Source organism: Crinia signifera, chromosome 2 (genome assembly GCF_055691185.1).
Source record: "Crinia signifera chromosome 2, ASM5569118v1, whole genome shotgun sequence".
Classification (NCBI taxonomy): Eukaryota; Metazoa; Chordata; class Amphibia; order Anura; family Myobatrachidae; genus Crinia; species Crinia signifera.
The window spans coordinates 158,470,846-158,542,934 of record NC_139218.1 but is presented as its reverse complement, the minus strand read 5'-3'; positions in this window follow the sequence as shown (position 1 = coordinate 158,542,934).

Sequence of the window (72,089 nt, the reverse complement as noted above, 5' to 3'; positions counted from 1 at the left end):
CATTTGTTCTAAATTTATAATTAATCAATGAGCTGAGGTGGAGTCTTAGCCAGTGGTACCATCAGGGGTGTGTAATGCACTTTAGGGTAGACAGCCAATCAGCTGCCAGATTCAATCTGTCAATCAAACACAGCAGCCAATCAGAGAGCTGGCCATTGATCAGCAGGCCCTTTATGACATCACAGACAGACCCACGGAACTCTCTGTGCTTGTCTGCTGGCTGGCTGTCAGTTGGGTGGGTGGGCGGCAGAGGGGGAGGATGTACGTCTCGTTTCTCCTGAAAATTGCGGTTCTTCGGCGTTTCCGGAAAAAGTCGCGGTCCGACGCGCAAAAGTGGGGTATCGTAGAAATCGCCTTTTAAAGACGCACCTTTCTGGCCCCACAAAAATGGGCATTTCAAATTAGAAACAAGTCAAATGAACAAAATAGTGTGAATAAGTAAGTATTTCAGGGGTGAGTTAGCAGGTTATTGGGGTAGTAAGTCCTGATTTTTTTGGAGGTTGCAGTGACCACTACGCCATTCAAAATAGGCAGGCTTTGGCATAAGCAGTTAGGCCCCGTAGGATGATTTTAGCTAAAATGTGCCCCAAACACTCAAACCGGCTTGTATCTTGCAATGGAAAATATGGGAAACATGACTTAGACAGCAAATGATACACTGTATGCCATGTTTCCAAATTTTTATGCACAGTGGTTACAGCATGAAGCGAATGCATGTGAATATACAAAGGTGCATTGCATTAAACAAGTCCAATGAGCGTGAAAAAAATGGCCGGCCTGCCTGCTTTCATCCATCATTTGTTCTAAATTTATAATTAATCAATGAGCTGAGGTGGAGTCTTAGCCAGTGGTACCATCAGGGGTGTGTAATGCACTTTAGGGTAGACAGCCAATCAGCTGCCAGATTCAATCTGTCAATCAAACACAGCAGCCAATCAGAGAGCTGGCCATTGATCAGCAGGCCCTTTATGACATCACAGACAGACCCACGGAACTCTCTGTGCTTGTCTGCTGGCTGGCTGTCAGTTGGGTGGGTGGGCGGCAGAGGGGGAGGATGTACGTCTCGGTTCTCCTGAAAATTGCGGTTTTTCAGCGTTTCCGGAAAAAGTCGCGGTCCGACGCGCAAAAGTGGGGTATCGTAGAAATCGTCTTTTAAAGACGCACCTTTCTGGCCCCACAAAAATGGGCATTTCAAATTAGAAACAAGTCAAATGAACAAAATAGTGTGAATAAGTAAGTATTTCAGGGGTGAGTTAGCAGGTTATTGGGGTAGTAAGTCCTGATTTTTTTGGAGGTTGCTGTGACCACTACGCCATTCAAAATAGGCAGGCTTTAGCATAAGCATTTAGGCCCCGTAGGATGATTTTAGCTAAAATGTGCCCCAAACACTCAAACCGGCTTGTATCTTGCAATGGAAAATATGGGAAACATGACTTAGACAGCAAATGATACACTGTATGCCATGTTTCCAAATTTTTATGCACAGTGGTTACAGCATGAAGTGAATGCATGTGAATATACACAGGTGCATTGCATTAAACAAGTCCAATGAGCGTGAAAAAAATGGCCGGCCTGCCTGCTTTCATCCATCATTTGTTCTAAATTTATAATTAATCAATGAGCTGAGGTGGAGTCTTAGCCAGTGGTACCATCAGGGGTGTGTAATGCACTTTAGGGTAGACAGCCAATCAGCTGCCAGATTCAATCTGTCAATCAAACACAGCAGCCAATCAGAGAGCTGGCCATTGATCAGCAGGCCCTTTATGACATCACAGACAGACCCACGGAACTCTCTGTGCTTGTCTGCTGGCTGGCTGTCAGTTGGGTGGGTGGGCGGCAGAGGGGGAGGATGTACGTCTCGTTTCTCCTGAAAATTGCGGTTTTTCGGCGTTTCCGGAAAAAGTCGCGGTCCGACGCGCAAAAGTGGGGTATCGTAGAAATCGCCTTTTAAAGACGCACCTTTCTGGCCCCACAAAAATGGGCATTTCAAATTAGAAACAAGTCAAATGAACAAAATAGTGTGAATAAGTAAGTATTTCAGGGGTGAGTTAGCAGGTTATTGGGGTAGTAAGTCCTGATTTTTTTGGAGGTTGCAGTGACCACTACGCCATTCAAAATAGGCAGGCTTTAGCATAAGCAGTTAGGCCCCGTAGGATGATTTTAGCTAAAATGTGCCCCAAACACTCAAACCGGCTTGTATCTTGCAATGGAAAATATGGGAAACATGACTTAGACAGCAAATGATACACTGTATGCCATGTTTCCAAATTTTTATGCACAGTGGTTACAGCATGAAGTGAATGCATGTGAATATACACAGGTGCATTGCATTAAACAAGTCCAATGAGCGTGAAAAAAATGGCCGGCCTGCCTGCTTTCATCCATCATTTGTTCTAAATTTATAATTAATCAATGAGCTGAGGTGGAGTCTTAGCCAGTGGTACCATCAGGGGTGTGTAATGCACTTTAGGGTAGACAGCCAATCAGCTGCCAGATTCAATCTGTCAATCAAACACAGCAGCCAATCAGAGAGCTGGCCATTGATCAGCAGGCCCTTTATGACATCACAGACAGACCCACGGAACTCTCTGTGCTTGTCTGCTGGCTGGCTGTCAGTTGGGTGGGTGGGCGGCAGAGGGGGAGGATGTACGTCTCGTTTCTCCTGAAAATTGCGGTTTTTCGGCGTTTCCGGAAAAAGTCGCGGTCCGACGCGCAAAAGTGGGGTATCGTAGAAATCGCCTTTTAAAGACGCACCTTTCTGGCCCCACAAAAATGGGCATTTCAAATTAGAAACAAGTCAAATGAACAAAATAGTGTAAATAAGTAAGTATTTCAGGGGTGAGTTAGCAGGTTATTGGGGTAGTAAGTCCTGATTTTTTTGGAGGTTGCAGTGACCACTACGCCATTCAAAATAGGCAGGCTTTGGCATAAGCAGTTAGGCCCCGTAGGATGATTTTAGCTAAAATGTGCCCCAAACACTCAAACCGGCTTGTATCTTGCAATGGAAAATATGGGAAACATGACTTAGACAGCAAATGATACACTGTATGCCATGTTTCCAAATTTTTATGCACAGTGGTTACAGCATGAAGCGAATGCATGTGAATATACAAAGGTGCATTGCATTAAACAAGTCCAATGAGCGTGAAAAAAATGGCCGGCCTGCCTGCTTTCATCCATCATTTGTTCTAAATTTATAATTAATCAATGAGCTGAGGTGGAGTCTTAGCCAGTGGTACCATCAGGGGTGTGTAATGCACTTTAGGGTAGACAGCCAATCAGCTGCCAGATTCAATCTGTCAATCAAACACAGCAGCCAATCAGAGAGCTGGCCATTGATCAGCAGGCCCTTTATGACATCACAGACAGACCCACGGAACTCTCTGTGCTTGTCTGCTGGCTGGCTGTCAGTTGGGTGGGTGGGCGGCAGAGGGGGAGGATGTACGTCTCGTTTCTCCTGAAAATTGCGGTTTTTCAGCGTTTCCGGAAAAAGTCGCGGTCCGACGCGCAAAAGTGGGGTATCGTAGAAATCGCCTTTTAAAGACGCACCTTTCTGGCCCCACAAAAATGGGCATTTCAAATTAGAAACAAGTCAAATGAACAAAATAGTGTGAATAAGTAAGTATTTCAGGGGTGAGTTAGCAGGTTATTGGGGTAGTAAGTCCTGATTTTTTTGGAGGTTGCAGTGACCACTACGCCATTCAAAATAGGCAGGCTTTAGCATAAGCATTTAGGCCCCGTAGGATGATTTTAGCTAAAATGTGCCCCAAACACTCAAAACGGCTTGTATCTTGCAATGGAAAATATGGGAAACATGACTTAGACAGCAAATGATACACTGTATGCCATGTTTCCAAATTTTTATGCACAGTGGTTACAGCATGAAGTGAATGCATGTGAATATACACAGGTGCATTGCATTAAACAAGTCCAATGAGCGTGAAAAAAATGGCCGGCTTGCCTGCTTTCATCCATCATTTGTTCTAAATTTATAATTAATCAATGAGCTGAGGTGGAGTCTTAGCCAGTGGTACCATCAGGGGTGTGTAATGCACTTTAGGGTAGACAGCCAATCAGCTGCCAGATTCAATCTGTCAATCAAACACAGCAGCCAATCAGAGAGCTGGCCATTGATCAGCAGGCCCTTTATGACATCACAGACAGACCCACGGAACTCTCTGTGCTTGTCTGCTGGCTGGCTGTCAGTTGGGTGGGTGGGCGGCAGAGGGGGAGGATGTACGTCTTGTTTCTCCTGAAAATTGCGGTTTTTCGGCGTTTCCGGAAAAAGTCGCGGTCCGACGCGCAAAAGTGGGGTATCGTAGAAATCGCCTTTTAAAGACGCACCTTTCTGGCCCCACAAAAATGGGCATTTCAAATTAGAAACAAGTCAAATGAACAAAATAGTGTGAATAAGTAAGTATTTCAGGGGTGATTTCGCAGGTTATTGGTGTAAGTAAGTCCTGATTTTTTTGGAGGTTGCATTGACCACTACGCCATTCAAAATAGGCAGGCTTTGGCATAAGCAGTTAGGCCCCGTAGGATGATTTTAGCTAAAATGTGCCCCAAACACTCAAACCGGCTTGTATCTTGCAATGGAAAATATGGGAAACATGACTTAGACAGCAAATGATACACTGTATGCCATGTTTCCAAATTTTTATGCACAGTGGTTACAGCATGAAGTGAATGCATGTGAATATACACAGGTGCATTGCATTAAACAAGTCCAATGAGCGTGAAAAAAATGGCCGGCCTGCCTGCTTTCATCCATCATTTGTTCTAAATTTATAATTAATCAATGAGCTGAGGTGGAGTCTTAGCCAGTGGTACCATCAGGGGTGTGTAATGCACTTTAGGGTAGACAGCCAATCAGCTGCCAGATTCAATCTGTCAATCAAACACAGCAGCCAATCAGAGAGCTGGCCATTGATCAGCAGGCCCTTTATGACATCACAGACAGACCCACGGAACTCTCTGTGCTTGTCTGCTGGCTGGCTGTCAGTTGGGTGGGTGGGCGGCAGAGGGGGTGGATGTACGTCTCGTTTCTCCTGAAAATTGCGGTTTTTCGGCGTTTCCGGAAAAAGTCGCGGTCCGACGCGCAAAAGTGGGGTATCGTAGAAATCGCCTTTTAAAGACGCACCTTTCTGGCCCCACAAAAATGGGCATTTCAAATTAGAAACAAGTCAAATGAACAAAATAGTGTGAATAAGTAAGTATTTCAGGGGTGAGTTAGCAGGTTATTGGGGTAGTAAGTCCTGATTTTTTTGGAGGTTGCAGTGACCACTACGCCATTCAAAATAGGCAGGCTTTAGCATAAGCAGTTAGGCCCCGTAGGATGATTTTAGCTAAAATGTGCCCCAAACACTCAAACCGGCTTGTATCTTGCAATGGAAAATATGGGAAACATGACTTAGACAGCAAATGATACACTGTATGCCATGTTTCCAAATTTTTATGCACAGTGGTTACAGCATGAAGTGAATGCATTTGAATATACACAGGTGCATTGCATTAAACAAGTCCAATGAGCGTGAAAAAAATGGCCGGCCTGCCTGCTTTCATCCATCATTTGTTCTAAATTTATAATTAATCAATGAGCTGAGGTGGAGTCTTAGCCAGTGGTACCATCAGGGGTGTGTAATGCACTTTAGGGTAGACAGCCAATCAGCTGCCAGATTCAATCTGTCAATCAAACACAGCAGCCAATCAGAGAGCTGGCCATTGATCAGCAGGCCCTTTATGACATCACAGACAGACCCACGGAACTCTCTGTGCTTGTCTGCTGGCTGGCTGTCAGTTGGGTGGGTGGGCGGCAGAGGGGGAGGATGTACGTCTCGTTTCTCCTGAAAATTGCGGTTTTTCGGCGTTTCCGGAAAAAGTCGCGGTCCGACGCGCAAAAGTGGGGTATCGTAGAAATCGCCTTTTAAAGACGCACCTTTCTGGCCCCACAAAAATGGGCATTTCAAATTAGAAACAAGTCAAATGAACAAAATAGTGTGAATATGTAAGTATTTCAGGGGTGAGTTAGCAGGTTATTGGGGTAGTAAGTCCTGATTTTTTTGGAGGTTGCAGTGACCACTACGCCATTCAAAATAGGCAGGCTTTAGCATAAGCAGTTAGGCCCCGTAGGATGATTTTAGCTAAAATGTGCCCCAAACACTCAAACCGGCTTGTATCTTGCAATGGAAAATATGGGAAACATGACTTAGACAGCAAATGATACACTGTATGCCATGTTTCCAAATTTTTATGCACAGTGGTTACAGCATGAAGCGAATGCATGTGAATATACAAAGGTGCATTGCATTAAACAAGTCCAATGAGCGTGAAAAAAATGGCCGGCCTGCCTGCTTTCATCCATCATTTGTTCTAAATTTATAATTAATCAATGAGCTGAGGTGGAGTCTTAGCCAGTGGTACCATCAGGGGTGTGTAATGCACTTTAGGGTAGACAGCCAATCAGCTGCCAGATTCAATCTGTCAATCAAACACAGCAGCCAATCAGAGAGCTGGCCATTGATCAGCAGGCCCTTTATGACATCACAGACAGACCCACGGAACTCTCTGTGCTTGTCTGCTGGCTGGCTGTCAGTTGGGTGGGTGGGCGGCAGAGGGGGAGGATGTACGTCTCGTTTCTCCTGAAAATTGCGGTTTTTCGGCGTTTCCGGAAAAAGTCGCGGTCCGACGCGCAAAAGTGGGGTATCGTAGAAATCGCCTTTTAAAGACGCACCTTTCTGGCCCCACAAAAATGGGCATTTCAAATTAGAAACAAGTCAAATGAACAAAATAGTGTGAATAAGTAAGTATTTCAGGGGTGAGTTAGCAGGTTATTGGGGTAGTAAGTCCTGATTTTTTTGGAGGTTGCATTGACCACTACGCCATTCAAAATAGGCAGGCTTTGGCATAAGCAGTTAGGCCCCGTAGGATGATTTTAGCTAAAATGTGCCCCAAACACTCAAACCGGCTTGTATCTTGCAATGGAAAATATGGGAAACATGACTTAGACAGCAAATGATACACTGTATGCCATGTTTCCAAATTTTTATGCACAGTGGTTACAGCATGAAGCGAATGCATGTGAATATACAAAGGTGCATTGCATTAAACAAGTCCAATGAGCGTGAAAAAAATGGCCGGCCTGCCTGCTTTCATCCATCATTTGTTCTAAATTTATAATTTATCAATGAGCTGAGGTGGAGTCTTAGCCAGTGGTACCATCAGGGGTGTGTAATGCACTTTAGGGTAGACAGCCAATCAGCTGCCAGATTCAATCTGTCAATCAAACACAGCAGCCAATCAGAGAGCTGGCCATTGATCAGCAGGCCCTTTATGACATCACAGACAGACCCACGGAACTCTCTGTGCTTGTCTGCTGGCTGGCTGTCAGTTGGGTGGGTGGGCGGCAGAGGGGGAGGATGTACGTCTCGTTTCTCCTGAAAATTGCGGTTTTTCAGCGTTTCCGGAAAAAGTCGCGGTCCGACGCGCAAAAGTGGGGTATCGTAGAAATCGCCTTTTAAAGACGCACCTTTCTGGCCCCACAAAAATGGGCATTTCAAATTAGAAACAAGTCAAATGAACAAAATAGTGTGAATAAGTAAGTATTTCAGGGGTGAGTTAGCAGGTTATTGGGGTAGTAAGTCCTGATTTTTTTGGAGGTTGCAGTGACCACTACGCCATTCAAAATAGGCAGGCTTTAGCATAAGCAGTTAGGCCCCGTAGGATGATTTTAGCTAAAATGTGCCCCAAACACTCAAACCGGCTTGTATCTTGCAATGGAAAATATGGGAAACATGACTTAGACAGCAAATGATACACTGTATGCCATGTTTCCAAATTTTTATGCACAGTGGTTACAGCATGAAGTGAATGCATTTGAATATACACAGGTGCATTGCATTAAACAAGTCCAATGAGCGTGAAAAAAATGGCCGGCCTGCCTGCTTTCATCCATCATTTGTTCTAAATTTATAATTAATCAATGAGCTGAGGTGGAGTCTTAGCCAGTGGTACCATCAGGGGTGTGTAATGCACTTTAGGGTAGACAGCCAATCAGCTGCCAGATTCAATCTGTCAATCAAACACAGCAGCCAATCAGAGAGCTGGCCATTGATCAGCAGGCCCTTTATGACATCACAGACAGACCCACGGAACTCTCTGTGCTTGTCTGCTGGCTGGCTGTCAGTTGGGTGGGTGGGCGGCAGAGGGGGAGGATGTACGTCTCGTTTCTCCTGAAAATTGCGGTTTTTCAGCGTTTCCGGAAAAAGTCGCGGTCCGACGCGCAAAAGTGGGGTATCGTAGAAATCGCCTTTTAAAGACGCACCTTTCTGGCCCCACAAAAATGGGCATTTCAAATTAGAAACAAGTCAAATGAACAAAATAGTGTGAATAAGTAAGTATTTCAGGGGTGAGTTAGCAGGTTATTGGGGTAGTAAGTCCTGATTTTTTTGGAGGTTGCAGTGACCACTACGCCATTCAAAATAGGCAGGCTTTAGCATAAGCAGTTAGGCCCCGTAGGATGATTTTAGCTAAAATGTGCCCCAAACACTCAAACCGGCTTGTATCTTGCAATGGAAAATATGGGAAACATGACTTAGACAGCAAATGATACACTGTATGCCATGTTTCCAAATTTTTATGCACAGTGGTTACAGCATGAAGTGAATGCATGTGAATATACACAGGTGCATTGCATTAAACAAGTCCAATGAGCGTGAAAAAAATGGCCGGCCTGCCTGCTTTCATCCACCATTTGTTCTAAATTTATAATTAATCAATGAGCTGAGGTGGAGTCTTAGCCAGTGGTACCATCAGGGGTGTGTAATGCACTTTAGGGTAGACAGCCAATCAGCTGCCAGATTCAATCTGTCAATCAAACACAGCAGCCAATCAGAGAGCTGGCCATTGATCAGCAGGCCCTTTATGACATCACAGACAGACCCACGGAACTCTCTGTGCCTGTCTGCTGGCTGGCTGTCAGTTGGGTGGGTGGACGGCAGAGGGGGTGGATGTACGTCTCGTTTCTCCTGAAAATTGCGGTTTTTCGGCGTTTCCGGAAAAAGTCGCGGTCCGACGCGCAAAAGTGGGGTATCGTAGAAATCGCCTTTTAAAGACGCACCTTTCTGGCCCCACAAAAATGGGCATTTCAAATTAGAAACAAGTCAAATGAACAAAATAGTGTGAATAAGTAAGTATTTCAGGGGTGAGTTAGCAGGTTATTGGGGTAGTAAGTCCTGATTTTTTTGGAGGTTGCAGTGACCACTACGCCATTCAAAATAGGCAGGCTTTAGCATAAGCAGTTAGGCCCCGTAGGATGATTTTAGCTAAAATGTGCCCCAAACACTCAAACCGGCTTGTATCTTGCAATGGAAAATATGGGAAACATGACTTAGACAGCAAATGATACACTGTATGCCATGTTTCCAAATTTGTATGCACAGTGGTTACAGCATGAAGCGAATGCATGTGAATATACAAAGGTGCATTGCATTAAACAAGTCCAATGAGCGTGAAAAAAATGGCCGGCCTGCCTGCTTTCATCCATCATTTGTTCTAAATTTATAATTAATCAATGAGCTGAGGTGGAGTCTTAGCCAGTGGTACCATCAAGGGTGTGTAATGCACTTTAGGGTAGACAGCCAATCAGCTGCCAGATTCAATCTGTCAATCAAACACAGCAGCCAATCAGAGAGCTGGCCATTGATCAGCAGGCCCTTTATGACATCACAGACAGACCCACGGAACTCTCTGTGCTTGTCTGCTGGCTGGCTGTCAGTTGGGTGGGTGGGCGGCAGAGGGGGAGGATGTACGTCTCGTTTCTCCTGAAAATTGCGGTTTTTCAGCGTTTCCGGAAAAAGTCGCGGTCCGACGAGCAAAAGTGGGGTATCGTAGAAATCGCCTTTTAAAGACGCACCTTTCTGGCCACACAAAAATGGGCATTTCAAATTAGAAACAAGTCAAATGAACAAAATAGTGTGAATAAGTAAGTATTTCAGGGGTGAGTTAGCAGGTTATTGGGGTAGTAAGTCCTGATTTTTTTGGAGGTTGCAGTGACCACTACGCCATTCAAAATAGGCAGGCTTTAGCATAAGCAGTTAGGCCCCGTAGGATGATTTTAGCTAAAATGTGCCCCAAACACTCAAACCGGCTTGTATCTTGCAATGGAAAATATGGGAAACATGACTTAGACAGCAAATGATACACTGTATGCCATGTTTCCAAATTTTTATGCACAGTGGTTACAGCATGAAGTGAATGCATTTGAATATACACAGGTGCATTGCATTAAACAAGTCCAATGAGCGTGAAAAAAATGGCCGGCCTGCCTGCTTTCATCCATCATTTGTTCTAAATTTATAATTAATCAATGAGCTGAGGTGGAGTCTTAGCCAGTGGTACCATCAGGGGTGTGTAATGCACTTTAGGGTAGACAGCCAATCAGCTGCCAGATTCAATCTGTCAATCAAACACAGCAGCCAATCAGAGAGCTGGCCATTGATCAGCAGGCCCTTTATGACATCACAGACAGACCCACGGAACTCTCTGTGCTTGTCTGCTGGCTGGCTGTCAGTTGGGTGGGTGGGCGGCAGAGGGGGAGGATGTACGTCTCGTTTCTCCTGAAAATTGCGGTTTTTCAGCGTTTCCGGAAAAAGTCGCGGTCCGACGCGCAAAAGTGGGGTATCGTAGAAATCGCCTTTTAAAGACGCACCTTTCTGGCCCCACAAAAATGGGCATTTCAAATTAGAAACAAGTCAAATGAACAAAATAGTGTGAATAAGTAAGTATTTCAGGGGTGAGTTAGCAGGTTATTGGGGTAGTAAGTCCTGATTTTTTTGGAGGTTGCAGTGACCACTACGCCATTCAAAATAGGCAGGCTTTAGCATAAGCAGTTAGGCCCCGTAGGATGATTTTAGCTAAAATGTGCCCCAAACACTCAAACCGGCTTGTATCTTGCAATGGAAAATATGGGAAACATGACTTAGACAGCAAATGATACACTGTATGCCATGTTTCCAAATGTTTATGCACAGTGGTTACAGCATGAAGCGAATGCATGTGAATATACAAAGGTGCATTGCATTAAACAAGTCCAATGAGCGTGAAAAAAATGGCCGGCCTGCCTGCTTTCATCCATCATTTGTTCTAAATTTATAATTAATCAATGAGCTGAGGTGGAGTCTTAGCCAGTGGTACCATCAGGGGTGTGTAATGCACTTTAGGGTAGACAGCCAATCAGCTGCCAGATTCAATCTGTCAATCAAACACAGCAGCCAATCAGAGAGCTGGCCATTGATCAGCAGGCCCTTTATGACATCACAGACAGACCCACGGAACTCTCTGTGCTTGTCTGCTGGCTGGCTGTCAGTTGGGTGGGTGGGCGGCAGAGGGGGAGGATGTACGTCTCGTTTCTCCTGAAAATTGCGGTTTTTCGGCGTTTCCGGAAAAAGTCGCGGTCCGACGCGCAAAAGTGGGGTATCGTAGAAATCGCCTTTTAAAGACGCACCTTTCTGGCCCCACAAAAATGGGCATTTCAAATTAGAAACAAGTCAAATGAACAAAATAGTGTGAATAAGTAAGTATTTCAGGGGTGAGTTAGCAGGTTATTGGGGTAGTAAGTCCTGATTTTTTTGGAGGTTGCATTGACCACTACGCCATTCAAAATAGGCAGGCTTTGGCATAAGCAGTTAGGCCCCGTAGGATGATTTTAGCTAAAATGTGCCCCAAACACTCAAACCGGCTTGTATCTTGCAATGGAAAATATGGGAAACATGACTTAGACAGCAAATGATACACTGTATGCCATGTTTCCAAATTTTTATGCACAGTGGTTACAGCATGAAGCGAATGCATGTGAATATACAAAGGTGCATTGCATTAAACAAGTCCAATGAGCGTGAAAAAAATGGCCGGCCTGCCTGCTTTCATCCATCATTTGTTCTAAATTTATAATTAATCAATGAGCTGAGGTGGAGTCTTAGCCAGTGGTACCATCAGGGGTGTGTAATGCACTTTAGGGTAGACAGCCAATCAGCTGCCAGATTCAATCTGTCAATCAAACACAGCAGCCAATCAGAGAGCTGGCCATTGATCAGCAGGCCCTTTATGACATCACAGACAGACCCACGGAACTCTCTGTGCTTGTCTGCTGGCTGGCTGTCAGTTGGGTGGGTGGGCGGCAGAGGGGGAGGATGTACGTCTCGTTTCTCCTGAAAATTGCGGTTTTTCAGCGTTTCCGGAAAAAGTCGCGGTCCGACGCGCAAAAGTGGGGTATCGTAGAAATCGCCTTTTAAAGACGCACCTTTCTGGCCCCACAAAAATGGGCATTTCAAATTAGAAACAAGTCAAATGAACAAAATAGTGTGAATAAGTAAGTATTTCAGGGGTGAGTTAGCAGGTTATTGGGGTAGTAAGTCCTGATTTTTTTGGAGGTTGCAGTGACCACTACGCCATTCAAAATAGGCAGGCTTTAGCATAAGCAGTTAGGCCCCGTAGGATGATTTTAGCTAAAATGTGCCCCAAACACTCAAACCGGCTTGTATCTTGCAATGGAAAATATGGGAAACATGACTTAGACAGCAAATGATACACTGTATGCCATGTTTCCAAATTTTTATGCACAGTGGTTACAGCATGAAGTGAATGCATTTGAATATACACAGGTGCATTGCATTAAACAAGTCCAATGAGCGTGAAAAAAATGGCCGGCCTGCCTGCTTTCATCCATCATTTGTTCTAAATTTATAATTAATCAATGAGCTGAGGTGGAGTCTTAGCCAGTGGTACCATCAGGGGTGTGTAATGCACTTTAGGGTAGACAGCCAATCAGCTGCCAGATTCAATCTGTCAATCAAACACAGCAGCCAATCAGAGAGCTGGCCATTGATCAGCAGGCCCTTTATGACATCACAGACAGACCCACGGAACTCTCTGTGCTTGTCTGCTGGCTGGCTGTCAGTTGGGTGGGTGGGCGGCAGAGGGGGAGGATGTACGTCTCGTTTCTCCTGAAAATTGCGGTTTTTCGGCGTTTCCGGAAAAAGTCGCGGTCCGACGCGCAAAAGTGGGGTATCGTAGAAATCGCCTTTTAAAGACGCACCTTTCTGGCCCCACAAAAATGGGCATTTCAAATTAGAAACAAGTCAAATGAACAAAATAGTGTGAATAAGTAAGTATTTCAGGGGTGAGTTAGCAGGTTATTGGGGTAGTAAGTCCTGATTTTTTTGGAGGTTGCAGTGACCACTACGCCATTCAAAATAGGCAGGCTTTAGCATAAGCAGTTAGGCCCCGTAGGATGATTTTAGCTAAAATGTGCCCCAAACACTCAAACCGGCTTGTATCTTGCAATGGAAAATATGGGAAACATGACTTAGACAGCAAATGATACACTGTATGCCATGTTTCCAAATTTTTATGCACAGTGGTTACAGCATGAAGTGAATGCATGTGAATATACACAGGTGCATTGCATTAAACAAGTCCAATGAGCGTGAAAAAAATGGCCGGCCTGCCTGCTTTCATCCATCATTTGTTCTAAATTTATAATTAATCAATGAGCTGAGGTGGAGTCTTAGCCAGTGGTACCATCAGGGGTGTGTAATGCACTTTAGGGTAGACAGCCAATCAGCTGCCAGATTCAATCTGTCAATCAAACACAGCAGCCAATCAGAGAGCTGGCCATTGATCAGCAGGCCCTTTATGACATCACAGACAGACCCACGGAACTCTCTGTGCTTGTCTGCTGGCTGGCTGTCAGTTGGGTGGGTGGACGGCAGAGGGGGTGGATGTACGTCTCGTTTCTCCTGAAAATTGCGGTTTTTCGGCGTTTCCGGAAAAAGTCGCGGTCCGACGCGCAAAAGTGGGGTATCGTAGAAATCGCCTTTTAAAGACGCACCTTTCTGGCCCCACAAAAATGGGCATTTCAAATTAGAAACAAGTCAAATGAACAAAATAGTGTGAATAAGTAAGTATTTCAGGGGTGAGTTAGCAGGTTATTGGGGTAGTAAGTCCTGATTTTTTTGGAGGTTGCAGTGACCACTACGCCATTCAAAATAGGCAGGCTTTAGCATAAGCAGTTAGGCCCCGTAGGATGATTTTAGCTAAAATGTGCCCCAAACACTCAAACCGGCTTGTATCTTGCAATGGAAAATATGGGAAACATGACTTAGACAGCAAATGATACACTGTATGCCATGTTTCCAAATTTTTATGCACAGTGGTTACAGCATGAAGCGAATGCATGTGAATATACAAAGGTGCATTGCATTAAAAAAGTCCAATGAGCGTGAAAAAAATGGCCGGCCTGCCTGCTTTCATCCATCATTTGTTCTAAATTTATAATTAATCAATGAGCTGAGGTGGAGTCTTAGCCAGTGGTACCATCAGGGGTGTGTAATGCACTTTAGGGTAGACAGCCAATCAGCTGCCAGATTCAATCTGTCAATCAAACACAGCAGCCAATCAGAGAGCTGGCCATTGATCAGCAGGCCCTTTATGACATCACAGACAGACCCACGGAACTCTCTGTGCTTGTCTGCTGGCTGGCTGTCAGTTGGGTGGGTGGGCGGCAGAGGGGGAGGATGTACGTCTCGTTTCTCCTGAAAATTGCGGTTTTTCAGCGTTTCCGGAAAAAGTCGCGGTCCGACGCGCAAAAGTGGGGTATCGTAGAAATCGCCTTTTAAAGACGCACCTTTCTGGCCCCACAAAAATGGGCATTTCAAATTAGAAACAAGTCAAATGAACAAAATAGTGTGAATAAGTAAGTATTTCAGGGGTGAGTTAGCAGGTTATTGGGGTAGTAAGTCCTGATTTTTTTGGAGGTTGCAGTGACCACTACGCCATTCAAAATAGGCAGGCTTTAGCATAAGCATTTAGGCCCCGTAGGATGATTTTAGCTAAAATGTGCCCCAAACACTCAAACCGGCTTGTATCTTGCAATGGAAAATATGGGAAACATGACTTAGACAGCAAATGATACACTGTATGCCATGTTTCCAAATTTTTATGCACAGTGGTTACAGCATGAAGTGAATGCATGTGAATATACACAGGTGCATTGCATTAAACAAGTCCAATGAGCGTGAAAAAAATGGCCGGCCTGCCTGCTTTCATCCATCATTTGTTCTAAATTTATAATTAATCAATGAGCTGAGGTGGAGTCTTAGCCAGTGGTACCATCAGGGGTGTGTAATGCACTTTAGGGTAGACAGCCAATCAGCTGCCAGATTCAATCTGTCAATCAAACACAGCAGCCAATCAGAGAGCTGGCCATTGATCAGCAGGCCCTTTATGACATCACAGACAGACCCACGGAACTCTCTGTGCTTGTCTGCTGGCTGGCTGTCTGTTGGGTGGGTGGGCGGCAGAGGGGGAGGATGTACATCTCGTTTCTCCTGAAAATTGCGGTTTTTCGGCGTTTCCGGAAAAAGTCGCGGTCCGACGCGCAAAAGTGGGGTATCGTAGAAATCGCCTTTTAAAGACGCACCTTTCTGGCCCCACAAAAATGGACATTTCAAATTAGAAACAAGTCAAATGAACAAAATAGTGTGAATAAGTAAGTATTTCAGGGGTGAGTTAGCAGGTTATTGGGGTAGTAAGTCCTGATTTTTTTGGAGGTTGCAGTGACCACTACGCCATTCAAAATAGGCAGGCTTTAGCATAAGCAGTTAGGCCCCGTAGGATGATTTTAGCTAAAATGTGCCCCAAACACTCAAACCGGCTTGTATCTTGCAATGGAAAATATGGGAAACATGACTTAGACAGCAAATGATACACTGTATGCCATGTTTCCAAATTTTTATGCACAGTGGTTACAGCATGAAGTGAATGCATGTGAATATACACAGGTGCATTGCATTAAACAAGTCCAATGAGCGTGAAAAAAATGGCCGGCCTGCCTGCTTTCATCCATCATTTGTTCTAAATTTATAATTAATCAATGAGCTGAGGTGGAGTCTTAGCCAGTGGTACCATCAGGGGTGTGTAATGCACTTTAGGGTAGACAGCCAATCAGCTGCCAGATTCAATCTGTCAATCAAACACAGCAGCCAATCAGAGAGCTGGCCATTGATCAGCAGGCCCTTTATGACATCACAGACAGACCCACGGAACTCTCTGTGCTTGTCTGCTGGCTGGCTGTCAGTTGGGTGGGTGGGCGGCAGAGGGGGAGGATGTACGTCTCGTTTCTCCTGAAAATTGCGTTTTTTCGGCGTTTCCGGAAAAAGTCACGGTCCGACGCGCAAAAGTGGGGTATCGTAGAAATCGCCTTTTATAGACGCACCTTTCTGGCCCCACAAAAATGGGCATTTCAAATTAGAAACAAGTCAAATGAACAAAATAGTGTGAATAAGTAAGTATTTCAGGGGTGAGTTAGCAGGTTATTGGGGTAGTAAGTCCTGATTTTTTTGGAGGTTGCAGTGACCACTACGCCATTCAAAATAGGCAGGCTTTAGCATAAGCAGTTAGGGCCCGTAGGATGATTTTAGCTAAAATGTGCCCCAAACACTCAAACCGGCTTGTATCTTGCAATGGAAAATATGGGAAACATGACTTAGACAGCAAATGATACACTGTATGCCATGTTTCCAAATTTTTATGCACAGTGGTTACAGCATGAAGCGAATGCATGTGAATATACAAAGGTGCATTGCATTAAACAAGTCCAATGAGCGTGAAAAAAATGTCCGGCCTGCCTGCATTCATCCATCATTTGTTCTAAATTTATAATTAATCAATGAGCTGAGGTGGAGTCTTAGCCAGTGGTACCATCAGGGGTGTGTAATGCACTTTAGGGTAGACAGCCAATCAGCTGCCAGATTCAATCTGTCAATCAAACACAGCAGCCAATCAGAGAGCTGGCCATTGATCAGCAGGCCCTTTATGACATCACAGACAGACCCACGGAACTCTCTGTGCTTGTCTGCTGGCTGGCTGTCAGTTGGGTGGGTGGGCGGCAGAGGGGGAGGATGTACGTCTCGTTTCTCCTGAAAATTGCGGTTTTTCAGCGTTTCCGGAAAAAGTCGCGGTCCGACGCGCAAAAGTGGGGTATCGTAGAAATCGCTTTTTAAAGACGCACCTTTCTGGCCCCACAAAAATGGGCATTTCAAATTAGAAACAAGTCAAATGAACAAAATAGTGTGAATAAGTAAGTATTTCAGGGGTGAGTTAGCAGGTTATTGGGGTAGTAAGTCCTGATTTTTTTGGAGGTTGCAGTGACCACTACGCCATTCAAAATAGGCAGGCTTTGGCATAAGCAGTTAGGCCCCGTAGGATGATTTTAGCTAAAATGTGCCCCAAACACTCAAACCGGCTTGTATCTTGCAATGGAAAATATGGGAAACATGACTTAGACAGCAAATGATACACTGTATGCCATGTTTCCAAATTTTTATGCACAGTGGTTACAGCATGAAGCGAATGCATGTGAATATACAAAGGTGCATTGCATTAAACAAGTCCAATGAGCGTGAAAAAAATGGCCGGCCTGCCTGCTTTCATCCATCATTTGTTCTAAATTTATAATTAATCAATGAGCTGAGGTGGAGTCTTAGCCAGTGGTACCATCATGGGTGTGTAATGCACTTTAGGGTAGACAGCCAATCAGCTGCCAGATTCAATCTGTCAATCAAACACAGCAGCCAATCAGAGAGCTGGCCATTGATCAGCAGGCCCTTTATGACATCACAGACAGACCCACGGAACTCTCTGTGCTTGTCTGCTGGCTGGCTGTCAGTTGGGTGGGTGGGTGGGCGGCAGAGGGGGAGGATGTACGTCTCGTTTCTCCTGAAAATTGCGGTTTTTCGGCGTTTCCGGAATAAGTCGCGGTCCGACGCGCAAAAGTGGGGTATCGTAGAAATCGCCTTTTAAAGACGCACCTTTCTGGCCCCACAAAAATGGGCATTTCAAATTAGAAACAAGTCAAATGAACAAAATAGTGTGAATAAGTAAGTATTTCAGGGGTGAGTTAGCAGGTTATTGGGGTAGTAAGTCCTGATTTTTTTGGAGGTTGCAGTGACCACTACGCCATTCAAAATAGGCAGGCTTTGGCATAAGCAGTTAGGCCCCGTAGGATGATTTTAGCTAAAATGTGCCCCAAACACTCAAACCGGCTTGTATCTTGCAATGGAAAATATGGGAAACATGACTTAGACAGCAAATGATACACTGTATGCCATGTTTCCAAATTTTTATGCACAGTGGTTACAGCATGAAGCGAATGCATGTGAATATACAAAGGTGCATTGCATTAAACAAGTCCAATGAGCGTGAAAAAAATGGCCGGCCTGCCTGCTTTCATCCATCATTTGTTCTAAATTTATAATTAATCAATGAGCTGAGGTGGAGTCTTAGCCAGTGGTACCATCAGGGGTGTGTAATGCACTTTAGGGTAGACAGCCAATCAGCTGCCAGATTCAATCTGTCAATCAAACACAGCAGCCAATCAGAGAGCTGGCCATTGATCAGCAGGCCCTTTATGACATCACAGACAGACCCACGGAACTCTCTGTGCTTGTCTGCTGGCTGGCTGTCAGTTGGGTGGGTGGGCGGCAGAGGGGGAGGATGTACGTCTCGTTTCTCCTGAAAATTGCGGTTTTTCTGCGTTTCCGGAAAAAGTCACGGTCCGACGCGCAAAAGTGGGGTATCGTAGAAATCGCCTTTTAAAGACGCACCTTTCTGGCCCCACAAAAATGGGCATTTCAAATTAGAAACAAGTCAAATGAACAAAATAGTGTGAATAAGTAAGTATTTCAGGGGTGAGTTAGCAGGTTATTGGGGTAGTAAGTCCTGATTTTTTTGGAGGTTGCAGTGACCACTACGCCATTCAAAATAGGCAGGCTTTGGCATAAGCAGTTAGGCCCCGTAGGATGATTTTAGCTAAAATGTGCCCCAAACACTCAAACCGGCTTGTATCTTGCAATGGAAAATATGGGAAACATGACTTAGACAGCAAATGATACACTGTATGCCATGTTTCCAAATTTTTATGCACAGTGGTTACAGCATGAAGCGAATGCATGTGAATATACAAAGGTGCATTGCATTAAACAAGTCCAATGAGCGTGAAAAAAATGGCCGGCCTGCCTGCTTTCATCCATCATTTGTTCTAAATTTATAATTAATCAATGAGCTGAGGTGGAGTCTTAGCCAGTGGTACCATCAGGGGTGTGTAATGCACTTTAGGGTAGACAGCCAATCAGCTGCCAGATTCAATCTGTCAATCAAACACAGCAGCCAATCAGAGAGCTGGCCATTGATCAGCAGGCCCTTTATGACATCACAGACAGACCCACGGAACTCTCTGTGCTTGTCTGCTGGCTGGCTGTCAGTTGGGTGGGTGGGCGGCAGAGGGGGAGGATGTACGTCTCGTTTCTCCTGAAAATTGCGGTTTTTCGGCGTTTCCGGAAAAAGTCGCGGTCCGACGCGCAAAAGTGGGGTATCGTAGAAATCGCCTTTTAAAGACGCACCTTTCTGGCCCCACAAAAATGGGCATTTCAAATTAGAAACAAGTCAAATGAACAAAATAGTGTGAATAAGTAAGTATTTCAGGGGTGAGTTAGCAGGTTATTGGGGTAGTAAGTCCTGATTTTTTTGGAGGTTGCATTATCCACTACGCCATTCAAAATAGGCAGGCTTTGGCATAAGCAGTTAGGCCCCGTAGGATGATTTTAGCTAAAATGTGCCCCAAACACTCAAACCGGCTTGTATCTTGCAATGGAAAATATGGGAAACATGACTTAGACAGCAAATGATACACTGTATGCCATGTTTCCAAATTTTTATGCACAGTGGTTACAGCATGAAGCGAATGCATGTGAATATACAAAGGTGCATTGCATTAAACAAGTCCAATGAGCGTGAAAAAAATGGCCGGCCTGCCTGCATTCATCCATCATTTGTTCTAAATTTATAATTAATCAATGAGCTGAGGTGGAGTCTTAGCCAGTGGTACCATCAGGGGTGTGTAATGCACTTTAGGGTAGACAGCCAATCAGCTGCCAGATTCAATCTGTCAATCAAACACAGCAGCCAATCAGAGAGCTGGCCATTGATCAGCAGGCCCTTTATGACATCACAGACAGACCCACGGAACTCTCTGTGCTTGTCTGCTGGCTGGCTGTCAGTTGGGTGGGTGGGCGGCAGAGGGGGAGGATGTACGTCTCGTTTCTCCTGAAAATTGCGGTTTTTCAGCGTTTCCGGAAAAAGTCGCGGTCCGACGCGCAAAAGTGGGGTATCGTAGAAATCGCTTTTTAAAGACGCACCTTTCTGGCCCCACAAAAATGGGCATTTCAAATTAGAAACAAGTCAAATGAACAAAATAGTGTGAATAAGTAAGTATTTCAGGGGTGAGTTAGCAGGTTATTGGGGTAGTAAGTCCTGATTTTTTTGGAGGTTGCAGTGACCACTACGCCATTCAAAATAGGCAGGCTTTGGCATAAGCAGTTAGGCCCCGTAGGATGATTTTAGCTAAAATGTGCCCCAAACACTCAAACCGGCTTGTATCTTGCAATGGAAAATATGGGAAACATGACTTAGACAGCAAATGATACACTGTATGCCATGTTTCCAAATTTTTATGCACAGTGGTTACAGCATGAAGCGAATGCATGTGAATATACAAAGGTGCATTGCATTAAACAAGTCCAATGAGCGTGAAAAAAATGGCCGGCCTGCCTGCTTTCATCCATCATTTGTTCTAAATTTATAATTAATCAATGAGCTGAGGTGGAGTCTTAGCCAGTGGTACCATCATGGGTGTGTAATGCACTTTAGGGTAGACAGCCAATCAGCTGCCAGATTCAATCTGTCAATCAAACACAGCAGCCAATCAGAGAGCTGGCCATTGATCAGCAGGCCCTTTATGACATCACAGACAGACCCACGGAACTCTCTGTGCTTGTCTGCTGGCTGGCTGTCAGTTGGGTGGGTGGGTGGGCGGCAGAGGGGGAGGATGTACGTCTCGTTTCTCCTGAAAATTGCGGTTTTTCGGCGTTTCCGGAATAAGTCGCGGTCCGACGCGCAAAAGTGGGGTATCGTAGAAATCGCCTTTTAAAGACGCACCTTTCTGGCCCCACAAAAATGGGCATTTCAAATTAGAAACAAGTCAAATGAACAAAATAGTGTGAATAAGTAAGTATTTCAGGGGTGAGTTAGCAGGTTATTGGGGTAGTAAGTCCTGATTTTTTTGGAGGTTGCAGTGACCACTACGCCATTCAAAATAGGCAGGCTTTGGCATAAGCAGTTAGGCCCCGTAGGATGATTTTAGCTAAAATGTGCCCCAAACACTCAAACCGGCTTGTATCTTGCAATGGAAAATATGGGAAACATGACTTAGACAGCAAATGATACACTGTATGCCATGTTTCCAAATTTTTATGCACAGTGGTTACAGCATGAAGCGAATGCATGTGAATATACAAAGGTGCATTGCATTAAACAAGTCCAATGAGCGTGAAAAAAATGGCCGGCCTGCCTGCTTTCATCCATCATTTGTTCTAAATTTATAATTAATCAATGAGCTGAGGTGGAGTCTTAGCCAGTGGTACCATCAGGGGTGTGTAATGCACTTTAGGGTAGACAGCCAATCAGCTGCCAGATTCAATCTGTCAATCAAACACAGCAGCCAATCAGAGAGCTGGCCATTGATCAGCAGGCCCTTTATGACATCACAGACAGACCCACGGAACTCTCTGTGCTTGTCTGCTGGCTGGCTGTCAGTTGGGTGGGTGGGCGGCAGAGGGGGAGGATGTACGTCTCGTTTCTCCTGAAAATTGCGGTTTTTCTGCGTTTCCGGAAAAAGTCACGGTCCGACGCGCAAAAGTGGGGTATCGTAGAAATCGCCTTTTAAAGACGCACCTTTCTGGCCCCACAAAAATGGGCATTTCAAATTAGAAACAAGTCAAATGAACAAAATAGTGTGAATAAGTAAGTATTTCAGGGGTGAGTTAGCAGGTTATTGGGGTAGTAAGTCCTGATTTTTTTGGAGGTTGCAGTGACCACTACGCCATTCAAAATAGGCAGGCTTTGGCATAAGCAGTTAGGCCCCGTAGGATGATTTTAGCTAAAATGTGCCCCAAACACTCAAACCGGCTTGTATCTTGCAATGGAAAATATGGGAAACATGACTTAGACAGCAAATGATACACTGTATGCCATGTTTCCAAATTTTTATGCACAGTGGTTACAGCATGAAGCGAATGCATGTGAATATACAAAGGTGCATTGCATTAAACAAGTCCAATGAGCGTGAAAAAAATGGCCGGCCTGCCTGCTTTCATCCATCATTTGTTCTAAATTTATAATTAATCAATGAGCTGAGGTGGAGTCTTAGCCAGTGGTACCATCAGGGGTGTGTAATGCACTTTAGGGTAGACAGCCAATCAGCTGCCAGATTCAATCTGTCAATCAAACACAGCAGCCAATCAGAGAGCTGGCCATTGATCAGCAGGCCCTTTATGACATCACAGACAGACCCACGGAACTCTCTGTGCTTGTCTGCTGGCTGGCTGTCAGTTGGGTGGGTGGGCGGCAGAGGGGGAGGATGTACGTCTCGTTTCTCCTGAAAATTGCGGTTTTTCGGCGTTTCCGGAAAAAGTCGCGGTCCGACGCGCAAAAGTGGGGTATCGTAGAAATCGCCTTTTAAAGACGCACCTTTCTGGCCCCACAAAAATGGGCATTTCAAATTAGAAACAAGTCAAATGAACAAAATAGTGTGAATAAGTAAGTATTTCAGGGGTGAGTTAGCAGGTTATTGGGGTAGTAAGTCCTGATTTTTTTGGAGGTTGCATTATCCACTACGCCATTCAAAATAGGCAGGCTTTGGCATAAGCAGTTAGGCCCCGTAGGATGATTTTAGCTAAAATGTGCCCCAAACACTCAAACCGGCTTGTATCTTGCAATGGAAAATATGGGAAACATGACTTAGACAGCAAATGATACACTGTATGCCATGTTTCCAAATTTTTATGCACAGTGGTTACAGCATGAAGCGAATGCATGTGAATATACAAAGGTGCATTGCATTAAACAAGTCCAATGAGCGTGAAAAAAATGGCCGGCCTGCCTGCTTTCATCCATCATTTGTTCTAAATTTATAATTAATCAATGAGCTGAGGTGGAGTCTTAGCCAGTGGTACCATCAGGGGTGTGTAATGCACTTTAGGGTAGACAGCCAATCAGCTGCCAGATTCAATCTGTCAATCAAACACAGCAGCCAATCAGAGAGCTGGCCATTGATCAGCAGGCCCTTTATGACATCACAGACAGACCCACGGAACTCTCTGTGCTTGTCTGCTGGCTGGCTGTCAGTTGGGTGGGTGGGCGGCAGAGGGGGAGGATGTACGTCTCGTTTCTCCTGAAAATTGCGGTTTTTCAGCGTTTCCGGAAAAAGTCGCGGTCCGACGCGCAAAAGTGGGGTATCGTAGAAATCGCCTTTTAAAGACGCACCTTTCTGGCCCCACAAAAATGGGCATTTCAAATTAGAAACAAGTCAAATGAACAAAATAGTGTGAATAAGTAAGTATTTCAGGGGTGAGTTAGCAGGTTATTGGGGTAGTAAGTCCTGATTTTTTGGGAGGTTGCAGTGACCACTACGCCATTCAAAATAGGCAGGCTTTAGCATAAGCATTTAGGCCCCGTAGGATGATTTTAGCTAAAATGTGCCCCAAACACTCAAACCGGCTTGTATCTTGCAATGGAAAATATGGGAAACATGACTTAGACAGCAAATGATACACTGTATGCCATGTTTCCAAATTTTTATGCACAGTGGTTACAGCATGAAGTGAATGCATGTGAATATACACAGGTGCATTGCATTAAACAAGTCCAATGAGCGTGAAAAAAATGGCCGGCCTGCCTGCTTTCATCCATCATTTGTTCTAAATTTATAATTAATCAATGAGCTGAGGTGGAGTCTTAGCCAGTGGTACCATCAGGGGTGTGTAATGCACTTTAGGGTAGACAGCCAATCAGCTGCCAGATTCAATCTGTCAATCAAACACAGCAGCCAATCAAAGAGCTGGCCATTGATCAGCAGGCCCTTTATGACATCACAGACAGACCCACGGAACTCTCTGTGCTTGTCTGCTGGCTGGCTGTCTGTTGGGTGGGTGGGCGGCAGAGGGGGAGGATGTACGTCTCGTTTCTCCTGAAAATTGCGGTTTTTCTGCGTTTCCGGAAAAAGTCGCGGTCCGACGCGCAAAAGTGGGGTATCGTAGAAATCGCCTTTTAAAGACGCACCTTTCTGGCCCCACAAAAATGGACATTTCAAATTAGAAACAAGTCAAATGAACAAAATAGTGTGAATAAGTAAGTATTTCAGGGGTGAGTTAGCAGGTTATTGGGGTAGTAAGTCCTGATTTTTTTGGAGGTTGCAGTGACCACTACGCCATTCAAAATAGGCAGGCTTTAGCATAAGCAGTTAGGCCCCGTAGGATGATTTTAGCTAAAATGTGCCCCAAACACTCAAACCGGCTTGTATCTTGCAATGGAAAATATGGGAAACATGACTTAGACAGCAAATGATACACTGTATGCCATGTTTCCAAATTTTTATGCACAGTGGTTACAGCATGAAGTGAATGCATGTGAATATACACAGGTGCATTGCATTAAACAAGTCCAATGAGCGTGAAAAAAATGTCCGGCCTGCCTGCTTTCATCCATCATTTGTTCTAAATTTATAATTAATCAATGAGCTGAGGTGGAGTCTTAGCCAGTGGTACCATCATGGGTGTGTAATGCACTTTAGGGTAGACAGCCAATCAGCTGCCAGATTCAATCTGTCAATCAAACACAGCAGCCAATCAGAGAGCTGGCCATTGATCAGCAGGCCCTTTATGACATCACAGACAGACCCACGGAACTCTCTGTGCTTGTCTGCTGGCTGGCTGTCAGTTGGGTGGGTGGGTGGGCGGCAGAGGGGGAGGATGTACGTCTCGTTTCTCCTGAAAATTGCGGTTTTTCGGTGTTTCAGGAAAAAGTCGCGGTCCGACGCGCAAAAGTGGGGTATCGTAGAAATCGCCTTTTAAAGACGCACCTTTCTGGCCCCACAAAAATGGGCATTTCAAATTAGAAACAAGTCAAATGAACAAAATAGTGTGAATAAGTAAGTATTTCAGGGGTGAGTTAGCAGGTTATTGGGGTAGTAAGTCCTGATTTTTTTGGAGGTTGCAGTGACCACTACGCCATTCAAAATAGGCAGGCTTTGGCATAAGCAGTTAGGCCCCGTAGGATGATTTTAGCTAAAATGTGCCCCAAACACTCAAACCGGCTTGTATCTTGCAATGGAAAATATGGGAAACATGACTTAGACAGCAAATGATACACTGTATGCCATGTTTCCAAATGTTTATGCACAGTGGTTACAGCATGAAGCGAATGCATGTGAATATACAAAGGTGCATTGCATTAAACAAGTCCAATGAGCGTGAAAAAAATGGCCGGCCTGCCTGCTTTCATCCATCATTTGTTCTAAATTTATGATTAATCAATGAGCTGAGGTGGAGTCTTAGCCAGTGGTACCATCAGGGGTGTGTAATGCACTTTAGGGTAGACAGCCAATCAGCTGCCAGATTCAATCTGTCAATCAAACACAGCAGCCAATCAGAGAGCTGGCCATTGATCAGCAGGCCCTTTATGACATCACAGACAGACCCACGGAACTCTCTGTGCTTGTCTGCTGGCTGGCTGTCAGTTGGGTGGGTGGGCGGCAGAGGGGGAGGATGTACGTCTCGTTTCTCCTGAAAATTGCGGTTTTTCTGCGTTTCCGGAAAAAGTCACGGTCCGACGCGCAAAAGTGGGGTATCGTAGAAATCGCCTTTTATAGACGCACCTTTCTGGCCCCACAAAAATGGGCATTTCAAATTAGAAACAAGTCAAATGAACAAAATAGTGTGAATAAGTAAGTATTTCAGGGGTGAGTTAGCAGGTTATTGGGGTAGTAAGTCCTGATTTTTTTGGAGGTTGCAGTGACCACTACGCCATTCAAAATAGGCAGGCTTTAGCATAAGCAGTTAGGGCCCGTAGGATGATTTTAGCTAAAATGTGCCCCAAACACTCAAACCGGCTTGTATCTTGCAATGGAAAATATGGGAAACATGACTTAGACAGCAAATGATACACTGTATGCCATGTTTCCAAATTTTTATGCACAGTGGTTACAGCATGAAGCGAATGCATGTGAATATACAAAGGTGCATTGCATTAAACAAGTCCAATGAGCGTGAAAAAAATGTCCGGCCTGCCTGCTTTCATCCATCATTTGTTCTAAATTTATAATTAATCAATGAGCTGAGGTGGAGTCTTAGCCAGTGGTACCATCAGGGGTGTGTAATGCACTTTAGGGTAGACAGCCAATCAGCTGCCAGATTCAATCTTTCAATCAAACACAGCAGCCAATCAGAGAGCTGGCCATTGATCAGCAGGCCCTTTATGACATCACAGACAGACCCACGGAACTCTCTGTGCTTGTCTGCTGGCTGGCTGTCAGTTGGGTGGGTGGGCGGCAGAGGGGGAGGATGTACGTCTCGTTTCTCCTAAAAATTGCGGTTTTTCGGCGTTTCCGGAAAAAGTCGCGGTCCGACGCGCAAAAGTGGGGTATCGTAGAAATCGCCTTTTAAAGACGCACCTTTCTGGCCCCACAAAAATGGGCATTTCAAATTAGAAACAAGTCAAATGAACAAAATAGTGTGAATAAGTAAGTATTTCAGGGGTGAGTTAGCAGGTTATTGGGGTAGTAAGTCCTGATTTTTTTTGGAGGTTGCAGTGACCACTACGCCATTCAAAATAGGCAGGCTTTGGCATAAGCAGTTAGGCCCCGTAGGATGATTTTAGCTAAAATGTGCCCCAAACACTCAAACCGGCTTGTATCTTGCAATGGAAAATATGGGAAACATGACTTAGACAGCAAATGATACACTGTATGCCATGTTTCCAAATTTTTATGCACAGTGGTTACAGCATGAAGCGAATGCATGTGAATATACAAAGGTGCATTGCATTAAACAGGTCCAATGAGCGTGAAAAAAATGGCCGGCCTGCCTGCTTTCATCCATCATTTGTTCTAAATTTATAATTAATCAATGAGCTGAGGTGGAGTCTTAGCCAGTGGTACCATCAGGGGTGTGTAATGCACTTTAGGGTAGACAGCCAATCAGCTGCCAGATTCAATCTGTCAATCAAACACAGCAGCCAATCAGAGAGCTGGCCATTGATCAGCAGGCCCTTTATGACATCACAGACAGACCCACGGAACTCTCTGTGCTTGTCTGCTGGCTGGCTGTCAGTTGGGTGGGTGGGCGGCAGAGGGGGAGGATGTACGTCTCGTTTCTCCTGAAAATTGCGGTTTTTCAGCGTTTCCGGAAAAAGTCGCGGTCCGACGCGCAAAAGTGGGGTATCGTAGAAATCGCCTTTTAAAGACGCACCTTTCTGGCCCCACAAAAATGGGCATTTCAAATTAGAAACAAGTCAAATGAACAAAATAGTGTGAATAAGTAAGTATTTCAGGGGTGAGTTAGCAGGTTATTGGGGTAGTAAGTCCTGATTTTTTTGGAGGTTGCAGTGACCACTACGCCATTCAAAATAGGCAGGCTTTAGCATAAGCAGTTAGGCCCCGTAGGATGATTTTAGCTAAAATGTGCCCCAAACACTCAAACCGGCTTGTATCTTGCAATGGAAAATATGGGAAACATGACTTAGACAGCAAATGATACACTGTATGCCATGTTTCCAAATTTTTATGCACAGTGGTTACAGCATGAAGTGAATGCATGTGAATATACACAGGTGCATTGCATTAAACAAGTCCAATGAGCGTGAAAAAAATGGCCGGCCTGCCTGCTTTCATCCATCATTTGTTCTAAATTTATAATTAATCAATGAGCTGAGGTGGAGTCTTAGCCAGTGGTACCATCAGGGGTGTGTAATGCACTTTAGGGTAGACAGCCAATCAGCTGCCAGATTCAATCTGTCAATCAAACACAGCAGCCAATCAGAGAGCTGGCCATTGATCAGCAGGCCCTTTATGACATCACAGACAGACCCACGGAACTCTCTGTGCTTGTCTGCTGGCTGGCTGTCAGTTGGGTGGGTGGGCGGCAGAGGGGGAGGATGTACGTCTCGTTTCTCCTGAAAATTGCGTTTTTTCTGCGTTTCCGGAAAAAGTCGCGGTCCGACGCGCAAAAGTGGGGTATCGTAGAAATCGCCTTTTAAAGACGCACCTTTCTGGCCCCACAAAAATGGGCATTTCAAATTAGAAACAAGTCAAATGAACAAAATAGTGTGAATAAGTAAGTATTTCAGGGGTGAGTTAGCAGGTTATTGGGGTAGTAAGTCCTGATTTTTTTGGAGGTTGCAGTGACCACTACGCCATTCAAAATAGGCAGGCTTTAGCATAAGCAGTTAGGCCCCGTAGGATGATTTTAGCTAAAATGTGCCCCAAACACTCAAACCGGCTTGTATCTTGCAATGGAAAATATGGGAAACATGACTTAGACAGCAAATGATACACTGTATGCCATGTTTCCAAATTTTTATGCACAGTGGTTACAGCATGAAGTGAATGCATGTGAATATACACAGGTGCATTGCATTAAACAAGTCCAATGAGCGTGAAAAAAATGGCCGGCCTGCCTGCTTTCATCCATCATTTGTTCTAAATTTATAATTAATCAATGAGCTGAGGTGGAGTCTTAGCCAGTGGTACCATCAGGGGTGTGTAATGCACTTTAGGGTAGACAGCCAATCAGCTGCCAGATTCAATCTGTCAATCAAACACAGCAGCCAATCAGAGAGCTGGCCATTGATCAGCAGGCCCTTTATGACATCACAGACAGACCCACGGAACTCTCTGTGCTTGTCTGCTGGCTGGCTGTCAGTTGGGTGGGTGGGCGGCAGAGGGGGAGGATGTACGTCTCGTTTCTCCTGAAAATTGCGGTTTTTCGGCGTTTCCGGAAAAAGTCGCGGTCCGACGCGCAAAAGTGGGGTATCGTAGAAATCGCCTTTTAAAGACGCACCTTTCTGGCCCCACAAAAATGGGCATTTCAAATTAGAAACAAGTCAAATGAACAAAATAGTGTGAATAAGTAAATATTTCAGGGGTGAGTTAGCAGGTTATTGGGGTAGTAAGTCCTGATTTTTTTGGAGGTTGCAGTGACCACTACGCCATTCAAAATAGGCAGGCTTTAGCATAAGCAGTTAGGCCCCGTAGGATGATTTTAGCTAAAATGTTCCCCAAACACTCAAACCGGCTTGTATCTTGCAATGGAAAATATGGGAAACATGACTTAGACAGCAAATGATACACTGTATGCCATGTTTCCAAATTTTTATGCACAGTGGTTACAGCATGAAGCGAATGCATGTGAATATACAAAGGTGCATTGCATTAAACAAGTCCAATGAGCGTGAAAAAAATGGCCGGCCTGCCTGCTTTCATCCATCATTTGTTCTAAATTTATAATTAATCAATGAGCTGAGGTGGAGTCTTAGCCAGTGGTACCATCAGGGGTGTGTAATGCACTTTAGGGTAGACAGCCAATCAGCTGCCAGATTCAATCTGTCAATCAAACACAGCAGCCAATCAGAGAGCTGGCCATTGATCAGCAGGCCCTTTATGACATCACAGACAGACCCACGGAACTCTCTGTGCTTGTCTGCTGGCTGGCTGTCAGTTGGGTGGGTGGGCGGCAGAGGGGGAGGATGTACGTCTCGTTTCTCCTGAAAATTGCAGTTTTTCGGCGTTTCCGGAAAAAGTCGCGGTCCGACGCGCAAAAGTGGGGTATCGTAGAAATCGCCTTTTAAAGACGCACCTTTCTGGCCCCACAAAAATGGGCATTTCAAATTAGAAACAAGTCAAATGAACAAAATAGTGTGAATAAGTAAATATTTCAGGGGTGAGTTAGCAGGTTATTGGGGTAGTAAGTCCTGATTTTTTTGGAGGTTGCAGTGACCACTACGCCATTCAAAATAGGCAGGCTTTAGCATAAGCAGTTAGGCCCCGTAGGATGATTTTAGCTAAAATGTTCCCCAAACACTCAAACCGGCTTGTATCTTGCAATGGAAAATATGGGAAACATGACTTAGACAGCAAATGATACACTGTATGCCATGTTTCCAAATTTTTATGCACAGTGGTTACAGCATGAAGCGAATGCATGTGAATATACAAAGGTGCATTGCATTAAACAAGTCCAATGAGCGTGAAAAAAATAGCCGGCCTGCCTGCTTTCATCCATCATTTGTTCTAAATTTATAATTAATCAATGAGCTGAGGTGGAGTCTTAGCCAGTGGTACCATCAGGGGTGTGTAATGCACTTTAGGGTAGACAGCCAATCAGCTGCCAGATTCAATCTGTCAATCAAACACAGCAGCCAATCAGAGAGCTGGCCATTGATCAGCAGGCCCTTTATGACATCACAGACAGACCCACGGAACTCTCTGTGCTTGTCTGCTGGCTGGCTGTCAGTTGGGTGGGTGGGCGGCAGAGGGGGAGGATGTACGTCTCGTTTCTCCTGAAAATTGCAGTTTTTCGGCGTTTCCGGAAAAAGTCGCGGTCCGACGCGCAAAAGTGGGGTATCGTAGAAATCGCCTTTTAAAGACGCACCTTTCTGGCCCCACAAAAATGGGCATTTCAAATTAGAAACAAGTCAAATGAACAAAATAGTGTGAATAAGTAAGTATTTCAGGGGTGAGTTAGCAGGTTATTGGGGTAGTAAGTCCTGATTTTTTTGGAGGTTGCATTGACCACTACGCCATTCAAAATAGGCAGGCTTTGGCATAAGCAGTTAGGCCCCGTAGGATGATTTTAGCTAAAATGTGCCCCAAACACTCAAACCGGCTTGTATCTTGCAATGGAAAATATGGGAAACATGACTTAGACAGCAAATGATACTCTGTATGCCATGTTTCCAAATTTTTATGCACAGTGGTTACAGCATGAAGCGAATGCATGTGAATATACAAAGGTGCATTGCATTAAACAAGTCCAATGAGCGTGAAAAAAATGGCCGGCCTGCCTGCTTTCATCCATCATTTGTTCTAAATTTATAATTAATCAATGAGCTGAGGTGGAGTCTTAGCCAGTGGTACCATCAGGGGTGTGTAATGCACTTTAGGGTAGACAGCCAATCAGCTGCCAGATTCAATCTGTCAATCAAACACAGCAGCCAATCAGAGAGCTGGCCATTGATCAGCAGGCCCTTTATGACATCACAGACAGACCCACGGAACTCTCTGTGCTTGTCTGCTGGCTGGCTGTCAGTTGGGTGGGTGGGCGGCAGAGGGGGAGGATGTACGTCTCGTTTCTCCTGAAAATTGCGTGTTTTCTGCGTTTCCGGAAAAAGTCGCGGTCCGACGCGCAAAAGTGGGGTATCGTAGAAATCGCCTTTTAAAGACGCACCTTTCTGGCCCCACAAAAATGGGCATTTCAAATTAGAAACAAGTCAAATGAACAAAATAGTGTGAATAAGTAAGTATTTCAGGGGTGAGTTAGCAGGTTATTGGGGTAGTAAGTCCTGATTTTTTTGGAGGTTGCAGTGACCACTACGCCATTCAAAATAGGCAGGCTTTAGCATAAGCAGTTAGGCCCCGTAGGATGATTTTAGCTAAAATGTGCCCCAAACACTCAAACCGGCTTGTATCTTGCAATGGAAAATATGGGAAACATGACTTAGACAGCAAATGATACACTGTATGCCATGTTTCCAAATTTTTATGCACAGTGGTTACAGCATGAAGTGAATGCATGTGAATATACACAGGTGCATTGCATTAAACAAGTCCAATGAGCGTGAAAAAAATGGCCGGCCTGCCTGCTTTCATCCATCATTTGTTCTAAATTTATAATTAATCAATGAGCTGAGGTGGAGTCTTAGCCAGTGGTACCATCAGGGGTGTGTAATGCACTTTAGGGTAGACAGCCAATCAGCTGCCAGATTCAATCTGTCAATCAAACACAGCAGCCAATCAGAGAGCTGGCCATTGATCAGCAGGCCCTTTATGACATCACAGACAGACCCACGGAACTCTCTGTGCTTGTCTGCTGGCTGGCTGTCAGTTGGGTGGGTGGGCGGCAGAGGGGGAGGATGTACGTCTCGTTTCTCCTGAAAATTGCGGTTTTTTGGCGTTTCCGGAAAAAGTCGCGGTCCGACGCGCAAAAGTGGGGTATCGTAGAAATCGCCTTTTAAAGACGCACCTTTCTGGCCCCACAAAAATGGGCATTTCAAATTAGAAACAAGTCAAATGAACAAAATAGTGTGAATAAGTAAATATTTCAGGGGTGAGTTAGCAGGTTATTGGGGTAGTAAGTCCTGATTTTTTTGGAGGTTGCAGTGACCACTACGCCATTCAAAATAGGCAGGCTTTAGCATAAGCAGTTAGGCCCCGTAGGATGATTTTAGCTAAAATGTTCCCCAAACACTCAAACCGGCTTGTATCTTGCAATGGAAAATATGGGAAACATGACTTAGACAGCAAATGATACACTGTATGCCATGTTTCCAAATTTTTATGCACAGTGGTTACAGCATGAAGCGAATGCATGTGAATATACAAAGGTGCATTGCATTAAACAAGTCCAATGAGCGTGAAAAAAATGGCCGGCCTGCCTGCTTTCATCCATCATTTGTTCTAAATTTATAATTAATCAATGAGCTGAGGTGGAGTCTTAGCCAGTGGTACCATCAGGGGTGTGTAATGCACTTTAGGGTAGACAGCCAATCAGCTGCCAGATTCAATCTGTCAATCAAACACAGCAGCCAATCAGAGAGCTGGCCATTGATCAGCAGGCCCTTTATGACATCACAGACAGACCCACGGAACTCTCTGTGCTTGTCTGCTGGCTGGCTGTCAGTTGGGTGGGTGGGCGGCAGAGGGGGAGGATGTACGTCTCGTTTCTCCTGAAAATTGCGGTTTTTCTGCGTTTCCGGAAAAAGTCGCGGTCCGACGCGCAAAAGTGGGGTATCGTAGAAATCGCCTTTTAAAGACGCACCTTTCTGGCCCCACAAAAATGGGCATTTCAAATTAGAAACAAGTCAAATGAACAAAATAGTGTGAATAAGTAAGTATTTCAGGGGTGAGTTAGCAGGTTATTGGGGTAGTAAGTCCTGATTTTTTTGGAGGTTGCATTGACCACTACGCCATTCAAAATAGGCAGGCTTTGGCATAAGCAGTTAGGCCCCGTAGGATGATTTTAGCTAAAATGTGCCCCAAACACTCAAACCGGCTTGTATCTTGCAATGGAAAATATGGGAAACATGACTTAGACAGCAAATGATACACTGTATGCCATGTTTCCAAATTTTTATGCACAGTGGTTACAGCATGAAGCGAATGCATGTGAATATACAAAGGTGCATTGCATTAAACAAGTCCAATGAGCGTGAAAAAAATGGCCGGCCTGCCTGCTTTCATCCATCATTTGTTCTAAATTTATAATTAATCAATGAGCTGAGGTGGAGTCTTAGCCAGTGGTACCATCAGGGGTGTGTAATGCACTTTAGGGTAGACAGCCAATCAGCTGCCAGAATCAATCTGTCAATCAAACACAGCAGCCAATCAGAGAGCTGGCCATTGATCAGCAGGCCCTTTATGACATCACAGACAGACCCACGGAACTCTCTGTGCTTGTCTGCTGGCTGGCTGTCAGTTGGGTGGGTGGGCGGCAGAGGGGGAGGATGTACGTCTCGTTTCTCCTGAAAATTGCGGTTTTTCAGCGTTTCCGGAAAAAGTCGCGGTCCGACGCGCAAAAGTGGGGTATCGTAGAAATCGCCTTTTAAAGACGCACCTTTCTGGCCCCACAAAAATGGGCATTTCAAATTAGAAACAAGTCAAATGAACAAAATAGTGTGAATAAGTAAGTATTTCAGGGGTGAGTTAGCAGGTTATTGGGGTAGTAAGTCCTGATTTTTTTGGAGGTTGCAGTGACCACTACGCCATTCAAAATAGGCAGGCTTTAGCATAAGCATTTAGGCCCCGTAGGATGATTTTAGCTAAAATGTGCCCCAAACACTCAAACCGGCTTGTATCTTGCAATGGAAAATATGGGAAACATGACTTAGACAGCAAATGATACACTGTATGCCATGTTTCCAAATTTTTATGCACAGTGGTTACAGCATGAAGCGAATGCATGTGAATATACAAAGGTGCATTGCATTAAACAAGTCCAATGAGCGTGAAAAAAATGGCCGGCCTGCCTGCTTTCATCCATCATTTGTTCTAAATTTATAATTAATCAATGAGCTGAGGTGGAGTCTTAGCCAGTGGTACCATCAGGGGTGTGTAATGCACTTTAGGGTAGACAGCCAATCAGCTGCCAGATTCAATCTGTCAATCAAACACAGCAGCCAATCAGGTTTAGCACTAATAAAAAGTTACATAGAGATGTGAAAAGATCTTATTTCATTCCTTTATGGGGGAATCCGTCCTTTGAACCATCTGTAGGCAACCCGTGGTTTAACATTTGGAGGCGAAAGGGCTTAGACATGTCATACAAAGTCTTTGATCCGGGTGGATCTGTCATTTCGTTTCAAACATTGATGGAAAAATATGCAATCCCCAATAATAACAGATTTATGTATTTTCAAGTTCGTCATTTTGTGCAAAACCATGGGATGCTAGGTCCCTTACCTGTGACAACTCCAATTCTTTCACAAATTAACACGATAGACGCTCTGTTAATTTATCTGATTTCACACTCATATAAATTAAAATATTTATATAGACTTTTGATCATACACAACTACTCGAAAAACCCTCAATGGGAGACGTTGCTTGATAAATGGAAAGATGATATTCCTTCATAAAAAAATCTAGGGGATATTACGCAGTTGTGTAATATAACTAAGAAAGCTCTAACTTCAATGTATTATCAAGAAGTGTATTTTAGAACTGTTCACAGAGCCTATATCACCTCACATCGGAGAAAGTATATGGTTCCGGAAGAACTAGGACACTGTATGAAATGTGGAGTTGCTAAGGGGGACTATGCACATTCTATGTGGGATTGCTACAAGCTTAAAAGGTTTTGGTGTAAGGTGTTGCAGTATATTTCGATTATGTTTAAAATTACGTTTGTACATGATCCGGCGGCGCTTATGGGTTTAAATTTTAATTCCTGGCCTATGGATAAGGTCAAGAAAAGTTCTATTCCGCTCCTCATAACTATACTTACCGTGGCAAGAAAATGTATACTTTTGCATTGGACAAAGAAGTCAGCTCCACAGTTACTGAGTTTGAAACAAAAATTGCTACGAATGGTATATTATGAATGGAAGTATGCCAGGCTAGATCCCCGAAATGGTATTAGAACGTTTTATACTAAATGGCAGTTACTTATCGATACATTAGATGAAGACACTAAACAACACTTTAAAGATATGCCAGTATCATCTAACGAATACATATCCTAAGAAGTGTCGCCTAACTGAAATATTGAAATATATTACAATTTAACTTAGTTTCCTCTAACTCTCTTTCCCTTTTCTTTCTGGTTTAAAAATGTCCTAAATATGATAGATGCCCCTGGATACTGATATAATCAGGTGAAATACTAAAAACAATATAAACCTCGGTCATCCCCTCCCCCCCCCCCCCCCCCCTCCTTTTCTTTCTATCCCTTGTTACCCAGTGCGTCTATGTCATTGTTACTGTCGGGTTTATATTTTGTTGACCTATAGCATGCATATCAGCACTAGTAGTCTTTGTTTAAAGGAGTAGCATATTGACCTATAAACATTTAAATTACAGGACATATAATCTGCTTTGAACTAGATATCTTTATTATTAAGGTTAAAAAATGTTTTAACAGTCTTAGCATTGTTAATGTTACTACAGACAAGTGACAGGAAACACATCATTTTTGCAGTTCTTTTATTGACATGATTAAAATGTCCTCTTCTTTATTACATATTTCACTTTAGATCTACATTGTTTAGACATCTTTATTAAAATGACCAGAAGCATGATGAATATGTTACTCCTTCTATAACTGTAAAATTGTACACTATGGCTGATAAATATTGTGTACAGCCATGTCCTTTTTTTATGTGACTGTATGTTTCTTTTGAAAAAATTTAATAAAAAGCATTTAAAAAAAAAACAAAAAACACAGCAGCCAATCAGAGAGCTGGCCATTGATCAGCAGGCCCTTTATGACATCACAGACAGACCCACGGAACTCTCTGTGCTTGTCTGCTGGCTGGCTGTCAGTTGGGTGGGTGGGCGGCAGAGGGGGAGGATGTACGTCTCGTTTCTCCTGAAAATTGCGGTTTTTCAGCGTTTCCGGAAAAAGTCGCGGTCCGACGCGCAAAAGTGGGGTATCGTAGAAATCGCCTTTTAAAGACGCACCTTTCTGGCCCCACAAAAATGGGCATTTCAAATTAGAAACAAGTCAAATGAACAAAATAGTGTGAATAAGTAAGTATTTCAGGGGTGAGTTAGCAGGTTATTGGGGTAGTAAGTCCTGATTTTTTTGGAGGTTGCAGTGACCACTACGCCATTCAAAATAGGCAGGCTTTAGCATAAGCATTTAGGCCCCGTAGGATGATTTTAGCTAAAATGTGCCCCAAACACTCAAACCGGCTTGTATCTTGCAATGGAAAATATGGGAAACATGACTTAGACAGCAAATGATACACTGTATGCCATGTTTCCAAATTTTTATGCACAGTGGTTACAGCATGAAGTGAATGCATGTGAATATACACAGGTGCATTGCATTAAACAAGTCCAATGAGCGTGAAAAAAATGGCCGGCCTGCCTGCTTTCATCCATCATTTGTTCTAAATTTATAATTAATCAATGAGCTGAGGCGGAGTCTTAGCCAGTGGTACCATCAGGGGTGTGTAATGCACTTTAGGGTAGACAGCCAATCAGCTGCCAGATTCAATCTGTCAATCAAACACAGCAGCCAATCAGAGAGCTGGCCATTGATCAGCAGGCCCTTTATGACATCACAGACAGACCCACGGAACTCTCTGTGCTTGTCTGCTGGCTGGCTGTCAGTTGGGTGGGTGGACGGCAGAGGGGGTGGATGTACGTCTCGTTTCTCCTGAAAATTGCGGTTTTTCGGCGTTTCCGGAAAAAGTCGCGGTCCGACGCGCAAAAGTGGGGTATCGTAGAAATCGCCTTTTAAAGACGCACCTTTCTGGCCCCACAAAAATGGGCATTTCAAATTAGAAACAAGTCAAATGAACAAAATAGTGTGAATAAGTAAGTATTTCAGGGGTGAGTTAGCAGGTTATTGGGGTAGTAAGTCCTGATTTTTTTGGAGGTTGCAGTGACCACTACGCCATTCAAAATAGGCAGGCTTTAGCATAAGCAGTTAGGCCCCGTAGGATGATTTTAGCTAAAATGTGCCCCAAACACTCAAACCGGCTTGTATCTTGCAATGGAAAATATGGGAAACATGACTTAGACAGCAAATGATACACTGTATGCCATGTTTCCAAATTTTTATGCACAGTGGTTACAGCATGAAGCGAATGCATGTGAATATACAAAGGTGCATTGCATTAAACAAGTCCAATGAGCGTGAAAAAAATGGCCGGCCTGCCTGCTTTCATCCATCATTTGTTCTAAATTTATAATTAATCAATGAGCTGAGGTGGAGTCTTAGCCAGTGGTACCATCAAGGGTGTGTAATGCACTTTAGGGTAGACAGCCAATCAGCTGCCAGATTCAATCTGTCAATCAAACACAGCAGCCAATCAGAGAGCTGGCCATTGATCAGCAGGCCCTTTATGACATCACAGACAGACCCACGGAACTCTCTGTGCTTGTCTGCTGGCTGGCTGTCAGTTGGGTGGGTGGGCGGCAGAGGGGGAGGATGTACGTCTCGTTTCTCCTGAAAATTGCGGTTTTTCGGCGTTTCCGGAAAAAGTCGCGGTCCGACGAGCAAAAGTGGGGTATCGTAGAAATCGCCTTTTAAAGACGCACCTTTCTGGCCCCACAAAAATGGGCATTTCAAATTAGAAACAAGTCAAATGAACAAAATAGTGTGAATAAGTAAGTATTTCAGGGGTGAGTTAGCAGGTTATTGGGGTAGTAAGTCCTGATTTTTTTGGAGGTTGCAGTGACCACTACGCCATTCAAAATAGGCAGGCTTTAGCATAAGCAGTTATGCCCCGTAGGATGATTTTAGCTAAAATGTGCCCCAAACACTCAAACCGGCTTGTATCTTGCAATGGAAAATATGGGAAACATGACTTAGACAGCAAATGATACACTGTATGCCATGTTTCCAAATTTTTATGCACAGTGGTTACAGCATGAAGTGAATGCATGTGAATATACACAGGTGCATTGCATTAAACAAGTCCAATGAGCGTGAAAAAAATGGCCGGCCTGCCTGCTTTCATCCATCATTTGTTCTAAATTTATAATTAATCAATGAGCTGAGGTGGAGTCTTAGCCAGTGGTACCATCAGGGGTGTGTAATGCACTTTAGGGTAGACAGCCAATCAGCTGCCAGATTCAATCTGTCAATCAAACACAGCAGCCAATCAGAGAGCTGGCCATTGATCAGCAGGCCCTTTATGACATCACAGACAGACCCACGGAACTCTCTGTGCTTGTCTGCTGGCTGGCTGTCAGTTGGGTGGGTGGGCGGCAGAGGGGGTGGATGTACGTCTCGTTTCTCCTGAAAATTGCGGTTTTTCGGCGTTTCCGGAAAAAGTCGCGGTCCGACGCGCAAAAGTGGGGTATCGTAGAAATCGCCTTTTAAAGACGCACCTTTCTGGCCCCACAAAAATGGGCATTTCAAATTAGAAACAAGTCAAATGAACAAAATAGTGTGAATAAGTAAGTATTTCAGGGGTGAGTTAGCAGGTTATTGGGGTAGTAAGTCCTGATTTTTTTGGAGGTTGCAGTGACCACTACGCCATTCAAAATAGGCAGGCTTTAGCATAAGCAGTTAGGCCCCGTAGGATGATTTTAGCTAAAATGTGCCCCAAACACTCAAACCGGCTTGTATCTTGCAATGGAAAATATGGGAAACATGACTTAGACAGCAAATGATACACTGTATGCCATGTTTCCAAATTTTTATGCACAGTGGTTACAGCATGAAGTGAATGCATTTGAATATACACAGGTGCATTGCATTAAACAAGTCCAATGAGCGTGAAAAAAATGGCCGGCCTGCCTGCTTTCATCCATCATTTGTTCTAAATTTATAATTAATCAATGAGCTGAGGTGGAGTCTTAGCCAGTGGTACCATCAGGGGTGTGTAATGCACTTTAGGGTAGACAGCCAATCAGCTGCCAGATTCAATCTGTCAATCAAACACAGCAGCCAATCAGAGAGCTGGCCATTGATCAGCAGGCCCTTTATGACATCACAGACAGACCCACGGAACTCTCTGTGCTTGTCTGCTGGCTGGCTGTCAGTTGGGTGGGTGGGCGGCAGAGGGGGAGGATGTACGTCTCGTTTCTCCTGAAAATTGCGGTTTTTCGGCGTTTCCGGAAAAAGTCGCGGTCCGACGCGCAAAAGTGGGGTATCGTAGAAATCGCCTTTTAAAGACGCACCTTTCTGGCCCCACAAAAATGGGCATTTCAAATTAGAAACAAGTCAAATGAACAAAATAGTGTGAATAAGTAAGTATTTCAGGGGTGAGTTAGCAGGTTATTGGGGTAGTAAGTCCTGATTTTTTTGGAGGTTGCAGTGACCACTACGCCATTCAAAATAGGCAGGCTTTAGCATAAGCAGTTAGGCCCCGTAGGATGATTTTAGCTAAAATGTGCCCCAAACACTCAAACCGGCTTGTATCTTGCAATGGAAAATATGGGAAACATGACTTAGACAGCAAATGATACACTGTATGCCATGTTTCCAAATGTTTATGCACAGTGGTTACAGCATGAAGCGAATGCATGTGAATATACAAAGGTGCATTGCATTAAACAAGTCCAATGAGCGTGAAAAAAATGGCCGGCCTGCCTGCTTTCATCCATCATTTGTTCTAAATTTATAATTAATCAATGAGCTGAGGTGGAGTCTTAGCCAGTGGTACCATCAGGGGTGTGTAATGCACTTTAGGGTAGACAGCCAATCAGCTGCCAGATTCAATCTGTCAATCAAACACAGCAGCCAATCAGAGAGCTGGCCATTGATCAGCAGGCCCTTTATGACATCACAGACAGACCCACGGAACTCTCTGTGCTTGTCTGCTGGCTGGCTGTCAGTTGGGTGGGTGGGCGGCAGAGGGGGAGGATGTACGTCTCGTTTCTCCTGAAAATTGCGGTTTTTCAGCGTTTCCAGAAAAAGTCGCGGTCCGACGCGCAAAAGTGGGGTATCGTAGAAATCGCCTTTTAAAGACGCACCTTTCTGGCCCCACAAAAATGGGCATTTCAAATTAGAAACAAGTCAAATGAACAAAATAGTGTGAATAAGTAAGTATTTCAGGGGTGAGTTAGCAGGTTATTGGGGTAGTAAGTCCTGATTTTTTTGGAGGTTGCATTGACCACTACGCCATTCAAAATAGGCAGGCTTTGGCATAAGCAGTTAGGCCCCGTAGGATGATTTTAGCTAAAATGTGCCCCAAACACTCAAACCGGCTTGTATCTTGCAATGGAAAATATGGGAAACATGACTTAGACAGCAAATGATACACTGTATGCCATGTTTCCAAATTTTTATGCACAGTGGTTACAGCATGAAGCGAATGCATGTGAATATACAAAGGTGCATTGCATTAAACAAGTCCAATGAGCGTGAAAAAAATGGCCGGCCTGCCTGCTTTCATCCATCATTTGTTCTAAATTTATAATTAATCAATGAGCTGAGGTGGAGTCTTAGCCAGTGGTACCATCAGGGGTGTGTAATGCACTTTAGGGTAGACAGCCAATCAGCTGCCAGATTCAATCTGTCAATCAAACACAGCAGCCAATCAGAGAGCTGGCTATTGATCAGCAGGCCCTTTATGACATCACAGACAGACCCACGGAACTCTCTGTGCTTGTCTGCTGGCTGGCTGTCAGTTGGGTGGGTGGGCGGCAGAGGGGGAGGATGTACGTCTCGTTTCTCCTGAAAATTGCGGTTTTTCAGCGTTTCCGGAAAAAGTCGCGGTCCGACGCGCAAAAGTGGGGTATCGTAGAAATCGCCTTTTAAAGACGCACCTTTCTGGCCCCACAAAAATGGGCATTTCAAATTAGAAACAAGTCAAATGAACAAAATAGTGTGAATAAGTAAGTATTTCAGGGGTGAGTTAGCAGGTTATTGGGGTAGTAAGTCCTGATTTTTTTGGAGGTTGCAGTGACCACTACGCCATTCAAAATAGGCAGGCTTTAGCATAAGCAGTTAGGCCCCGTAGGATGATTTTAGCTAAAATGTGCCCCAAACACTCAAACCGGCTTGTATCTTGCAATGGAAAATATGGGAAACATGACTTAGACAGCAAATGATACACTGTATGCCATGTTTCCAAATTTTTATGCACAGTGGTTACAGCATGAAGTGAATGCATTTGAATATACACAGGTGCATTGCATTAAACAAGTCCAATGAGCGTGAAAAAAATGGCCGGCCTGCCTGCTTTCATCCATCATTTGTTCTAAATTTATAATTAATCAATGAGCTGAGGTGGAGTCTTAGCCAGTGGTACCATCAGGGGTGTGTAATGCACTTTAGGGTAGACAGCCAATCAGCTGCCAGATTCAATCTGTCAATCAAACACAGCAGCCAATCAGAGAGCTGGCCATTGATCAGCAGGCCCTTTATGACATCACAGACAGACCCACGGAACTCTCTGTGCTTGTCTGCTGGCTGGCTGTCAGTTGGGTGGGTGGGCGGCAGAGGGGGAGGATGTACGTCTCGTTTCTCCTGAAAATTGCGGTTTTTTCGGCGTTTCCGGAAAAAGTCGCGGTCCGACGCGCAAAAGTGGGGTATCGTAGAAATCGCCTTTTAAAGACGCACCTTTCTGGCCCCACAAAAATGGGCATTTCAAATTAGAAACAAGTCAAATGAACAAAATAGTGTGAATAAGTAAGTATTTCAGGGGTGAGTTAGCAGGTTATTGGGGTAGTAAGTCCTGATTTTTTTGGAGGTTGCAGTGACCACTACGCCATTCAAAATAGGCAGGCTTTAGCATAAGCAGTTAGGCCCCGTAGGATGATTTTAGCTAAAATGTGCCCCAAACACTCAAACCGGCTTGTATCTTGCAATGGAAAATATGGGAAACATGACTTAGACAGCAAATGATACACTGTATGCCATGTTTCCAAATTTTTATGCACAGTGGTTACAGCATGAAGTGAATGCATGTGAATATACACAGGTGCATTGCATTAAACAAGTCCAATGAGCGTGAAAAAAATGGCCGGCCTGCCTGCTTTCATCCATCATTTGTTCTAAATTTATAATTAATCAATGAGCTGAGGTGGAGTCTTAGCCAGTGGTACCATCAGGGGTGTGTAATGCACTTTAGGGTAGACAGCCAATCAGCTGCCAGATTCAATCTGTCAATCAAACACAGCAGCCAATCAGAGAGCTGGCCATTGATCAGCAGGCCCTTTATGACATCACAGACAGACCCACGGAACTCTCTGTGCTTGTCTGCTGGCTGGCTGTCAGTTGGGTGGGTGGACGGCAGAGGGGGTGGATGTACGTCTCGTTTCTCCTGAAAATTGCGGTTTTTCGGCGTTTCCGGAAAAAGTCGCGGTCCGACGCGCAAAAGTGGGGTATCGTAGAAATCGCCTTTTAAAGACGCACCTTTCTGGCCCCACAAAAATGGGCATTTCAAATTAGAAACAAGTCAAATGAACAAAATAGTGTGAATAAGTAAGTATTTCAGGGGTGAGTTAGCAGGTTATTGGGGTAGTAAGTCCTGATTTTTTTGGAGGTTGCAGTGACCACTACGCCATTCAAAATAGGCAGGCTTTAGCATAAGCAGTTAGGCCCCGTAGGATGATTTTAGCTAAAATGTGCCCCAAACACTCAAACCGGCTTGTATCTTGCAATGGAAAATATGGGAAACATGACTTAGACAGCAAATGATACACTGTATGCCATGTTTCCAAATTTTTATGCACAGTGGTTACAGCATGAAGCGAATGCATGTGAATATACAAAGGTGCATTGCATTAAACAAGTCCAATGAGCGTGAAAAAAATGGCCGGCCTGCCTGCTTTCATCCATCATTTGTTCTAAATTTATAATTAATCAATGAGCTGAGGTGGAGTCTTAGCCAGTGGTACCATCAGGGGTGTGTAATGCACTTTAGGGTAGACAGCCAATCAGCTGCCAGATTCAATCTGTCAATCAAACACAGCAGCCAATCAGAGAGCTGGCCATTGATCAGCAGGCCCTTTATGACATCACAGACAGACCCACGGAACTCTCTGTGCTTGTCTGCTGGCTGGCTGTCAGTTGGGTGGGTGGGCGGCAGAGGGGGAGGATGTACGTCTCGTTCCTCCTGAAAATTGCGGTTTTTCAGCGTTTCCGGAAAAAGTCGCGGTCCGACGCGCAAAAGTGGGGTATCGTAGAAATCGCCTTTTAAAGACGCACCTTTCTGGCCCCACAAAAATGGGCATTTCAAATTAGAAACAAGTCAAATGAACAAAATAGTGTGAATAAGTAAGTATTTCAGGGGTGAGTTAGCAGGTTATTGGGGTAGTAAGTCCTGATTTTTTTGGAGGTTGCAGTGACCACTACGCCATTCAAAATAGGCAGGCTTTAGCATAAGCATTTAGGCCCCGTAGGATGATTTTAGCTAAAATGTGCCCCAAACACTCAAACCGGCTTGTATCTTGCAATGGAAAATATGGGAAACATGACTTAGACAGCAAATGATACACTGTATGCCATGTTTCCAAATTTTTATGCACAGTGGTTACAGCATGAAGTGAATGCATGTGAATATACACAGGTGCATTGCATTAAACAAGTCCAATGAGCGTGAAAAAAATGGCCGGCCTGCCTGCTTTCATCCATCATTTGTTCTAAATTTATAATTAATCAATGAGCTGAGGTGGAGTCTTAGCCAGTGGTACCATCAGGGGTGTGTAATGCACTTTAGGGTAGACAGCCAATCAGCTGCCAGATTCAATCTGTCAATCAAACACAGCAGCCAATCAGAGAGCTGGCCATTGATCAGCAGGCCCTTTATGACATCACAGACAGACCCACGGAACTCTCTGTGCTTGTCTGCTGGCTGGCTGTCTGTTGGGTGGGTGGGCGGCAGAGGGGGAGGATGTACATCTCGTTTCTCCTGAAAATTGCGGTTTTTCGGCGTTTCCGGAAAAAGTCGCGGTCCGACGCGCAAAAGTGGGGTATCGTAGAAATCGCCTTTTAAAGACGCACCTTTCTGGCCCCACAAAAATGGACATTTCAAATTAGAAACAAGTCAAATGAACAAAATAGTGTGAATAAGTAAGTATTTCAGGGGTGAGTTAGCAGGTTATTGGGGTAGTAAGTACTGATTTTTTTGGAGGTTGCAGTGACCACTACGCCATTCAAAATAGGCAGGCTTTAGCATAAGCAGTTAGGCCCCGTTGGATGATTTTAGCTAAAATGTGCCCCAAACACTCAAACCGGCATGTATCTTGCAATGGAAAATATGGGAAACATGACTTAGACAGCAAATGATACACTGTATGCCATGTTTCCAAATTTTTATGCACAGTGGTTACAGCATGAAGCGAATGCATGTGAATATACAAAGGTGCATTCCATTAAACAAGTCCAATGAGCGTGAAAAAAATGGCCGGCCTGCCTGCTTTCATCCATCATTTGTTCTAAATTTATAATTAATCAATGAGCTGAGGTGGAGTCTTAGCCAGTGGTACCATCAGGGGTGTGTAATGCACTTTAGGGTAGACAGCCAATCAGGTGCCAGATTCAATCTGTCAATCAAACACAGCAGCCAATCAGAGAGCTGGCCATTGATCAGCAGGCCCTTTATGACATCACAGACAGACCCACGGAACTCTCTGTGCTTGTCTGCTGGCTGGCTGTCAGTTGGGTGGGTGGGCGGCAGAGGGGGAGGATGTACGTCTCGTTTCTCCTGAAAATTGCGGTTTTTCGGCGTTTCCGGAAAAAGTCGCGGTCCGACGCGCAAAAGTGGGGTATCGTAGAAATCGCCTTTTAAAGACGCACCTTTCTGGCCCCACAAAAATGATAATTTCAAATTAGAAACAAGTCAAATGAACAGAATAGTGTGAATAAGTAAGTATTTCAGGGGTGAGTTAGCAGGTTATTGGGGTAGTAAGTCCTGATTTTTTTGGAGGTTGCAGTGACCACTACGCCATTCAAAATAGGCAGGCTTTAGCATAAGCAGTTAGGCCCCGTAGGATGATTTTAGCTAAAATGTGCCCCAAACACTCAAACCGGCTTGTATCTTGCAATGGAAAATATGGGAAACATGACTTAGACAGCAAATTATACACTGTATGCCATGTTTCCAAATTTTTATGCACAGTGGTTACAGCATGAAGCGAATGCATGTGAATATACAAAGGTGCATTGCATTAAACAAGTCCAATGAGCGTGAAAAAAATGGACGGCCTGCCTGCTTTCATCCATCATTTGTTCTAAATTTATAATTAATCAATGAGCTGAGGTGGAGTCTTAGCCAGTGGTACCATCAGGGGTGTGTAATGCACTTTAGGGTAGACAGCCAATCAGCTGCCAGATTCAATCTGTCAATCAAACACAGCAGCCAATCAGAGAGCTGGCCATTGATCAGCAGGCCCTTTATGACATCACAGACAGACCCACGGAACTCTCTGTGATTGTCTGCTGGCTGGCTGTCAGTTGGGTGGGTGGGCGGCAGAGGGGGAGGATGTACGTCTCGTTTCTCCTGAAAATTGCGTTTTTTTGGCGTTTCCGGAAAAAGACGCGGTCCGACGCGCAAAAGTGGGGTATCGTAGAAATCGCCTTTTAAAGACGCACCTTTCTGGCTCCACAAAAATGGGCATTTCAAATTAGAAACAAGTCAAATGAACAAAATAGTGTGAATAAGTAAGTATTTCAGGGGTGAGTTAGCAGGTTATTGGGGTAGTAAGTCCTGATTTTTTTGGAGGTTGCAGTGACCACTACGCCATTCAAAATAGGCAGGCTTTAGCATAAGCAGTTATGCCCCGTAGGATGATTTTAGCTATAATGTGCCCCAAACACTCAAACCGGCTTGTATCTTGCAATGGAAAATATGGGAAACATGACTTAGACAGCAAATGATACACTGTATGCCATGTTTCCAAATTTTTATGCACAGTGGTTACAGCATGAAGCGAATGCATGTGAATATACAAAGGTGCATTGCATTAAACAAGTCCAATGAGCGTGAAAAAATGGCCGGCCTGCCTGCTTTCATCCATCATTTGTTCTAAATTTATAATAAATCAATGAGCTGAGGTGGAGTCTTAGCCAGTGGTACCATCAGGGGTGTGTAATGCACTTTAGGGTAGACAGCCAATCAGCTGCCAGATTCAATCTGTCAATCAAACACAGCAGCCAATCAGAGAGCTGGCCATTGATCAGCAGGCCCTTTATGACATCACAGACAGACCCACGGAACTCTCTGTGCTTGTCTGCTGGCTGGCTGTCAGTTGGGTGGGTGGGCGGCAGAGGGGGAGGATGTACGTCTCGTTTCTTCTGAAAATTGCGGTTTTTCAGCGTTTCCGGAAAAAGTCGCGGTCCGACGCGCAAAAGTGGGGTATCGTAGAAATCGCCTTTTAAAGACGCACCTTTCTGGCCCCACAAAAATGGGCATTTCAAATTAGAAACAAGTCAAATGAACAAAATAGTGTGAATAAGTAAGTATTTCAGGGGTGAGTTAGCAGGTTATTGGGGTAGTAAGTCCTGATTTTTTTGGAGGTTGCAGTGACCACTACGCCATTCAAAATAGGCAGGCTTTAGCATAAGCAGTTAGGCCCCGTAGGATGATTTTAGCTAAAATGTGCCCCAAACACTCAAACCGGCTTGTATCTTGCAATGGAAAATATGGGAAACATGACTTAGACAGCAAATGATACACTGTATGCCATGTTTCCAAATTTGTATGCACAGTGGTTACAGCATGAAGCGAATGCATGTGAATATACAAAGGTGCATTGCATTAAACAAGTCCAATGAGCGTGAAAAAAATGGCCGGCCTGCCTGTTTTCATCCATCATTTGTTCTAAATTTATAATTAATCAATGAGCTGAGGTGGAGTCTTAGCCAGTGGTACCATCAGGGGTGTGTAATGCACTTTAATGTAGACAGTCAATCAGCTGCCAGATTCAATCTGTCAATCAAACACAGCAGCCAATCAGAGAGCTGGCCATTGATCAGCAGGCCCTTTATGACATCACAGACAGACCCACGGAACTCTCTGTGCTTGTCTGCTGGCTGGCTGTCAGTTGGGTGGGTGGGCGGCAGAGGGGGAGGATGTACGTCTCGTTTCTCCTGAAAATTGCGTTTTTTCGGCGTTTCCGGAAAAAGTCGCGGTCCGACGCGCAAAAGTGGGGTATCGTAGAAATCGCCTTTTAAAGACGCACCTTTCTGGCCCCACAAAAATGGGCATTTCAAATTAGAAACAAGTCAAATGAACAAAATAGTGTGAATAAGTAAGTATTTCAGGGGTGAGTTAGCAGGTTATTGGGGTAGTAAGTCCTGATTTTTTTGGAGGTTGCAGTGACCACTACGCCATTCAAAATAGGCAGGCTTTAGCATAAGCAGTTAGGCCCCGTAGGATGATTTTAGCTAAAATGTTCCCCAAACACTCAAACCGGCTTGTATCTTGCAATGGAAAATATGGGAAACATGACTTAGACAGCAAATGATACACTGTATGCCATGTTTCCAAATTTTTATGCACAGTGGTTACAGCATGAAGCGAATGCATGTGAATATACAAAGGTGCATTGCATTAAACAAGTCCAATGAACGTGAAAAAAATGGCCGGCCTGCCTGCTTTCATCCATCATTTGTTCTAAATTTATAATTAATCAATGAGCTGAGGTGGAGTCTTAGCCAGTGGTACCATCAGGGGTGTGTAATGCACTTTAGGGTAGACAGCCAATCAGCTGCCAGATTCAATCTGTCAATCAAACACAGCAGCCAATCAGAGAGCTGGCCATTGATCAGCAGGCCCTTTATGACATCACAGACAGACCCACGGAACTCTCTGTGCTTGTCTGCTGGCTGGCTGTCAGTTGGGTGGGTGGGCGGCAGAGGGGGAGGATGTACGTCTCGTTTCTCCTGAAAATTGCGGTTTTTCGGCGTTTCCGGAAAAAGTCGCGGTCCGACGCGCAAAAGTGGGGTATCGTAGAAATCGCCTTTTAAAGACGCACCTTTCTGGCCCCACAAAAATGATAATTTCAAATTAGAAACAAGTCAAATGAACAAAATAGTGTGAATAAGTAAGTATTTCAGGGGTGAGTTAGCAGGTTATTGGGGTAGTAAGTCCTGATTTTTTTAGAGGTTGCAGTGACCACTACGCCATTCAAAATAGGCAGGCTTTAGCATAAGCAGTTAGGCCCCGTAGGATGATTTTAGCTAAAATGTGCCCCAAACACTCAAACCGGCTTGTATCTTGCAATGGAAAATATGGGAAACATGACTTAGACAGCAAATGATACACTGTATGCCATGTTTCCAAATTTTTATGCACAGTGGTTACAGCATGAAGCGAATGCATGTGAATATACAAAGGTGCATTGCATTAAACAAGTCCAATGAGCGTGAAAAAAATGGACGGCCTGCCTGCTTTCATCCATCATTTGTTCTAAATTTATAATTAATCAATGAGCTGAGGTGGAGTCTTAGCCAGTGGTACCATCAGGGGTGTGTAATGCACTTTAGGGTAGACAGCCAATCAGCTGCCAGATTCAATCTGTCAATCAAACACAGCAGCCAATCAGAGAGCTGGCCATTGATCAGCAGGCCCTTTATGACATCACAGACAGACCCACGGAACTCTCTGTGCTTGTCTGCTGGCTGGCTGTCAGTTGGGTGGGTGGGCGGCAGAAGGGGAGGATGTACGTCTCGTTTCTCCTGAAAATTGCGGTTTTTTGGCGTTTCCAGAAAAAGTCGCGGTCCGACGCGCAAAAGTGGGGTATCGTAGAAATCGCCTTTTAAAGACGCACCTTTCTGGCCCCACAAAAATGGGCATTTCTAATTAGAAACAAGTCAAATGAACAAAATAGTGTGAATAAGTAAGTATTTCAGGGGTGAGTTAGCAGGTTATTGGGGTAGTAAGTCCTGATTTTTTTGGAGGTTGCAGTGACCACTACGCCATTCAAAATAGGCAGGCTTTAGCATAAGCAGTTATGCCCCGTAGGATGATTTTAGCTATAATGTGCCCCAAACACTCAAACCGGCTTGTATCTTGCAATGGAAAATATGGGAAACATGACTTAGACAGCAAATGATACACTGTATGCCATGTTTCCAAATTTGTATGCACAGTGGTTACAGCATGAAGCGAATGCATGTGAATATACAAAGGTGCATTGCATTAAACAAGTCCAATGAGCGTGAAAAAATGGCCGGCCTGCCTGCTTTCATCCATCATTTGTTCTAAATTTATAATTAATCAATGAGCTGAGGTGGAGTCTTAGCCAGTGGTACCATCAGGGGTGTGTAATGCACTTTAGGGTAGACAGCCAATCAGCTGCCAGATTCAATCTGTCAATCAAACACAGCAGCCAATCAGAGAGCTGGCCATTGATCAGCAGGCCCTTTATGACATCACAGACAGACCCACGGAACTCTCTGTGCTTGTCTGCTGGCTGGCTGTCAGTTGGGTGGGTGGGCGGCAGAGGGGGAGGATGTACGTCTCGTTTCTTCTGAAAATTGCGGTTTTTCGGCGTTTCCGGAAAAAGTCGCGGTCCGACGCGCAAAAGTGGGGTATCGTAGAAATCGCCTTTTAAAGACGCACCTTTCTGGCCCCACAAAAATGGGCATTTCAAATTAGAAACAAGTCAAATGAACAAAATAGTGTGAATAAGTAAGTATTTCAGGGGTGAGTTAGCAGGTTATTGGGGTAGTAAGTCCTGATTTTTTTGGAGGTTGCAGTGACCACTACGCCATTCAAAATAGGCAGGCTTTAGCATAAGCAGTTAGGCCCCGTAGGATGATTTTAGCTAAAATGTGCCCCAAACACTCAAACCGGCTTGTATCTTGCAATGGAAAATATGGGAAACATGACTTAGACAGCAAATGATACACTGTATGCCATGTTTCCAAATTTTTATGCACAGTGGTTACAGCATGAAGCGAATGCATGTGAATATACAAAGGTGCATTGCATTAAACAAGTCTAATGAGCGTGAAAAAAATGGCCGGCCTGCCTGCTTTCATCCATCATTTGTTCTAAATTTATAATTAATCAATGAGCTGAGGTGGAGTCTTAGCCAGTGGTACCATCAGGGGTGTGTAATGCACTTTAGGGTAGACAGCCAATCAGCTGCCAGATTCAATCTGTCAATCAAACACAGCAGCCAATCAGAGAGCTGGCCATTGATCAGCAGGCCCTTTATGACATCACAGACAGACCCACGGAACTCTCTGTGCTTGTCTGCTGGCTGGCTGTCAGTTGGGTGGGTGGGCGGCAGAGGGGGAGGATGTACGTCTCGTTTCTCCTGAAAATTGCGTTTTTTCTGCGTTTCCGGAAAAAGTCGCGGTCCGACGCGCAAAAGTGGGGTATCGTAGAAATCGCCTTTTAAAGACGCACCTTTCTGGCCCCACAAAAATGGGCATTTCAAATTAGAAACAAGTCAAATGAACAAAATAGTGTGAATAAGTAAGTATTTCAGGGGTGAGTTAGCAGGTTATTGGGGTAGTAAGTCCTGATTTTTTTGGAGGTTGCAGTGACCACTACGCCATTCAAAATAGGCAGGCTTTAGCATAAGCAGTTAGGCCCCGTAGGATGATTTTAGCTAAAATGTGCCCCAAACACTCAAACCGGCTTGTATCTTGCAATGGAAAATATGGGAAACATGACTTAGACAGCAAATGATACACTGTATGCCATGTTTCCAAATTTTTATGCACAGTGGTTACAGCATGAAGCGAATGCATGTGAATATACAAAGGTGCATTGCATTAAACAAGTCCAATGAGCGTGAAAAAAATGGCCGGCCTGCCTGTTTTCATCCATCATTTGTTCTAAATTTATAATTAATCAATGAGCTGAGGTGGAGTCTTAGCCAGTGGTACCATCAGGGGTGTGTAATGCACTTTAGGGTAGACAGCCAATCAGCTGCCAGATTCAATCTGTCAATCAAACACAGCAGCCAATCAGAGAGCTGGCCATTGATCAGCAGGCCCTTTATGACATCACAGACAGACCCACGGAACTCTCTGTGCTTGTCTGCTGGCTGGCTGTCAGTTGGGTGGGTGGGCGGCAGAGGGGGAGGATGTACGTCTCGTTTCTCCTGAAAATTGCGGTTTTTCGGCGTTTCCGGAAAAAGTCGCGGTCCGACGCGCAAAAGTGGGGTATCGTAGAAATCGCCTTTTAAAGACGCACCTTTCTGGCCCCACAAAAATGGGCATTTCAAATTAGAAACAAGTCAAATGAACAAAATAGTGTGAATAAGTAAGTATTTCAGGGGTGAGTTAGCAGGTTATTGGGGTAGTAAGTCCTGATTTTTTTGGAGGTTGCAGTGACCACTACGCCATTCAAAATAGGCAGGCTTTAGCATAAGCAGTTAGGCCCCGTAGGATAATTTTAGCTAAAATGTTCCCCAAACACTCAAACCGGCTTGTATCTTGCAATGGAAAATATGGGAAACATGACTTAGACAGCAAATGATACACTGTATGCCATGTTTCCAAATTTTTATGCACAGTGGTTACAGCATGAAGCGAATGCATGTGAATATACAAAGGTGCATTGCATTAAACAAGTCCAATGAGCGTGAAAAAAATGGCCGGCCTGCCTGCTTTCATCCATCATTTGTTCTAAATTTATAATTAATCAATGAGCTGAGGTGGAGTCTTAGCCAGTGGTACCATCAGGGGTGTGTAATGCACTTTAGGGTAGACAGCCAATCAGCTGCCAGATTCAATCTGTCAATCAAACACAGCAGCCAATCAGAGAGCTGGCCATTGATCAGCAGGCCCTTTATGACATCACAGACAGACCCACGGAACTCTCTGTGCTTGTCTGCTGGCTGGCTGTCAGTTGGGTGGGTGGGCGGCAGAGGGGGAGGATGTACGTCTCGTTTCTCCTGAAAATTGCGGTTTTTCGGCGTTTCCGGAAAAAGTCACGGTCCGACGCGCAAAAGTGGGGTATCGTAGAAATCGCCTTTTATAGACGCACCTTTCTGGCCCCACAAAAATGGGCATTTCAAATTAGAAACAAGTCAAATGAACAAAATAGTGTGAATAAGTAAGTATTTCAGGGGTGAGTTAGCAGGTTATTGGGGTAGTAAGTCCTGATTTTTTTGGAGGTTGCATTGACCACTACGCCATTCAAAATAGGCAGGCTTTGGCATAAGCAGTTAGGCCCCGTAGGATGATTTTAGCTAAAATGTGCCCCAAACACTCAAACCGGCTTGTATCTTGCAATGGAAAATATGGGAAACATGACTTAGACAGCAAATGATACACTGTATGCCATGTTTCCAAATTTTTATGCACAGTGGTTACAGCATGAAGCGAATGCATGTGAATATACAAAGGTGCATTGCATTAAACAAGTCCAATGAGCGTGAAAAAAATGGCCGGCCTGCCTGCTTTCATCCATCATTTGTTCTAAATTTATAATTAATCAATGAGCTGAGGTGGAGTCTTAGCCAGTGGTACCATCAGGGGTGTGTAATGCACTTTAGGGTAGACAGCCAATCAGCTGCCAGATTCAATCTGTCAATCAAACACAGCAGCCAATCAGAGAGCTGGCCATTGATCAGCAGGCCCTTTATGACATCACAGACAGACCCACGGAACTCTCTGTGCTTGTCTGCTGGCTGGCTGTCAGTTGGGTGGGTGGGCGGCAGAGGGGGAGGATGTACGTCTCGTTTCTCCTGAAAATTGCGGTTTTTCAGCGTTTCCGGAAAAAGTCGCGGTCCGACGCGCAAAAGTGGGGTATCGTAGAAATCGCCTTTTAAAGACGCACCTTTCTGGCCCCACAAAAATGGGCATTTCAAATTAGAAACAAGTCAAATGAACAAAATAGTGTGAATAAGTAAGTATTTCAGGGGTGAGTTAGCAGGTTATTGGGGTAGTAAGTCCTGATTTTTTTGGAGGTTGCAGTGACCACTACGCCATTCAAAATAGGCAGGCTTTAGCATAAGCAGTTAGGCCCCGTAGGATGATTTTAGCTAAAATGTGCCCCAAACACTCAAACCGGCTTGTATCTTGCAATGGAAAATATGGGAAACATGACTTAGACAGCAAATGATACACTGTATGCCATGTTTCCAAATTTTTATGCACAGTGGTTACAGCATGAAGTGAATGCATGTGAATATACACAGGTGCATTGCATTAAACAAGTCCAATGAGCGTGAAAAAAATGGCCGGCCTGCCTGCTTTCATCCATCATTTGTTCTAAATTTATAATTAATCAATGAGCTGAGGTGGAGTCTTAGCCAGTGGTACCATCAGGGGTGTGTAATGCACTTTAGGGTAGACAGCCAATCAGCTGCCAGATTCAATCTGTCAATCAAACACAGCAGCCAATCAGAGAGCTGGCCATTGATCAGCAGGCCCTTTATGACATCACAGACAGACCCACGGAACTCTCTGTGCTTGTCTGCTGGCTGGCTGTCAGTTGGGTGGGTGGGCGGCAGAGGGGGTGGATGTACGTCTCGTTTCTCCTGAAAATTGCGGTTTTTCGGCGTTTCCGGAAAAAGTCGCGGTCCGACGCGCAAAAGTGGGGTATCGTAGAAATCGCCTTTTAAAGACGCACCTTTCTGGCCCCACAAAAATGGGCATTTCAAATTAGAAACAAGTCAAATGAACAAAATAGTGTGAATAAGTAAGTATTTCAGGGGTGAGTTAGCAGGTTATTGGGGTAGTAAGTCCTGATTTTTTTGGAGGTTGCAGTGACCACTACGCCATTCAAAATAGGTAGGCTTTAGCATAAGCAGTTAGGCCCCGTAGGATGATTTTAGCTAAAATGTGCCCCAAACACTCAAACCGGCTTGTATCTTGCAATGGAAAATATGGGAAACATGACTTAGACAGCAAATGATACACTGTATGCCATGTTTCCAAATTTTTATGCACAGTGGTTACAGCATGAAGCGAATGCATGTGAATATACAAAGGTGCATTGCATTAAACAAGTCCAATGAGCGTGAAAAAAATGGCCGGCCTGCCTGCTTTCATCCATCATTTGTTCTAAATTTATAATTAATCAATGAGCTGAGGTGGAGTCTTAGCCAGTGGTACCATCAGGGGTGTGTAATGCACTTTAGGGTAGACAGCCAATCAGCTGCCAGATTCAATCTGTCAATCAAACACAGCAGCCAATCAGAGAGCTGGCCATTGATCAGCAGGCCCTTTATGACATCACAGACAGACCCACGGAACTCTCTGTGCTTGTCTGCTGGCTGGCTGTCAGTTGGGTGGGTGGGCGGCAGAGGGGGAGGATGTACGTCTCGTTTCTCCTGAAAATTGCGTTTTTTCGGCGTTTCCGGAAAAAGTCGCGGTCCGACGCGCAAAAGTGGGGTATCGTAGAAATCGTCTTTTAAAGACGCACCTTTCTGGCCCCACAAAAATGGGCATTTCAAATTAGAAACAAGTCAAATGAACAAAATAGTGTGAATAAGTAAGTATTTCAGGGGTGAGTTAGCAGGTTATTGGGGTAGTAAGTCCTGATTTTTTTGGAGGTTGCATTGACCACTACGCCATTCAAAATAGGCAGGCTTTGGCATAAGCAGTTAGGCCCCGTAGGATGATTTTAGCTAAAATGTGCCCCAAACACTCAAACCGGCTTGTATCTTGCAATGGAAAATATGGGAAACATGACTTAGACAGCAAATGATACACTGTATGCCATGTTTCCAAATTTTTATGCACAGTGGTTACAGCATGAAGCGAATGCATGTGAATATACAAAGGTGCATTGCATTAAACAAGTCCAATGAGCGTGAAAAAAAATGGCCGGCCTGCCTGCTTTCATCCATCATTTGTTCTAAATTTATAATTAATCAATGAGCTGAGGTGGAGTCTTAGCCAGTGGTACCATCAGGGGTGTGTAATGCACTTTAGGGTAGACAGCCAATCAGCTGCCAGATTCAATCTGTCAATCAAACACAGCAGCCAATCAGAGAGCTGGCCATTGATCAGCAGGCCCTTTATGACATCACAGACAGACCCACGGAACTCTCTGTGCTTGTCTGCTGGCTGGCTGTCAGTTGGGTGGGTGGGCGGCAGAGGGGGAGGATGTACGTCTCGTTTCTCCTGAAAATTGTGGTTTTTCAGCGTTTCCGGAAAAAGTCGCGGTCCGACGCGCAAAAGTGGGGTATCGTAGAAATCGCCTTTTAAAGACGCACCTTTCTGGCCCCACAAAAATGGGCATTTCAAATTAGAAACAAGTCAAATGAACAAAATAGTGTGAATAAGTAAGTATTTCAGGGGTGAGTTAGCAGGTTATTGGGGTAGTAAGTCCTGATTTTTTTGGAGGTTGCAGTGACCACTACGCCATTCAAAATAGGCAGGCTTTAGCATAAGCATTTAGGCCCCGTAGGATGATTTTAGCTAAAATGTGCCCCAAACACTCAAACCGGCTTGTATCTTGCAATGGAAAATATGGGAAACATGACTTAGACAGCAAATGATACACTGTATGCCATGTTTCCAAATTTTTATGCACAGTGGTTACAGCATGAAGTGAATGCATGTGAATATACACAGGTGCATTGCATTAAACAAGTCCAATGAGCGTGAAAAAAATGGCCGGCCTGCCTGCTTTCATCCATCATTTGTTCTAAATTTATAATTAATCAATGAGCTGAGGTGGAGTCTTAGCCAGTGGTACCATCAGGGGTGTGTAATGCACTTTAGGGTAGACAGCCAATCAGCTGCCAGATTCAATCTGTCAATCAAACACAGCAGCCAATCAGAGAGCTGGCCATTGATCAGCAGGCCCTTTATGACATCACAGACAGACCCACGGAACTCTCTGTGCTTGTCTGCTGGCTGGCTGTCAGTTGGGTGGGTGGGCGGCAGAGGGGGAGGATGTACGTCTCGTTTCTCCTGAAAATTGCGGTTTTTCGGCGTTTCCGGAAAAAGTCGCGGTCCGACGCGCAAAAGTGGGGTATCGTAGAAATCGCCTTTTAAAGACGCACCTTTCTGGCCCCACAAAAATGGGCATTTCAAATTAGAAACAAGTCAAATGAACAAAATAGTGTGAATAAGTAAGTATTTCAGGGGTGAGTTAGCAGGTTATTGGGGTAGTAAGTCCTGATTTTTTTGGAGGTTGCATTGACCACTACGCCATTCAAAATATGCAGGCTTTGGCATAAGCAGTTAGGCCCCGTAGGATGATTTTAGCTAAAATGTGCCCCAAACACTCAAACCGGCTTGTATCTTGCAATGGAAACTATGGGAAACATAACTTAGACAGCAAATGATACACTGTATGCCATGTTTCCAAATTTTTATGCACAGTGGTTACAGCATGAAGCGAATGCATGTGAATATACAAAGGTGCATTGCATTAAACAAGTCCAATGAGCGTGAAAAAAATGGCCGGCCTGCCTGCTTTCATCCATCATTTGTTCTAAATTTATAATTAATCAATGAGCTGAGGTGGAGTCTTAGCCAGTGGTACCATCAGGGGTGTGTAATGCACTTTAGGGTAGACAGCCAATCAGCTGCCAGATTCAATCTGTCAATCAAACACAGCAGCCAATCAGAGAGCTGGCCATTGATCAGCAGGCCCTTTATGACATCACAGACAGACCCACGGAACTCTCTGTGCTTGTCTGCTGGCTGGCTGTCAGTTGGGTGGGTGGGCGGCAGAGGGGGAGGATGTACGTCTCGTTTCTCCTGAAAATTGCGGTTTTTCAGCGTTTCCGGAAAAAGTCGCGGTCCGACGCGCAAAAGTGGGGTATCGTAGAAATCGCCTTTTAAAGACGCACCTTTCTGGCCCCACAAAAATGGGCATTTCAAATTAGAAACAAGTCAAATGAACAAAATAGTGTGAATAAGTAAGTATTTCAGGGGTGAGTTAGCAGGTTATTGGGGTAGTAAGTCCTGATTTTTTTGGAGGTTGCAGTGACCACTACGCCATTCAAAATAGGCAGGCTTTAGCATAAGCATTTAGGCCCCGTAGGATGATTTTAGCTAAAATGTGCCCCAAACACTCAAACCGGCTTGTATCTTGCAATGGAAAATATGGGAAACATGACTTAGACAGCAAATGATACACTGTATGCCATGTTTCCAAATTTTTATGCACAGTGGTTACAGCATGAAGTGAATGCATGTGAATATACACAGGTGCATTGCATTAAACAAGTCCAATGAGCGTGAAAAAAATGGCCGGCCTGCCTGCTTTCATCCATCATTTGTTCTAAATTTATAATTAATCAATGAGCTGAGGTGGAGTCTTAGCCAGTGGTACCATCAGGGGTGTGTAATGCACTTTAGGGTAGACAGCCAATCAGCTGCCAGATTCAATCTGTCAATCAAACACAGCAGCCAATCAGAGAGCTGGCCATTGATCAGCAGGCCCTTTATGACATCACAGACAGACCCACGGAACTCTCTGTGCTTGTCTGCTGGCTGGCTGTCAGTTGGGTGGGTGGGCGGCAGAGGGGGAGGATGTACGTCTCGTTTCTCCTGAAAATTGCGGTTTTTCGGCGTTTCCGGAAAAAGTCGCGGTCCGACGCGCAAAAGTGGGGTATCGTAGAAATCGCCTTTTAAAGACGCACCTTTCTGGCCCCACAAAAATGGGCATTTCAAATTAGAAACAAGTCAAATGAACAAAATAGTGTGAATAAGTAAGTATTTCAGGGGTGAGTTAGCAGGTTATTGGGGTAGTAAGTCCTGATTTTTTTGGAGGTTGCATTGACCACTACGCCATTCAAAATAGGCAGGCTTTGGCATAAGCAGTTAGGCCCCGTAGGATGATTTTAGCTAAAATGTGCCCCAAACACTCAAACCGGCTTGTATCTTGCAATGGAAACTATGGGAAACATAACTTAGACAGCAAATGATACACTGTATGCCATGTTTCCAAATTTTTATGCACAGTGGTTACAGCATGAAGCGAATGCATGTGAATATACAAAGGTGCATTGCATTAAACAAGTCCAATGAGCGTGAAAAAAATGGCCGGCCTGCCTGCTTTCATCCATCATTTGTTCTAAATTTATAATTAATCAATGAGCTGAGGTGGAGTCTTAGCCAGTGGTACCATCAGGGGTGTGTAATGCACTTTAGGGTAGACAGCCAATCAGCTGCCAGATTCAATCTGTCAATCAAACACAGCAGCCAATCAGAGAGCTGGCCATTGATCAGCAGGCCCTTTATGACATCACAGACAGACCCACGGAACTCTCTGTGCTTGTCTGCTGGCTGGCTGTCAGTTGGGTGGGTGGGCGGCAGAGGGGGAGGATGTACGTCTCGTTTCTCCTGAAAATTGCGGTTTTTCAGCGTTTCCGGAAAAAGTCGCGGTCCGACGCGCAAAAGTGGGGTATCGTAGAAATCGCCTTTTAAAGACGCACCTTTCTGGCCCCACAAAAATGGGCATTTCAAATTAGAAACAAGTCAAATGAACAAAATAGTGTGAATAAGTAAGTATTTCAGGGGTGAGTTAGCAGGTTATTGGGGTAGTAAGTCCTGATTTTTTTGGAGGTTGCAGTGACCACTACGCCATTCAAAATAGGCAGGCTTTAGCATAAGCATTTAGGCCCCGTAGGATGATTTTAGCTAAAATGTGCCCCAAACACTCAAACCGGCTTGTATCTTGCAATGGAAAATATGGGAAACATGACTTAGACAGCAAATGATACACTGTATGCCATGTTTCCAAATTTTTATGCACAGTGGTTACAGCATGAAGTGAATGCATGTGAATATACACAGGTGCATTGCATTAAACAAGTCCAATGAGCGTGAAAAAAATGGCCGGCCTGCCTGCTTTCATCCATCATTTGTTCTAAATTTATAATTAATCAATGAGCTGAGGTGGAGTCTTAGCCAGTGGTACCATCAGGGGTGTGTAATGCACTTTAGGGTAGACAGCCAATCAGCTGCCAGATTCAATCTGTCAATCAAACACAGCAGCCAATCAGAGAGCTGGCCATTGATCAGCAGGCCCTTTATGACATCACAGACAGACCCACGGAACTCTCTGTGCTTGTCTGCTGGCTGGCTGTCAGTTGGGTGGGTGGGCGGCAGAGGGGGAGGATGTACGTCTCGTTTCTCCTGAAAATTGCGGTTTTTCGGCGTTTCCGGAAAAAGTCGCGGTCCGACGCGCAAAAGTGGGGTATCGTAGAAATCGCCTTTTAAAGACGCACCTTTCTGGCCCCACAAAAATGGGCATTTCAAATTAGAAACAAGTCAAATGAACAAAATAGTGTGAATAAGTAAGTATTTCAGGGGTGAGTTAGCAGGTTATTGGGGTAGTAAGTCCTGATTTTTTTGGAGGTTGCAGTGACCACTACACCATTCAAAATAGGACGGCTTTAGCATAAGCAGTTAGGCCCCGTAGGATGATTTTAGCTAAAATGTGCCCCAAACACTCAAACCGGCTTGTATCTTGCAATGGAAAATATGGGAAACATGACTTAGACAGCAAATGATACACTGTATGCCATGTTTCCAAATTTTTATGCACAGTGGTTACAGCATGAAGCGAATGCATGTGAATATACAAAGGTGCATTGCATTAAACAAGTCCAATGAGCGTGAAAAAAATGGCCGGCCTGCCTGCTTTCATCCATCATTTGTTCTAAATTTATAATTAATCAATGAGCTGAGGTGGAGTCTTAGCCAGTGGTACCATCAGGGGTGTGTAATGCACTTTAGGGTAGACAGCCAATCAGCTGCCAGATTCAATTTGTCAATCAAACACAGCAGCCAATCAGAGAGCTGGCCATTGATCAGCAGGCCCTTTATGACATCACAGACAGACCCACGGAACTCTCTGTGCTTGTCTGCTGGCTGGCTGTCAGTTGGGTGGGTGGGCGGCAGAGGGGTAGGATGTACGTCTCGTTTCTCCTGAAAATTGCGGTTTTTCGGCGTTTCCGGAAAAAGTCGCGGTCCGACGCGCAAAAGTGGGGTATCGTAGAAATCGCCTTTTAAAGACGCACCTTTCTGGCCCCACAAAAATGGGCATTTCAAATTAGAAACAAGTCAAATGAACAAAATAGTGTGAATAAGTAAGTATTTCAGGGGTGAGTTAGCAGGTTATTGGGGTAGTAAGTCCTGATTTTTTTGGTGGTTGCATTGACCACTACGCCATTCAAAATAGGCAGGCTTTGGCATAAGCAGTTAGGCCCCGTAGGATGATTTTAGCTAAAATGTGCCCCAAACACTCAAACCGGCTTGTATCTTGCAATGGAAAATATGGGAAACATGACTTAGACAGCAAATGATACACTGTATGCCATGTTTCCAAATTTTTATGCACAGTGGTTACAGCATGAAGCGAATGCATGTGAATATACAAAGGTGCATTGCATTAAACAAGTCCAATGAGCGTGAAAAAAATGGCCGGCCTGCCTGCTTTCATCCATCATTTGTTCTAAATTTATAATTAATCAATGAGCTGAGGTGGAGTCTTAGCCAGTGGTACCATCAGGGGTGTGTAATGCACTTTAGGGTAGACAGCCAATCAGCTGCCAGATTCAATCTGTCAATCAAACACAGCAGCCAATCAGAGAGCTGGCCATTGATCAGCAGGCCCTTTATGACATCACAGACAGACCCACGGAACTCTCTGTGCTTGTCTGCTGGCTGGCTGTCAGTTGGGTGGGTGGGCGGCAGAGGGGGAGGATGTACGTCTCGTTTCTCCTGAAAATTGCGGTTTTTCAGCGTTTCCGGAAAAAGTCGCGGTCCGACGCGCAAAAGTGGGGTATCGTAGAAATCGCCTTTTAAAGACGCACCTTTCTGGCCCCACAAAAATGGGCATTTCAAATTAGAAACAAGTCAAATGAACAAAATAGTGTGAATAAGTAAGTATTTCAGGGGTGAGTTAGCAGGTTATTGGGGTAGTAAGTCCTGATTTTTTTGGAGGTTGCAGTGACCACTACGCCATTCAAAATAGGCAGGCTTTAGCATAAGCAGTTAGGCCCCGTAGGATGATTTTAGCTAAAATGTGCCCCAAACACTCAAACCGGCTTGTATCTTGCAATGGAAAATATGGGAAACATGACTTAGACAGCAAATGATACACTGTATGCCATGTTTCCAAATTTTTATGCACAGTGGTTACAGCATGAAGTGAATGCATGTGAATATACACAGGTGCATTGCATTAAACAAGTCCAATGAGCGTGAAAAAAATGGCCGGCCTGCCTGCTTTCATCCATCATTTGTTCTAAATTTATAATTAATCAATGAGCTGAGGTGGAGTCTTAGCCAGTGGTACCATCAGGGGTGTGTAATGCACTTTAGGGTAGACAGCCAATCAGCTGCCAGATTCAATCTGTCAATCAAACACAGCAGCCAATCAGAGAGCTGGCCATTGATCAGCAGGCCCTTTATGACATCACAGACAGACCCACGGAACTCTCTGTGCTTGTCTGCTGGCTGGCTGTCAGTTGGGTGGGTGGGCGGCAGAGGGGGAGGATGTACGTCTCGTTTCTCCTGAAAATTGCGGTTTTTCGGCGTTTCCGGAAAAAGTCGCGGTCCGACGCGCAAAAGTGGGGTATCGTAGAAATCACCTTTTAAAGATGCACCTTTCTGGCCCCACAAAAATGGGCATTTCAAATTAGAAACAAGTCAAATGAACAAAATAGTGTGAATAAGTAAGTATTTCAGGGGTGAGTTAGCAGGTTATTGGGGTAGTAAGTCCTGATTTTTTTGGAGGTTGCATTGACCACTACGCCATTCAAAATAGGCAGGCTTTGGCATAAGCAGTTAGGCCCCGTAGGATGATTTTAGCTAAAATGTGCCCCAAACACTCAAACCGGCTTGTATCTTGCAATGGAAAATATGGGAAACATGACTTAGACAGCAAATGATACACTGTATGCCATGTTTCCAAATTTTTATGCACAGTGGTTACAGCATGAAGCGAATGCATGTGAATATACAAAGGTGCATTGCATTAAACAAGTCCAATGAGCGTGAAAAAAATGGCCGGCCTGCCTGCTTTCATCCATCATTTGTTCTAAATTTATAATTAATCAATGAGCTGAGGTGGAGTCTTAGCCAGTGGTACCATCAGGGGTGTGTAATGCACTTTAGGGTAGACAGCCAATCAGCTGCCAGATTCAATCTGTCAATCAAACACAGCAGCCAATCAGAGAGCTGGCCATTGATCAGCAGGCCCTTTATGACATCACAGACAGACCCACGGAACTCTCTGTGCTTGTCTGCTGGCTGGCTGTCAGTTGGGTGGGTGGGCGGCAGAGGGGGAGGATGTACGTCTCGTTTCTCCTGAAAATTGCGGTTTTTCAGCGTTTCCGGAAAAAGTCGCGGTCCGACGTGCAAAAGTGGGGTATCGTAGAAATCGCCTTTTAAAGACGCACCTTTCTGGCCCCACAAAAATGGGCATTTCAAATTAGAAACAAGTCAAATGAACAAAATAGTGTGAATAAGTAAGTATTTCAGGGGTGAGTTAGCAGGTTATTGGGGTAGTAAGTCCTGATTTTTTTGGAGGTTGCAGTGACCACTACGCCATTCAAAATAGGCAGGCTTTAGCATAAGCATTTAGGCCCCGTAGGATGATTTTAGCTAAAATGTGCCCCAAACACTCAAACCGGCTTGTATCTTGCAATGGAAAATATGGGAAACATGACTTAGACAGCAAATGATACACTGTATGCCATGTTTCCAAATTTGTATGCACAGTGGTTACAGCATGAAGTGAATGCATGTGAATATACACAGGTGCATTGCATTAAACAAGTCCAATGAGCGTGAAAAAAATGGCCGGCCTGCCTGCTTTCATCCATCATTTGTTCTAAATTTATAATTAATCAATGAGCTGAGGTGGAGTCTTAGCCAGTGGTACCATCAGGGGTGTGTAATGCACTTTAGGGTAGACAGCCAATCAGCTGCCAGATTCAATCTGTCAATCAAACACAGCAGCCAATCAGAGAGCTGGCCATTGATCAGCAGGCCCTTTATGACATCACAGACAGACCCACGGAACTCTCTGTGCTTGTCTGCTGGCTGGCTGTCAGTTGGGTGGGTGGGCGGCAGAGGGGGAGGATGTACGTCTCGTTTCTCCTGAAAATTGCGGTTTTTCGGCGTTTCCGGAAAAAGTCGCGGTCCGACGCGCAAAAGTGGGGTATCGTAGAAATCGCCTTTTAAAGACGCACCTTTCTGGCCCCACAAAAATGGGCATTTCAAATTAGAAACAAGTCAAATGAACAAAATAGTGTGAATAAGTAAGTATTTCAGGGGTGAGTTAGCAGGTTATTGGGGTAGTAAGTCCTGATTTTTTTGGAGGTTGCATTGACCACTACGCCATTCAAAATAGGCAGGCTTTGGCATAAGCAGTTAGGCCCCGTAGGATGATTTTAGCTAAAATGTGCCCCAAACACTCAAACCGGCTTGTATCTTGCAATGGAAAATATGGGAAACATGACTTAGACAGCAAATGATACACTGTATGCCATGTTTCCAAATTTTTATGCACAGTGGTTACAGCATGAAGCGAATGCATGTGAATATACAAAGGTGCATTGCATTAAACAAGTCCAATGAGCGTGAAAAAAAATGGCCGGCCTGCCTGCTTTCATCCATCATTTGTTCTAAATTTATAATTAATCAATGAGCTGAGGTGGAGTCTTAGCCAGTGGTACCATCAGGGGTGTGTAATGCACTTTAGGGTAGACAGCCAATTAGCTGCCAGATTCAATCTGTCAATCAAACACAGCAGCCAATCAGAGAGCTGGCCATTGATCAGCAGGCCCTTTATGACATCACAGACAGACCCACGGAACTCTCTGTGCTTGTCTGCTGGCTGGCTGTCAGTTGGGTGGGTGGGCGGCAGAGGGGGTGGATGTACGTCTCGTTTCTCCTGAAAATTGCGGTTTTTCGGCGTTTCCGGAAAAAGTCGCGGTCCGACGCGCAAAAGTGGGGTATCGTAGAAATCCCTTTTTAAAGACGCACCTTTCTGGCCCCACAAAAATGGGCATTTCAAATTAGAAACAAGTCAAATGAACAAAATAGTGTGAATAAGTAAGTATTTCAGGGGTGAGTTAGCAGGTTATTGGGGTAGTAAGTCCTGATTTTTTTGGAGGTTGCAGTGACCACTACGCCATTCAAAATAGGCAGGCTTTAGCATAAGCATTTAGGCCCCGTAGGATGATTTTAGCTAAAATGTGCCCCAAACACTCAAACCGGCTTGTATCTTGCAATGGAAAATATGGGAAACATGACTTAGACAGCAAATGATACACTGTATGCCATGTTTCCAAATTTTTATGCACAGTGGTTGCAGCATGAAGTGAATGCATGTGAATATACACAGGTGCATTGCATTAAACAAGTCCAATGAGCGTGACAAAAATGGCCGGCTTGCCTGCTTTCATCCATCATTTGTTCTAAATTTATAATTAATCAATGAGCTGAGGTGGAGTCTTAGCCAGTGGTACCATCAGGGGTGTGTAATGCACTTTAGGGTAGACAGCCAATCAGCTGCCAGATTCAATCTGTCAATCAAACACAGCAGCCAATCAGAGAGCTGGCCATTGATCAGCAGGCCCTTTATGACATCACAGACAGACCCACGGAACTCTCTGTGCTTGTCTGCTGGCTGGCTGTCAGTTGGGTGGGTGGGCGGCAGAGGGGGAGGATGTACGTCTCGTTTCTCCTGAAAATTGCGGTTTTTCGGCGTTTCCGGAAAAAGTCGCGGTCCGACGCGCAAAAGTGGGGTATCGTAGAAATCGCCTTTTAAAGACGCACCTTTCTGGCCCCACAAAAATGGGCATTTCAAATTAGAAACAAGTCAAATGAACAAAATAGTGTGAATAAGTAAGTATTTCAGGGGTGAGTTAGCAGGTTATTGGGGTAGTAAGTCCTGATTTTTTTGGAGGTTGCAGTGACCACTACGCCATTCAAAATAGGCAGGCTTTAGCATAAGCAGTTAGGCCCCGTAGGATGATTTTAGCTAAAATGTGCCCCAAACACTCAAACCGGCTTGTATCTTGCAATGGAAAATATGGGAAACATGACTTAGACAGCAAATGATACACTGTATGCCATGTTTCCAAATTTTTATGCACAGTGGTTACAGCATGAAGTGAATGCATGTGAATATACACAGGTGCATTGCATTAAACAAGTCCAATGAGCGTGAAAAAAATGGCCGGCCTGCCTGCTTTCATCCATCATTTGTTCTAAATTTATAATTAATCAATGAGCTGAGGTGGAGTCTTAGCCAGTGGTACCATCAGGGGTGTGTAATGCACTTTAGGGTAGACAGCCAATTAGCTGCCAGATTCAATCTGTCAATCAAACACAGCAGCCAATCAGAGAGCTGGCCATTGATCAGCAGGCCCTTTATGACATCACAGACAGACCCACGGAACTCTCTGTGCTTGTCTGCTGGCTGGCTGTCAGTTGGGTGGGTGGGCGGCAGAGGGGGTGGATGTACGTCTCGTTTCTCCTGAAAATTGCGGTTTTTCGGCGTTTCCGGAAAAAGTCGCGGTCCGACGCGCAAAAGTGGGGTATCGTAGAAATCCCTTTTTAAAGACGCACCTTTCTGGCCCCACAAAAATGGGCATTTCAAATTAGAAACAAGTCAAATGAACAAAATAGTGTGAATAAGTAAGTATTTCAGGGGTGAGTTAGCAGGTTATTGGGGTAGTAAGTCCTGATTTTTTTGGAGGTTGCAGTGACCACTACGCCATTCAAAATAGGCAGGCTTTAGCATAAGCATTTAGGCCCCGTAGGATGATTTTAGCTAAAATGTGCCCCAAACACTCAAACCGGCTTGTATCTTGCAATGGAAAATATGGGAAACATGACTTAGACAGCAAATGATACACTGTATGCCATGTTTCCAAATTTTTATGCACAGTGGTTGCAGCATGAAGTGAATGCATGTGAATATACACAGGTGCATTGCATTAAACAAGTCCAATGAGCGTGAAAAAAATGGCCGGCTTGCCTGCTTTCATCCATCATTTGTTCTAAATTTATAATTAATCAATGAGCTGAGGTGGAGTCTTAGCCAGTGGTACCATCAGGGGTGTGTAATGCACTTTAGGGTAGACAGCCAATCAGCTGCCAGATTCAATCTGTCAATCAAACACAGCAGCCAATCAGAGAGCTGGCCATTGATCAGCAGGCCCTTTATGACATCACAGACAGACCCACGGAACTCTCTGTGCTTGTCTGCTGGCTGGCTGTCAGTTGGGTGGGTGGGCGGCAGAGGTGGAGGATGTACGTCTCGTTTCTCCTGAAAATTGCGGTTTTTCGGCGTTTCCGGAAAAAGTCGCGGTCCGACGCGCAAAAGTGGGGTATCGTAGAAATCGCCTTTTAAAGACGCACCTTTCTGGCCCCACAAAAATGGGCATTTCAAATTAGAAACAAGTCAAATGAACAAAATAGTGTGAATAAGTAAGTATTTCAGGGGTGAGTTAGCAGGTTATTGGGGTAGTAAGTCCTGATTTTTTTGGAGGTTGCAGTGACCACTACGCCATTCAAAATAGGCAGGCTTTAGCATAAGCAGTTAGGCCCCGTAGGATGATTTTAGCTAAAATGTGCCCCAAACACTCAAACCGGCTTGTATCTTGCAATGGAAAATATGGGAAACATGACTTAGACAGCAAATGATACACTGTATGCCATGTTTCCAAATTTTTATGCACAGTGGTTACAGCATGAAGCGAATGCATGTGAATATACAAAGGTGCATTGCATTAAACAAGTCCAATGAGCGTGAAAAAAATGGCCGGCCTGCCTGCTTTCATCCATCATTTGTTCTAAATTTATAATTAATCAATGAGCTGAGGTGGAGTCTTAGCCAGTGGTACCATCAGGGGTGTGTAATGCACTTTAGGGTAGACAGCCAATCAGCTGCCAGATTCAATCTGTCAATCAAACACAGCAGCCAATCAGAGAGCTGGCCATTGATCAGCAGGCCCTTTATGACATCACAGACAGACCCACGGAACTCTCTGTGCTTGTCTGCTGGCTGGCTGTCAGTTGGGTGGGTGGGCGGCAGAGGGGTAGGATGTACGTCTCGTTTCTCCTGAAAATTGCGGTTTTTCGGCGTTTCCGGAAAAAGTCGCGGTCCGACGCGCAAAAGTGGGGTATCGTAGAAATCGCCTTTTAAAGACGCACCTTTCTGGCCCCACAAAAATGGGCATTTCAAATTAGAAACAAGTCAAATGAACAAAATAGTGTGAATAAGTAAGTATTTCAGGGGTGAGTTAGCAGGTTATTGGGGTAGTAAGTCCTGATTTTTTTGGAGGTTGCATTGACCACTACGCCATTCAAAATAGGCAGGCTTTGGCATAAGCAGTTAGGCCCCGTAGGATGATTTTAGCTAAAATGTGCCCCAAACACTCAAACCGGCTTGTATCTTGCAATGGAAAATATGGGAAACATGACTTAGACAGCAAATGATACACTGTATGCCATGTTTCCAAATTTTTATGCACAGTGGTTACAGCATGAAGCGAATGCATGTGAATATACAAAGGTGCATTGCATTAAACAAGTCCAATGAGCGTGAAAAAAATGGCCGGCCTGCCTGCTTTCATCCATCATTTGTTCTAAATTTATAATTAATCAATGAGCTGAGGTGGAGTCTTAGCCAGTGGTACCATCAGGGGTGTGTAATGCACTTTAGGGTAGACAGCCAATCAGCTGCCAGATTCAATCTGTCAATCAAACACAGCAGCCAATCAGAGAGCTGGCCATTGATCAGCAGGCCCTTTATGACATCACAGACAGACCCACGGAACTCTCTGTGCTTGTCTGCTGGCTGGCTGTCAGTTGGGTGGGTGGGCGGCAGAGGGGGAGGATGTACGTCTCGTTTCTCCTGAAAATTGCGGTTTTTCAGCGTTTCCGGAAAAAGTCGCGGTCCGACGCGCAAAAGTGGGGTATCGTAGAAATCGCCTTTTAAAGACGCACCTTTCTGGCCCCACAAAAATGGGCATTTCAAATTAGAAACAAGTCAAATGAACAAAATAGTGTGAATAAGTAAGTATTTCAGGGGTGAGTTAGCAGGTTATTGTGGTAGTAAGTCCTGATTTTTTTGGAGGTTGCAGTGACCACTACGCCATTCAAAATAGGCAGGCTTTAGCATAAGCATTTAGGCCCCGTACGATGATTTTAGCTAAAATGTGCCCCAAACACTCAAACCGGCTTGTATCTTGCAATGGAAAATATGGGAAACATGACTTAGACAGCAAATGATACACTGTATGCCATGTTTCCAAATTTTTATGCACAGTGGTTACAGCATGAAGTGAATGCATGTGAATATACACAGGTGCATTGCATTAAACAAGTCCAATGAGCGTGAAAAAAATGGCCGGCCTGCCTGCTTTCATCCATCATTTGTTCTAAATTTATAATTAATCAATGAGCTGAGGTGGAGTCTTAGCCAGTGGTACCATCAGGGGTGTGTAATGCACTTTAGGGTAGACAGCCAATCAGCTGCCAGATTCAATCTGTCAATCAAACACAGCAGCCAATCAGAGAGCTGGCCATTGATCAGCAGGCCCTTTATGACATCACAGACAGACCCACGGAACTCTCTGTGCTTGTCTGCTGGCTGGCTGTCAGTTGGGTGGGTGGGCGGCAGAGGGGGAGGATGTACGTCTCGTTTCTCCTGAAAATTGCGGTTTTTCGGCGTTTCCGGAAAAAGTCGTGGTCCGACGCGCAAAAGTGGGGTATCGTAGAAATCGCCTTTTAAAGACGCACCTTTCTGGCCCCACAAAAATGGGCATTTCAAATTAGAAACAAGTCAAATGAACAAAATAGTGTGAATCAGTTAGTATTTCAGGGGTGAGTTAGCAGGTTATTGGGGTAGTAAGTCCTGATTTTTTTGGAGGTTGCAGTGACCACTACGCCATTCAAAATAGGCAGGCTTTAGCATAAGCATTTAGGCCCCGTAGGATGATTTTAGCTAAAATGTGCCCCAAACACTCAAACCGGCTTGTATCTTGCAATGGAAAATATGGGAAACATGACTTAGACAGCAAATGATACACTGTATGCCATGTTTCCAAATTTTTATGCACAGTGGTTACAGCATGAAGTGAATGCATGTGAATATACACAGGTGCATTGCATTAAACAAGTCCAATGAGCGTGAAAAAAATGGCCGGCCTGCCTGCTTTCATCCATCATTTGTTCTAAATTTATAATTAATCAATGAGCTGAGGTGGAGTCTTAGCCAGTGGTACCATCAGGGGTGTGTAATGCACTTTAGGGTAGACAGCCAATCAGCTGCCAGATTCAATCTGTCAATCAAACACAGCAGCCAATCAGAGAGCTGGCCATTGATCAGCAGGCCCTTTATGACATCACAGACAGACCCACGGAACTCTCTGTGCTTGTCTGCTGGCTGGCTGTCAGTTGGGTGGGTGGGCGGCAGAGGGGGAGGATGTACGTCTCGTTTCTCCTGAAAATTGCGGTTTTTCAGCGTTTCCGGAAAAAGTCGCGGTCCGACGCGCAAAAGTGGGGTATCATAGAAATCGCCTTTTAAAGACGCACCTTTCTGGCCCCACAAAAATGGGCATTTCAAATTAGAAACAAGTCAAATGAACAAAATAGTGTGAATAAGTAAGTATTTCAGGGGTGAGTTAGCAGGTTATTGTGGTAGTAAGTCCTGATTTTTTTGGAGGTTGCAGTGACCACTACGCCATTCAAAATAGGCAGGCTTTAGCATAAGCATTTAGGCCCCGTAGGATGATTTTAGCTAAAATGTGCCCCAAACACTCAAACCGGCTTGTATCTTGCAATGGAAAATATGGGAAACATGACTTAGACAGCAAATGATACACTGTATGCCATGTTTCCAAATTTTTATGCACAGTGGTTACAGCATGAAGTGAATGCATGTGAATATACACAGGTGCATTGCATTAAACAAGTCCAATGAGCGTGAAAAAAATGGCCGGCCTGCCTGCTTTCATCCATCATTTGTTCTAAATTTATAATTAATCAATGAGCTGAGGTGGAGTCTTAGCCAGTGGTACCATCAGGGGTGTGTAATGCACTTTAGGGTAGACAGCCAATCAGCTGCCAGATTCAATCTGTCAATCAAACACAGCAGCCAATCAGAGAGCTGGCCATTGATCAGCAGGCCCTTTATGACATCACAGACAGACCCACGGAACTCTCTGTGCTTGTCTGCTGGCTGGCTGTCAGTTGGGTGGGTGGGCGGCAGAGGGGGAGGATGTACGTCTCGTTTCTCCTGAAAATTGCGGTTTTTCAGCGTTTCCGGAAAAAGTCGCGGTCCGACGCGCAAAAGTGGGGTATCGTAGAAATCGCCTTTTAAAGACGCACCTTTCTGGCCCCACAAAAATGGGCATTTCAAATTAGAAACAAGTCAAATGAACAAAATAGTGTGAATAAGTAAGTATTTCAGGGGTGAGTTAGCAGGTTATTGTGGTAGTAAGTCCTGATTTTTTTGGAGGTTGCAGTGACCACTACGCCATTCAAAATAGGCAGGCTTTAGCATAAGCATTTAGGCCCCGTAGGATGATTTTAGCTAAAATGTGCCCCAAACACTCAAACCGGCTTGTATCTTGCAATGGAAAATATGGGAAACATGACTTAGACAGCAAATGATACACTGTATGCCATGTTTCCAAATTTTTATGCACAGTGGTTACAGCATGAAGTGAATGCATGTGAATATACACAGGTGCATTGCATTAAACAAGTCCAATGAGCGTGAAAAAAATGGCCGGCCTGCCTGCTTTCATCCATCATTTGTTCTAAATTTATAATTAATCAATGAGCTGAGGTGGAGTCTTAGCCAGTGGTACCATCAGGGGTGTGTAATGCACTTTAGGGTAGACAGCCAATCAGCTGCCAGATTCAATCTGTCAATCAAACACAGCAGCCAATCAGAGAGCTGGCCATTGATCAGCAGGCCCTTTATGACATCACAGACAGACCCACGGAACTCTCTGTGCTTGTCTGCTGGCTGGCTGTCAGTTGGGTGGGTGGGCGGCAGAGGGGGAGGATGTACGTCTCGTTTCTCCTGAAAATTGCGGTTTTTCGGCGTTTCCGGAAAAAGTCGCGGTCCGACGCGCAAAAGTGGGGTATCGTAGAAATCGCCTTTTAAAGACGCACCTTTCTGGCCCCACAAAAATGGGCATTTCAAATTAGAAACAAGTCAAATGAACAAAATAGTGTGAATCAGTAAGTATTTCAGGGGTGAGTTAGCAGGTTATTGGGGTAGTAAGTCCTGATTTTTTTGGAGGTTGCAGTGACCACTACGCCATTCAAAATAGGCAGGCTTTAGCATAAGCATTTAGGCCCCGTAGGATGATTTTAGCTAAAATGTGCCCCAAACACTCAAACCGGCTTGTATCTTGCAATGGAAAATATGGGAAACATGACTTAGACAGCAAATGATACACTGTATGCCATGTTTCCAAATTTTTATGCACAGTGGTTACAGCATGAAGTGAATGCATGTGAATATACACAGGTGCATTGCATTAAACAAGTCCAATGAGCGTGAAAAAAATGGCCGGCCTGCCTGCTTTCATCCATCATTTGTTCTAAATTTATAATTAATCAATGAGCTGAGGTGGAGTCTTAGCCAGTGGTACCATCAGGGGTGTGTAATGCACTTTAGGGTAGACAGCCAATCAGCTGCCAGATTCAATCTGTCAATCAAACACAGCAGCCAATCAGAGAGCTGGCCATTGATCAGCAGGCCCTTTATGACATCACAGACAGACCCACGGAACTCTCTGTGCTTGTCTGCTGGCTGGCTGTCAGTTGGGTGGGTGGGCGGCAGAGGGGGAGGATGTACGTCTCGTTTCTCCTGAAAATTGCGGTTTTTCGGCGTTTCCGGAAAAAGTCGCGGTCCGACGCGCAAAAGTGGGGTATCGT